The sequence below is a fragment of the Saccostrea echinata genome, unplaced genomic scaffold, assembly GCF_033153115.1.
Source record: "Saccostrea echinata isolate AGI-Se365-2 ecotype Australia unplaced genomic scaffold, CSIRO_AGI_Sech_v1 ptg000016l, whole genome shotgun sequence".
Lineage (NCBI taxonomy): Eukaryota > Metazoa > Mollusca > Bivalvia > Ostreida > Ostreidae > Saccostrea > Saccostrea echinata.
The window spans coordinates 2094610-2155557 of NW_026889765.1; the positions used below are offsets into that span (position 1 = coordinate 2094610).

General features: G+C 33.1%; 2 protein-coding genes and 2 long non-coding RNA genes across 5 annotated transcripts; 1 reads left to right on the plus strand and 3 right to left on the minus strand.

The window, feature by feature from the left end:
- The first annotated feature begins 25922 nt into the window (after positions 1-25922).
- On the plus strand, positions 25923-27196 carry LOC133188803 (G-protein coupled receptor dmsr-1-like). Its single transcript, XM_061324289.1, has one exon. It carries the CDS (start codon positions 25947-25949, stop codon positions 27102-27104), a length of 1158 nt encoding a protein of 385 aa, XP_061180273.1. The 5' UTR covers positions 25923-25946; the 3' UTR covers positions 27105-27196.
- Positions 27197-36144: 8948 nt separating this feature from the next.
- On the minus strand, positions 36145-38941 carry LOC133188804 (uncharacterized). 2 transcript variants are annotated; one of them, XR_009721319.1, is made up of 4 exons: positions 38862-38941; positions 38171-38267; positions 37801-37946; positions 36145-37523 (listed from the first exon to the last, which is right to left on the minus strand). It is a non-coding gene; the product is annotated as an uncharacterized LOC133188804 (long non-coding RNA). The 2 variants fall into 2 exon arrangements; XR_009721318.1 differs by lacking the exon at positions 38862-38941 and having other exon boundaries at positions 38171-38333.
- Positions 38942-51544: 12603 nt separating this feature from the next.
- Positions 51545-53426, minus strand: LOC133188805 (uncharacterized). The gene is made up of 4 exons (XR_009721320.1): positions 53329-53426; positions 53102-53212; positions 52690-52775; positions 51545-51636 (listed from the first exon to the last, which is right to left on the minus strand). It is a non-coding gene; the product is annotated as an uncharacterized LOC133188805 (long non-coding RNA).
- Positions 53427-58818: 5392 nt separating this feature from the next.
- Positions 58819-60237, minus strand: LOC133188725 (zinc finger protein 862-like). Its single transcript, XM_061324220.1, has 3 exons — positions 59538-60237; positions 59082-59377; positions 58819-58971 (listed from the first exon to the last, which is right to left on the minus strand). The coding sequence occupies exons 1-3, from the start codon at positions 60235-60237 to the stop codon at positions 58819-58821; spliced, it is 1149 nt and encodes a 382-aa protein (XP_061180204.1).
- Between the last annotated feature and the right edge of the window lie 711 nt (positions 60238-60948).

A 60948-nucleotide genomic window follows, 5' to 3' on the forward strand; every position in this document is an offset into this window, starting at 1 on the left:
TTCGAGTAAAATTATCAATTTTGCTTAAAATTCGAAAGTCAAGATTTATCCAAGTGCCACTTTACCTTGAGTTTTCTTCCTAACCTGGTACATGTATTTAATTATTTAATGCATGACATTACTATAAAGTACCTCAAAACTTTGCTTGATTGTACTTACCTACCCTATTGTCATGGTTTACACACTCCAGAAAGTTATTTTTAAAGCTCGTCTTAACTACATGTAGGGCAGTGTATCGCGAGGGGAAAAGTATCACGATATATTATATCTGAGGGAAATATCACAATATATCTTGTTATATCAAGTTTTTACATTTGTAGGTTTCTCAATATTTTTTTTTTATATTTTAAGCAGGTTTCATGTAAATTTCAGCATTATTTATTTCTTCAAAAATTCGTTTTTTTTAATTTTAGTCTTTTGAACCTTCTAGAACCAAGATTAAATAAAAATAAAGATAATTGAACTTTTCCCTTTTTATTGTTAGAAAAAGAAATTCTTGTTTACTTTTTGGTTTTATTGATTTGTATTACTTGTAAACGCAAATGCTCTTTTTTAAAAGTCCATATCTGCATATTATACTAGTATACAATCGGAAAGTTTAAAGAAGAATCGATATTTCATTTTATGTATTGATGTATCAAATTGACCCCCTCTGCATCACAATACGTCCGTATAGTCTTAACGCACAATAACCAAACAACTGCAAAATTGTATGTTACATGTATATTAAACAATCTACTAGAGGAATAAAATAAAATTTGAATTAAGGTATTATAGGTATTAGCAAAACATTCAGAAGAAAGAGGGTTTTTTTTTGTAAAATAACTTCTTTTTTTCCATTTCGAAAATATGACAGTTTATAATTATGTATAAGAATACCTTAAGTTTATGATTTAAACGTCAAGGAGGGACTCCGTATTTGAATTTCATTCTCCGTGCCAACAATTGGCCAAATTCTTGAAATAGAATTGACGATTCTGATATCCAGATAATCTGCGCATTATATGGTACACCAAAAATGTATTATACATTAATTGGAGGGAAAACATATAAATCCATTCGATTTGCGGAAATTTTGGTCTTGTCAACAGGAGATATTTTGTGTAAATGGATTAATTAAGTATCAACCTCTCTGATACAGCGGATATGAATTGATTGTCGAGAATTTGTTCTTTGAGAATTTCTCTAGATAAAAATAACAGTTTCTATGTAATCTGAGATTTGATACAAAATCAATAGTACTTTAGATGGAGTTCTGTTAGAATTTCAGAAATATTACTTGGAGTGAGAAAGAAATACATGTATTCTAAAACGAAAGTAATAAATTTAGGAACAAGAAAAAAAATCTTCATTTTTGCTTCCGTTTGGTAGGGAAAAAATAATATCGAAATTATTCTTAAGCATTTTGTTGACATCAGTTGTACACCCCAAAAGCTTATTCATATTTAAAAGCAGTAGATTTTGATTAACATTCGATTACAGACAGAATATTTATTTTTGTGGGTCGCCTTGATCTTGTAAGGTGATACTAGTTCGATGTGGTAAATTTTGAATTTACTTCCCGGATGTAAACACAAAATTACAATATAACTATTAATTATTTTGTAAATTAGTTATAATCCTCCACCCTATAAATTCAAATTTAATAACATGATATAAACAATACAATTTGTTCGAAGTTAAAACGCCATTGGTAAACAGCACTACAATTACATATATTCGGTGTATAATAGCTTCAATTCTACTCGTGCTTATTGTCATGATTAACAATTTCCATTTTTACTTCTTTAAAACTCAGCTAAGAAAGATAACCCTAAAATTGATAATTTTGCATCGTTAAGGACACATTTGTTCGTTTTTCATTTTCTGAGAGGGAAATACGTTATCATCCGTTATTTAAAAAAAAAAATACAAGTACAGAAACATAATTATATTCATTAGTTGAGCAGAGGTCGCGTCTGTTTTTTTTGAAAACTGGTACCATGCAGATGACGTCAGGAGATTGTAAATATCATCATATAGAAACCCCCAAACACATTGACATTTTCGAACTGTATTTGGTACCTTTGAATTACTTGCATTTGTCATCTGTAATGTATTGATTCGTTGGACAAAGGGAGTCAAAGACGAGCAGACGCATCCATCAGTGTAATGCTTTTAGTATAAATAAGTGTTCCTTTGACAAGGATTAATTCTGTATTCAGTAATCGCTGGTATTCTAGGAGGTGTGAAAATGCCCTTAATCTAAAGATACTGTAAATTATTAGACTTTTGATAATAATATTCGTTTGATTTATATCAAAAGAGTGTCTACTTGTGGGATTGGAATGATAATCTAAAATTATCATGAGATGGGGTCTGGATGATAAAGATATGGAATTATGTGGACTGAACTTTGGGAGCAACGCAAAATGTATCAGCAATAATGGTTAACTATTTAAATGCAAGCCGCCTAATGCAATTCACAAACAAGTACTTTGATATATTTGCATTGTTGCATGAATATTTCATGGAGAAATATCGCACTCATGTATACCAATTTTAATTGATTTTATTGTCATTTTTGTGGCGACGTTATAATCACGAATGACAATAAAAATTCACTTCACCGTTAATTTTTCTAAGATTTATTCACATGATTTGTGAATAAATAGACAAGAATCTTTTGTAGCAAATTTATGTATCATCGAAACCATAAAACATACTAAAATCATTGTGCTGAACTTCTTTTTCTAATAAATATCGCTACTTTCAAACACAAGAATAAAATCCTCAGTTCTTCAGGATAAAGCAGAAATAATAAGCTTTGTTTGAACTTTACTATAATCAATAGACTTTAATTTGCTGGCTCAGCATTAAGTGTTATCTCTGTCGGGACTAATTTTCCTGTTTCATTATCTTCTTTAAACGAGCGCATAATTTTTAGAGCTATACGTCATATTTATGAAAAGCCCTCTGTGATCTGTCCCAGTTATCTACTGGCACCATTACTTTTGGTCAATGATATCGATGTTTACCATCGAAGTGATATTCAGTTCCCTTGAATACAAAGGTTTCTTCCATCCTCCCTCTCTTTGAGGGTCAAACGCCAGGATAACTTTGATTATTTTGCCTTACATCTGCAACAAAATGATGGAAGAGGAATAGTGAGCAAAGAATATTTCAGACCAAGATTAAAATCACCCGCTATGCATGCTTCTCTGCACTGTTGTGACCTTTCGCAACAACAAATATGTTTGAGAATTGACTGATAACATAGATGAGCCCTATAGATGCCAGGTTAATTTTTTTCCTAGTAATAAGCCTTTATCGATACTTATTCTGAAGTGTGAATTTCGAAGAGTAGAGAACTAACTTTCAAAGACTAAGTTAAAAAGAATAAAACAATAATTATTAAAACATATCAACCTGAAAATTGTCCAGCTTTATCAACCTACATGCTATTGATATTATATATGTACTGAATCACGTAAATGAAAACCAACTAAACGCTTTTAATTCCGTGTTGCTAAAATTTCACTATTATTTTCGTGATTATTTTGATTTCACTCTGTAGGTGCGTGCCTTTTTGACAGATTATATACTAGTATACACTATGGGTTTAAATCGCGATAAAGCAATCAATCATGAAATACTGTAAATGTGAATAATTTTGTTGGGAAAAATTTTGCTATTAAACGTTAAACAACATACAATCAATCAAATACAGGTCTCAATTTCTAAAAATTTGCAGATATAATAAATGTTGTAAAAGCAAGAAATGAGGCGAGGGCAACGAACATTAATGATATTATACCCCAGCCATTTTAAGCGGGGATATAGATAGTGTTATGGGTGTCCGCCTGTTCGTTACGCGTGGGGGTACCCATCTCTTATCCGCAGTTTCTTCAATACCAATGAATAAAAGTTATTGAGATTTTCTTTATTCAACGAATCTTAATTACTTGCCATTGATCACCTCATATTTTACGCTTTGATGAGATACATATTTGGGGTTTCCTATAGGAAAACATAGACATTGCCATTATGTTCATATGGGACTGATGGTATCAGTTTCTAAGCTCAGTGCTCACAGTACCTCTAGTTTCAAAATTACTGCTGTTAAGAAAATCAACTCTTTCAAAGTGTAAGAAAGCAAAACAGTTTTATGAAATAATTAAAGACGTTACAGAACTTCATTTGTTTCAAGATTAAATTTTAAATAATATAGGCGAAAATTCCTATCTATTTAAAATTAGGAAAACAGATGAGAAACTTTTGTTTCTTCTGCCATACAGAAGAAACAATAATACATGTTTTATTTATGGGAATGTGACAATGTACACATTTTTGAAGACAGGATTACGACTATCATTCAGAAAGCAAATTTAAATTTTGGGATTTTTACCAAAAAAAATTAATGATGATATACAAAAGTTGCTGACCTTGTCAAAAAATGTTTCATTTATACAAAAATAAACAGACAAAAATAGCTATAAGACTTGCGTACGATATCAAATATTAAAAATTTTGATGGATTGTTGTTAATGATTGATTTTGAAAAAGCTTTTGACACAGTTTCATGGAATTTTATTGATAAAGCCCTTAAATTCTTTAATTTTGGTCCTTCTTTAAGAAGATGGATTTCAGTATTTCAATGTAATAATTGTATCAGCTATCAATCAAGCAGGTCATTTATCCATTTTCTTTTAAACTAGGCCGTGGTTGTCGTCAGGGTGATCCAATTTCACCATACTTATTTTTACTATGTGCAGAAATTTTAGCTTTAAAAATAAAAAATAAAAAAAAAACTAGTATTAATTGTAACGGGGACCGTTACAGATGTTCCCCAAACGCTCCCCAACTTCCTTTTGGTGTCATTCCCTGTAAGCTTCATTAAATAAGGCAATCAAGTATATTGGGTTTTTTTTTTACGCATTACACGCGCGCGCACGAGCATGCATGTACAAAATGACCATGTCAACTTGTCTACACTTTTAATACATCTTTATATTCAAATTTCATCAAAAGATAAAAAATATCGGCTATATTAAGTACATCTGTCTTTTTACGCATTGCAAGCGCGCGCACGTGCATGCATGTCCATAATGACCGTGTCATCTTATCAACACTATGAATATATCTACATATTTTGAGTATCAAAACATTTCATCAGAAAGTATAAAAGTTACAGCTATATCAAGTATATTGGTCATTTTAGCATTGCATGTGCGCGCACGTGCATGCATCTGCATGTTGACAATGACGTCTACATTTATAATATGTCTATATATTCTGAGTATCAAAGCATTACATCAAAAAATGTAAAAGTTATGGTTATATCAATTATATTGATAATTTAACTCATTGCACACTTACGCACGTGCATGCATGTGCATGCTGACCATATCATCTTGTCTACACTATAAATATATCCTTATATTCTGAGTATCAAAGTATTTCATCAAAAGATATGAAAGTTTTGGCTATATCAAGTATATTGTTCATTTTACTCATTGCACGCGCATGCACGTGCATGCAAGTGCATGCATGTGTGCGCTGATCATGTCATCTTGTGTACACTTCTAATATATATTTATGTTCTGACTTTCAAAGCAATTCATCAAAAGATGTACAAGTTAAGTCTATATTATTTGTATTGGTTATTTCAATCATTGCGCATGCGCACACGTGCATGCATGTGCATTCTGACCATGTCATCTTGTCTACACTTTTAATATATCCAGATATCCTGAGTATCAAAGCATTTCATCAAAAGATATGAAAGTTATGGCTATATCAAGTATATTGGTCATTTTACTCATTGCACGCGCACGCACGTGCACGAACGTGCATGCATGTGTGCGCTGATCAAGTCTTCTTGTCTACACTTCTTATATGTATTTATATTCAGAGTTTCAAAGCAATTCATCAAAAAATGCACATGTTAAGTCTATATCAATTTTACTGGTTATTTCAATCAATGCGCATGCGCGCACGTGCATGCATGTGCATTCTGACTATGTCATCTTGTCTACACTATTAATATATCCTTATATTCTGAGTATCAAAGTATTTCATCGAAAGATATGAAAGTTATGGCTATATCAAGTATATTGGTCATTTTACTCATTGCACGCGCACGCACGTGCATGCACGTGCGCGCAAAATGACCTTCGTTCCGCAAATCTACATAACATTCCTATTAACCCTAAAAAGGTTTCACCTCAATCGGATGTGTAGTTTCGGAGATCACTCACGGACAAAAAAGTACCCAGGAAGAAAAATAATAATAATAATAATAACTAGTTATAATTGTAACGGGGACCGTTACAGATGTTCCCCAAACGCTCCCCAACACCCTTTTGGTGTCTTATTTCCTGTAAGCTTCATTAAATAAGCCAATGAAGTATATTGATCGTTTTTTGCATTTCACGCGTGCGCACGTGCATGCATGTGCAGGATGACCATGTCATCTCATCTATACTATAAAAGCATCTTTATATTCTCAGTATCAAAACATTCCATCAAAAAATATATAAGTTCCGGCTATATCAAGTATATTGGTCATCTTAGCATTGCACGCATGCGCACCTGCATGCATGTTCATAATGACCATGCCATTTTGTCTACACTTATAATATGTCTGTTTATTCTTAGTATCAAAGCTTTTCATAAAAAAAATATAAAAGTTATGGCTATATTAAGTATATTGGTCATTTAACACATTGCACGCGCGCGCATGTGCATTCATGAGCATGATGTCCACATCATCTTGTCTACACTTTTAATATATCTGTATATTCTTAATATCAAAGCTTTTCATAAAAAAATATAAAAATTACGGCTATATTAAGTATATTGGTCATTTAACACATTGCACGCGCGCGCACGTGCATGCATATGCATGCATGCATGCATGTGCATGATGACCATGTCATCTTGTCTACACTTTTAATATATATAAATATTTTGAGTATCAAAGCATTTCATCAAAAAGTATCAAAGTTACGACTATATCAAGTATATTTGTCATTTTACGCTTTGCGCCTGCGCACACGTGCATGCATGTGCATGTTGACCATGTCATCTTGTTTTCACTTCTAATATATCCTTATATTCTGAGTATCAAAGCATTTCATCAAAAAATATAAAAGTTACAGCTATATCAAGTATATTGGTCATTTTACGCATTGCACGCGCACGCACGTGCATGCACGTGCGCGGAAAATGACCTTGATTCCGCATATCTACAAAACATGCCTATTAACCCTAAAAAGGTTTCACCTCAATCGGATGAGTAGTTGACGAGATCACTCGCGGACAAAAAAGTACCCAGGAAGAAGAAGAAGAAGAAAAATAACTAGAAACCTTGTTGCCATGGCAACAAGAAGGTCTTCCGTCCCTTCTCTGTCTTCATAGAAGTTGATTCCTCTTTAAACAACATGTTATGTTGTGCATTCCCTGTCACACTTTCATACAAAAAATAGTTCCTTCGCCATGCGCTCGGCACTTTGAAGTGAAAGTTGCGGATATTTTGGATGAGACCTTAAAAACCGAGGCCACGTGTCAAGGCAGGTGTTGGCACGGATAAAGATCCCTCATTGCTCAATGGCCCTGAGTGCCGAGTAAAAGTTTAAATTTGAAGCCCTTTACCGCGGTGGTCACGTCTCTATATGAGTGAAAAATTCTCGAATGGGACTTAAAACAACATACAATCAATCAATCAATCATACATAAAATATAATTAAACGTTTATATTTTGAAAATATTGCAAAACTGGAACGAAAAAAATACGAAATATCTTTTTAAGGAGGGGGGAGGACCTATGTTCCAAAACATCTTTGTGTGAATTTTTTTAAACTTTGAGATTCTAACACTTAATTGTACAAAATATAAAATTATGTTAAATATTTTTTTTAATTTAAGACCTACATGTATCTACACTATTTTGTTTTATTTAACCCGATTTCATGCATTTCAGGTTACCCCCCCCCCCCCTCCCTGAGTCAGCACCACACACGCATAACAAAATGATTGACACTTCACGTGAAAGCATATTTTTTCACATACTGTTTCAAGTATACAGATTTTTATGTGTTTCATTGTGTTAATACACTGTATACCATTAATCAACCATATCTTTATCCGCTAAGTCGCTTTGAGCTCTTAATTATGGCGGATCTTGCTCTAAACTAAATGTCATTGAAGTTACCTCTCATTTGAAATTGCTATTTTTATTTAATCAAGATGAGAAAATAATAAATTCTACTTTCAAAATATAATTTGACAAATCTCCGATTTGTGATTCAATTGCATAGGTACCTAGCTACATTAACATCTTTACCTTATTTTGTCATATCACACACATATGCACATTAATTAGTGCAAAATTCAACTGCAAACTCTTTATGAAGGAGTAAAAAGACACAGTACCATTGTGAAGTCAAACACCATTGCTCTGACGTTGAACGACATAGCCCCCCCCCCCCCTTAAAGATAAAATATTACATTTGAGCCCAAACAACAGTGTGAAAAAAATCGGACATTCTTGGGATTGAATAGTGCAAAATTTAACTGCAAACTCTTTATGAAGGAGTAAAAAGACACAGTGCCATTGTGAAGTCAAACACCATTGCTCTGACGTTGAACGACATAGCCCCCCCCTTTAAATATAAATAAAATATTATATTTGAGCCCAAACAATAGTGTGAAAAAATTTGGACATTCTGGGGATTGAATACGAGTTGCCCGCGTGAAAATTCAACATGCTTACCATTACGCTATTAAAGACCATCGTATCAAAGTAACAAGCATAAATATCTAGAGTACAGGTTAATCTATTTTTGAATGAATTATATATTTAGCATTCTGATAAGATTCTCTATTTAACCTATAAATATCATAAAAAAATACTGAAAAACAAAAAAGTTCAAAAAACTACCCTTTTTAAATCACTTCCTGTGACGACCGGAAGTGGCGACGACACACGAAATGTTTCCATCACACATCTACAAATCACCTTCTATCATACCTGAAAGTTTCAGACTCCTACTTTTAACAGTTTCCGAGAACATTCACGGACTAGATTTTTAGTGGAAAAAGTGAAAAATCGTAATAATTCGTGACCGGAAGTGAATTTTTCCAAACTTTTTCTATATTTCAAAATGGCATGAGATAACACATCATTCCTGAAAATTTGGCTGAAAATGATTGAGTAGTTTTTGAGATATCGCGATTTGAAAAGGTCAGAAAAATAAAAATGAAAAATAATAATAATAATAATAACTAGAAACTCATTACTAGTAATGAGAAGGTCTTCCGTTATACTACTTCCTGTTTGCATGAACATGTCTTTCCCAACGCCGGTATTAGCCTAAAAATTATGTAGAAACCAGATAAACTAAAACAATACTTTTTTGCTTCGTTTCCTGTCACGACCGAAAGTAATGATGACACACATTTTTACACGATGCAAATGACCTGATGACTGACTATAAGTCCTGAAAGTTTTAGACTTCAGTCTTTTACTGTTGCCGAACAATTGTGAGAAAAAATTATAATTTTGACTACAGGAAAAACACACGACCGGAAGTGAACTGAATAAAAATCTCTGAATTTTCTCTTGACTTTTGCAGTATCTACAGCATATGTAAAAACATTTCAAATACTTATCTATAAGTAATATTTATGAGAAAGTTATATCACGAAATAACGTAGTTTATCTCTTAAAACTGGAAGTTTAAATTTTTTTTTCCCCGATGGAATCTAACATATTTCAAAACAGCGAAAGGGAAGCAAGAAAGTGAGGAAAGTTTTCATTTTAAAAAGAAAAGTTGAAATTTTCGATTTCTTCGATCACTTCCTGTGATGACCGGAAGTGACGGCTTAACCCTATGTGTTTTGCCTTCTCACCAAGTTTTATTACTCCTATAAGTTTGGTGTCTTACTTTCATGAAGTTTCCGAGATATCGCTGAAATAACTTTTCATTTTGAGGACAAGAAAACACGAGACCGGAAGTGAACTTTACTAAGATTTTCACGTCACTCTATACATCTGCAGTCTCAATAACATATATAAAAATCATTTAAAGAACTCTATCTATAAGCGATATGTTGGGGAAAATTCAAAACCCTATTATGTAGTTTTTTTCTTATAACCGGAAGTTGTCGTTTTTTGTTTCCGGTGGGACCAACACATATCGTAACTGTGAAAAAGATACAATTATATGATGCAAGTTTTATTCCAAAAGAGAAAATTTGAAATTTTTGATTTCTTTGATCACTTCCTGTGACGACCGGAGTGAAGACTGACGCTCTTAACCCAAATGGTTTTTTCTACTCCTCAAGGTCTAATACTCCTATAAGTTTGGTGTCTAAATCTCTTACAGTTTCTGAGATCTCACTCGGACAAGTTCTCATTTTGCGATCATTTAATCGCGCGACGGGAAGTGAATTTTACAAAGATATTTGACGTTACTCTAGACATTTGCAGTCTTGATAACATAATCATAAATCAGTTCAAATACGTTATATATAAAAAATATTTATGGGAAAGTAAAATACTCAAATTATAAAGTTTTTCGCTTATAGCCGGAAGTTGACGTTTTTGTTTCCGGTGGGACCAACATATTTCGAATCTACAAATAAGATGCAACAATGTTTTGAAAGAAAAAAATCAAAAAAGGAAAGTTGAAAATTTCGATTTCTTTGATCTCTTCCTGTGACAACCGGAAGTAACGGCTGACGGATTTAAACATATTCTGCAAACGTACTTGTCATGATCAATAATCCCTGAAAGTTTGAAGTCTTAATCTTTTACCCTTTCTGAGATATCGTCCGGACATGATCTCTTTTGAAAAAAACGGAAATTGGACATATCTGACGACCAGAAGTGAATTTTGCAAAATCCTTGAAAATGTTTTTAGTTTATTTTATTTGTCATAATCCCTGAAAGTTTCAAGAAAATCCATCGAGCCATCTCTGAGAAATCGCTTGGACAAAAAACGGGAAAAAAATAATAATAATAATAAACAGTAGAATCACTATAAGGTCTTCCGTCTGAAACGGAAGACCTTAATAAGAAACAGTAGAATCACTATAAGGTCTTCCGTGAAGACGGAAGACCTTAATAATAATAAGAAGAAACAGAGTAAAAACAATATGTTCCCCAACTTCGTTTGGGGAACATAATAATAATAAGAAACAGAGTAAAAACAATATGTTCCCAAACTTCGTTTGGGGAACATAACTAAAGGCATTAAAATTGATGAGGAGGAATACTTAATGTCTCAGTATACCGATGACACGCTAGTTATACTAGACGGAACAGAACAATCCCTAAGAAACTAATTATTATTGAAGAAATGATTAAATGTTATAAATTATCAGGGCTTAAAACTAATCTCTCTAAGACAAAAATAGTGTGGATAGGAAGCAAAAAGTATTCAAATGAAAGATTACTTAATGAAATGAATTTCCAATGGACAACACAATTTAAAGTATTAGGTATTTATTTTGATGTGGACTTAACTAGAATTCCAAAACTAAATTATGACAAAAAAATGGTTAAAATTAAGAATATAATACTACAATGGAGTAAAAGACGTACTACCCCCTTGGGTAGGATTTCACTTAAAAAATCACTACTAATAGCACAGTAAAACCATCTCTTTATTGCTTTACCTTCACCTGAATATTTTGTTAAAAATCTAAATAATGTTATATTTAATTTTCTATGGAGATCTAAAGTGGACAAGATAAAAAGAAAACAAATTACTCAAGATTACAAGAGTGGTGGATTGAATATGATTAATATAAATAACTACATTAAGGACTTAAAATCATCTTGGATCAAAAAGACTACTCAATGGCCAGGATTCGAATGAAGATCACTGATTCAAAAAACTTTTAATATTGAAAAACTATTTAATACTGGTTCAAACTATAGTGAACTTATTTAACAAAGTATAACTAATAATTTTTGGAAAGATACATTAATTGCCTTCAAAAATATAGAAGACAGAATGAAAATAGATTCCTGGAAATATTTCGTCTCTCAACCATTATGGCACGACAAAAAACTCAAAATCGACAATAAGCCCAATTTTTACTCTAAATGGTTTATCAGTGGTGTAATATTTATTTCAGATTTGTTAGATGAGAAGGGAATTTTTCTAAAATTAGAAGAACTTCAAGCAAAATTTAATATAGAAACCAATTTTTTAACCTATGCGAGTCTACAGAAAGTTATAGAAGTAGCTATGGCTGTAGAAAAAGTAAACGAAGAAAGATCAAGCCCAAAGCACATCCTACCTTTTTATTTAAAATTATTCTGCTTATCTAAAAAAGGAACAAAACTTATGTATAATATTTTGAACACAGAACATGTAGTACCTTTCTCAAAATTGAATTGGAGTAAACATTTTGAAATTCAAGATTCCCTATGGGAAATGCTATACAAAATTCCTTTTCAATGTACAAAAAGTTCTAAATTACAATGGCTATAATTCAGAATAAACCAACATATCTTAGTTACAAATAAAATTTTATATAAAATGATTTTGAAAGACATGTACTAAATTGTGTAGCTTCTGTCAGACATGTGAGGAAACAATTTTTCATATTATGTGGGAATGCCAGAAGGTCCAGGAACTCATAAATAGTTTTACCATTCTTTGTGAAGCTCATAATATAGAATTTCCAATAGATAGTTGTACATTCATATTTGGAAACCCAATACCCAATAGTAAGGAATTAAATACAATACTGTTATGTATTAAATCATTTATATACAGAAATAAATGTCGTAATGAGGTTTTGAGATTACAAGGATTACGTGGAGATGTTAAAACATTACTATCTACCATAAAATATAGTGCAACAAAAAGTAATCAAATTAAAGAGTTTAATAATGAATGGAAAAATTGGCTTTCACTTATGTAAGACCCTGCGACTAGGCACTTTAAAGACATTTTGCAATGCTAGGACATACTCTTACCAGTACTTTAAAGAACAGACATTTCTCTATGATCAGGCTCTTATTTTACCTTTCTCAACCCCCTCCCCTCTCTCTTCTTCTTCCTTTCTCTCTCTCTCCCTCTCTCAATTGTCACTATTATCATATTTTTTTGTATTTGTTTATTTTATATATTCATTAATGATATAATGTTTTAATGCCATATTATAAATATATATGTGTCAATTGGTATTAATAAAAAAAAATTGATGAAACTCAACAATATATTTTATATAAGAAATTTTTGACACCAACTGGAATCGATGGAATCAACCGTTTTATTGAAATTTAGTATTTATATATTTAAATTAAAACTTAAATATATATACTGATTATGTGCTAACAGGCCATTTCTCTCTCTCTCTCTTTCAAAATTCAACACTATAAAAATGCATGTTTTTGCAATATTTATAGATTGTGTATTAAATAAAGAATTACAAGGAAAAAAAATGTAGCAAGCAAGTTAAGCATTTAACACAAAGCGGTTTGATTTTTGTCGTTTTACGCAGGCCAGTAGCAACGTTTTTCAAAGAGAGTGTCGCAAGCCTCCAAAAAAGTGACAAGCAAATAAGGGGGAAAAAAATCTAAACTGCCGAAACTCGAAAAATCCTATTTCATGGGGGGGGGGGGGGGGAATTCAATTTTTTAATCCGACTATACTACAAGAAAAAAATGGGGGAAGGGGGGGGGATGCAGCCTATAAATGAAACGTTTCATAGTAATCTACGAAAACAGACTTTTTTCCAAAAATTGGGGGCCGGTGTCGCATAATTTACGTTCCGGGTAACTTAGCGTTCCAGCCGGAACGCTAAATACCTATAATATTGGTTCCGGGTTATAATAAACGTTCCGGCCCGCGTAAGTTTGGTTCCGGCCATAATAAACGTTCCGGGCATTCAAGCACCCTTTTAAAAACTTTATTTATAATTAATATTTACAAATAATTTGGATTTTTCTTTATCTTAACGTGTTATACGATGCAGCAAGATTTAAACGTATAATTATCGATTTAGAAGAAGCCCCAATATCCGGTCTTAATACATGTACATGTACCAATACTATAATCCATGGAATTATACGTAATTATGTTGTTTCTTTGTAAACAAAAGAACGCGATGGTGTGAAACTTGTATACATATACATACCCCATCATGTTGTTTTATGCAGTCAATATGCAGTCATGCGAACCGCTGTGTCATTTCCGCAATTTTAAATGAGTTTTAGGCAAAGGGCACCCTGATCAGCTGGTAATGCTAACAGATGAATTATATTTACGATTAAAAAAAATTTTGGATTATATTTTAATATCTTTATATATATATTTTTCATACACCCATTGCGTTTTTGTAAAGCCAAGTATATAATTAAATCACAATACATGAATGAACATAATAGGAGGACCTGCAAAGGTTTGAAGAGACATTAATTTCAGCGGAAAAATTATAAAGCATTTAATATGAAGAAAAACAATTTTGTAATAATTCAAAAAAAAAAAATTGTGGATTTTTTTTCTCGGATATAATTTATTTCTTAAACAATCAATGTAATGCCAGCAAAATATGACGGACTTTAAAATTTCTAAGTTCCCGACTCTAGCAAAGGTTTCGACGGCACAGCTAAAAACTATTGAATAAAACTCAACTCATTTTTATTTATACTGGTAAGTGCAGGTATCAGCATTTGTAATAATAACTCTGAAGAGGAAAATTTAATGTAATACAGATACAGATTTGTATTTTACAATCCTGAGAAATGAATAGTATTATTAAGTCTGCGCAAAATTCTACCCCCTCCCCCCGCAGGGGGCAGAAAACTTAGCCCGACTGGGTAACGGAAGAGGCATAGACATAATTATATTTTTAGTTCCGGGCTACTTTATCTTTGTAATAAATTGGAAAAGAAACAACCTAGTAACAATGATATTTGAAAATACTCTCAGCAATTGTAACCTGGAACGTTAATTATGACCATAATTCTAGTTCCGGGCCACTTTTTCTTTGTAATAAAGTGAAAAAGAAACAACCTAGTAACAGAAATATTTGAAAATACTCTCAGCAATTGTAACCCGAAACGTTAATTATGACCATAATTTTAGTTCCGGGCTACTTTATCTTCGTAATAAAGTAAAAAAGAAACAGCCTAGTAACATAGATATTTGAAAATAGACAGCAATTGTAACCCGGAACGTTAATTATGACCATAATTTTGGTCCCGGGCTACTTTGTCTTCGTAATAAAGTGGAAAAAAAAGCCTAGTAACAAAAGATGTTTGAAAATACATAGCAATTGTAACCCGGAACGTTAATCATAAACATAATTTTAGTTCCGGGCTACTTTATCTTTGTAATAAAGTGGAAAAGAAACAACCTAGTAACAATGATATTTGAAAATACTCTCAGCAATTGTAACCCGGAACGTTAATTATGACCATAATTCTAGTTCCGGGCTACTTTTTCTTTGTAATAAAGTGGAAAAGAAACAACCTAGTAACAGAAATATTTGAAAGTACTCTCAGCAATTGTAACCCGGAACGTTAATTATGACCATAATTTTAGTTCTAGGCTACTTTATCTTCGTTTTATGGTGAAAAAGAAACAGCCTTGTAACAAAAGATGTTTGAAAATACACATCTATTGTAACCTGAAACGTTATCTAATTTTTATTCGTAATAAATTAATTAATTTTTCTTCGTACGCGTAATAAAGTGGAAAAGAAACAACCTTACTAGAACGTGTAACAGATATGTTTGAAAATACTCTCCGCAATTGTAACCCGGAACGTTAATTCTGACAATAATTATGGTTCCGGGCTACTTTATCTTCGTTATAAAGTGGAACAGAAACAACTTTATTATTATCTTTTTATAAGGTAGAATACAATGAACAGGAAACAAAAGTGCTTGATATTACTCTCAGATATTGTAACCTGGAATTATAATAATTATTTCTAATTTGCAAATGATAAAAAAAAAAAATGAATTAACAATTTTACATTTTTGCAAATGCTATAATTTAAACTCCTCATTTGGGGGGGGGGGGGGGGCTCAGATAATTAACTAACACTTTTTTTTTTTTTGAGCTCCTTTTTTAAAATTTGGGGGAGGGGACTAAGATTTTAAAAAAATGGAGGGGTGTTTCAATATTGCAGCTTGCCTTCTGCCTACAAGTATATATTTGAATTTTTTCCTCCACAAATTTTGATATTCATTAAACATAATGGTGTGTATAAAACGATAAATTTTTAAAGTGTCAGAAAAATTGTCATTTTCTTATTGTGTTTTACGTATAAAAAAAAAACACCAAGGAATAAAAGTTATTTCCCAAATATCTTAAGGGGTGGATGGGTAGGACATGCATCGAAGTTACAGAAAAGTGCATTTCAAGGCCTTTAAAACATAAAAAAAATCATTTAAAATATGCTAAAACCTTGATTTTACTAAAATATTCAGTTTACCTTACTGCTATTTTCACGATCAACATTGCTGGTCCTTACTTTTCATATTTCAACCTTGCTTTTTTTTCTTCCTACGGTCTTTAAAAAACAACAACAACATAATTTTCATTAATTACTTGTGTATGTTTATTCTAATGGAATAAACCATATCGTTATGTTTTCATGTTTGTTTCATTGCAGAATAAACCACATATTCATGAAATATCCATTGTTAATTTATCACAAAAACTACATAACTATCTTCATCAGTGAATTATATTTGTTATGTTTGTTTATTTCTAATGGAATATAAATCATATTTTCATGCCAAGTGATAATATCTATGAGGAACGGAAGCCATGTATTCGAGGCTCGACATTGTGGAATTTGCAACACTTGTAATATCATTTAAACAGAGAATGCATCTCTGTAAATACATATACCATTTCGTATTTAATTCTTTACTTTATCAGATTATAAAATTAAGATTTACTGATCAAATTTATCTTTGACATTGTGCTTCTTTTTAGGCTTCTGAAATCTCAGTCTAGTTTATGTTCTATCCTCTTTACCCTGTAAATACCGGGTCTGCGTGCATTCAAGCGAGAAATTCACACCTGACATGCACTAAATAAACAAACGGACTTAATTTGTATGCATTAGATAAACAAAGTCTTTCATGCGATCAAATTTTATTCGGTGTATATGTATCAGAAAGCGTATTTCACGATCTTTACTTGGGCTATTTATTCATTTATTTTCAAAAATGGCTGTACAAAAAGGGCATGACGCCTTATATAAAGAACATTGCGCCACATGAAAATGGCATGCCGCTGCGCCATGCTTAATCCTCAAGGAAAAAACTACTTCTATGGTTCAGTGTAGAATGAAAACTGGCAGATAATAAATAATAAATTGAGAGATACCGCGATTCGAAGATTGCAGCCACGGCCGGGACCAAACTTACAGTAAAATCCGGAACCAATATTATGATTTTAAGGTTCCGGCCGGAACGCGAAGTATCCGGAACGTAAATTATGCGACACCGTCCAAGACTCAGAAAAAAATGTATAATCTTGTATCACGATGTAAGTTGAAATATGGAATACAGATCTCGGTAATGAAGAGCTCCGCGACAAACCGATCTGATCACTACTGACATTTACGTTGTTAGTTTGCCTTGTTTAGTACTTTTGATAATATTAATGAACCAATACCCCTCAAGCAAAAACATAAAAACAGTCTGAAATGATCACTGGGACATCCTTGAGCAAAAATGAACGACATGTAAAACTTTTAATTTCACTTTCAATATCGTCAACTTTACATTATCATCCATTATCGCATCAAATAACAATTATTATCGTAATGATGTTGATATGCAATTGGAATTATATTCATGCTATCTGAATAAAATAAATACCATAAACAGATGTCTTTTCCTTTATGCATTTTTTAAACCAAACAATCGAACTCTTGACAATATTTTATTTAATTGAAAATTCAATGCCAAAAATAAGTGCTTAAACATTGGCCATACTCTTTAGTTGTATCTATGACCAGAATGCATATTAAAATGGTAACAAATTCTGGGGCGAGATTTCTCAGAGAAAACGTGCCTATTTAGCACTCAAAGAGGACGTTAGCCCCTATTTGCAAATTTCATGAATAACCAATGTCAGCAAGAGTATTCAGTTAATACCATTTTCAAATTTATTTTGGCCAAGTTATCATCTATAATGATGTCTATAATGGATCAGACTAAATCCGCATGTTTGGGATTATATTAACAGATATTTGCATGCAACCACAAAGGAAAATGTCCCCTGCCAATAATTTCATATCCTGCCAATACGAGTAACATCTGATCAAGCTTGTAATTCAGACTATATCATTTGGTTGGGTAAGACATCGCAATGCACAAGTCTACAAAACAGGATCCCTCGCTCTTGCGATAAAATTTTACTTTTAGTACAGGATCAGTTTAAATACTGTTCTATTATTCTACTCTATCCGCAGATCCTATATTGATTGTAACGGATAATTTATTACTTTCCCTGCCCCTGTGCTTATTCGATTTGTCCCTTTACTTTGAAAGAGTGTCCAGGAATCATTTCTTAATCGATCCCAACTAGCAAGATACACGAGGAGCAATGTTTTAGAAAAAATATTAATTTTGTTTCGAGGGTCGTGGAAGAGAATAAAGAAAAGCAGAGTTTATGGATATAAAAGGTGATCGAAGTTGACACAAGGCGCGAGAGGACCGCAATAACCGCACATAGTAGTACATCATAAACCTTAACGCCGCTCTTTAGGAAAGTGAGATACATTTAGTCCGGAAGATCACGCCATTGGAACAAAAAGCATTTCCTCTTGGGACTAGTTTTACGCCAAAAAAGTGATGTAATTTCGACTCTACTGAATATTCAATTTGCAATCAATGAATAGATCAAAACTATTTTCCATTATATCACTTGCTAGTGTAGATTAAATGTTCAAATAGTCACCACACAAGACAGAAAATCTGAAATTTTCTGTGGCCGAAATTTCAATAACTTTGTTAAACTGTTGCAAATTATTTGAAATATCGAGAGGAAAATGCTTAAGGCCGCAGATTCTCCGTACTGCGCCCACAGGTAGGAACTTTCTTTTATCCAGACTATGTTTCATTTACATAAGTTTACATGAACGTTATCATAACAAATAATGCATTATGTTTTCAATCCTAACATTTACTGGATTTTATGAAATGCGAAACTACTAAATTTGAAATTTATAGATAAAATTGCGTTTCTATATTTTCATTGTAATTATTTTGATTGTTCATTTACTCCCAAAATGTTTTGAAGAACCTATGACATTTAAAGATGAAGAGGATTAGTTTAATTGATAAAGTACAAATTGTTTGCATATTATACTGCTGCAGAAATGCTTAGCAAATTTGAATGATGAAATGCAATATATTATGGGTTCCGGATTGTAAATATGAATGCGCTTTCAAAGCTTTTCTTAAGACTAATTGGTTTTATCAAATTTTCTCTCACAATTCTACGTCCCTTGATATTTTCGAAGAAATTGGAATTCGTTATCCTTTAATGATGATCAGCGCTGTCTTCATAATGGGTGACAATCAATACTATATCAACAGGGTGTCACCGATGCTTTGTTAGAAACAAGACGTTAAATCGCGATAGAGTACGACGGTCTGTAAATATTGTAATCAAAAGAACCAAGGTTACGTCAATTCTATATCATTAAGGAGACTATATTGCAATTAGAACCAAAAATATACAAAATGTCTATCATTACGGTGACATACATTGTAAGATTGCTCAAGTATGTGCGTTTTGTGAGACTCTATTGCAATTTTCTTAAGTATGTGGGTTCTGTGAGACTCTGATTGTAATTTTCTTAAGATGGGCTCTTGTGGTATCCTACAGCGCTCTGCAGTTTATTAATACACGTGGTTATTAAGCTGATGGATGAAGTGAAAAATAATACAGATATAGATCTCCCTCTTTGAAGATTTATTTAAATTTCTTTAAGTCGAGTTTGTAAAGGATTCGATAAATGAGCTACAAAGCAGACAGCTGTCATATTTGTTCTTTCTGTTAGAAAAATTTGACAAAACTCTCGCATAAGATATATTTTTTTTTATGAGATGATGATCAATATCTTTGCATGTAGATTTCTGTATACGTGTTTATTACTGTACTTTTTTAAAGATGTTGATTAATATCTTTGCTTGTTAATTACTGTACGTATTCAAAAACTGTAAAATGCAGTGTAGCAAACCTAATATTTGTGTAGTTTGTATAAACTTTTATGGATATAATTCGGACCAAAAAGAACAAACATACGAGTTCTGGTCACAGATTAAGCAGGAGGCTCATACCTGATTGAGTTGATGTAAATGTGTCAGCAGGATATGTGTATTGATATCAAGTTACAAATGTAAGGTCTAAGAAGGGCGCCGTGGGAGAGATACAAAGTAACATTTAAGCAGGGTCAAGACACATACTGGATTGTTACGAGTACTTGTGTTACATGTAAAGCTGAACACGATTCGTAAAAGGAAGAGATCTATCATTATAATGTTTGTCCGCCATATTACTTTGTATTTTCCGTTACCTTTGCGGCCACTATATAAGCCGTTGTAGCAGTTTTAAGTGAACGGGCGTAATCGTAAAACTCTCGATAGCGACAAAAGTAACTGTGTGCTTCTTCCACGACAGAAGAGAAAGTTACCAAAGAAATTTACAGCAGTTGCACAGGTCAGTGCATTACACAAATACACTTAAACTGCATTAAAATGTTAACAAAGGTAATGTGAGATAATCAACACAACACGCAGATACCCGTGACAAGAAAGCAGTCAGGTGTAACGAACGCGAAGGGTATTCCCCATCGCTGATATTGGAGAAACGAAAACTAATATGACGTCTGCATATTTACGAGTCTTTCATGCATAAAGTACAAATAAGGTAAATAACGTTTTAGTAAAAGGGAAACAGTTGTGTCAAATATTGCTGTTCTTTGGTTTGCTTTGAGAATTGTGATACAAATTGCATACATACAATGTAATTATCTATTTATTTATTTTAAAAACCTTTTGAGTTTTGAAGAAAATTTGCAGAAAATAATTTAAACATGCACTTGAACGAAACAAATAGATAACACAATGATAAATATTAATTGTCTCTTTTCAATTGTTGAAAGAATTTCTGCAAGTTTTATAATCGTATTTCTATGAAACGAAACAATTTTGTATGCTATATGTGTGACTATCGAACAATGACGATAAAATTCATTTTAAAAATATTTTGTGTAACAAGTAGTATGAATCAGATTCTAGAACTTTAAATTTATTCAGTGGTCTCTATCAAATTATGCTCCCTTTATAGTTCTGTCTTAAGGTTCTGCTGTATCGGTTAGATCATCGAAATCGATTACATGTACCCTTTGGGTATCTACTTATCTGCGATGATGTAATTCAAAAGATTCTTTTGTTAATTTTCGTCTCTTTTCCACTCAGCGCGTACATGTACCAATGCACAAAGATATCAATTGGAAGTTCGTATATTGAACTGAAGGTCAATTAACTTGAAAAATGGCCATCGTTAAAAGATAATGAATATGCATAGTGTCATTCCACGAGTAATGACTATCACCCGCGCGAGAATGGGATTAATTGAGAATTCTCAAATGAGATTATCGAATGATGATTGTACAAAGCTATTGAATATCGTGATAATATGTATAAAGTTGTAACCATGAAAGGGCCGGGGTACAGATCAATAGCCTATTGTAAAGCATCTTACAATAACGTTAGAGTAGACAAGTTGATAATTACTAATTCGTGCAAAAAATGTCAATCAATGTTACAATAAAATCACCTTTTACAAGATTTTTTTTCGAAAAAAAAAACTAAAAAAAAAATCCTGTATAATGTTTTAATCTACAGTTATATTCAATATTTTTATTTTTTATGTTTAGCGAATACGTGTGTACAAAACTACTATAATATATTTATCTTTAAAAAAAACAACATTTTACACTTAATATAAAACTATATTGTGAATTAACAGAAAGATTTCAGACAGAGTGGTATTAACATACTGGTACGAGTAATTAATTTTATTCTTAATAAAATATAGCATAATGATAAAGTCAACCAATCTTAATTAAGGGATCTGCCCCCCCCCCCCTCCCCCCCAAAAAAAATTAAAAAAAATTAGAAAATTTTAGTGTCTGTTCTTTTTTATTTGTAATAAACGGAATTTCTATTACAGGTTGATGGTGATTTACATGTAATGCACTTTCAAGAGTGGCATAATCCGGATAGTTACAAACTATATAGTTAATATTGAGGATATCACATAAAAATCAATGAACACACAAGTAAATGTGTAGAGCGAGAACACCTTCACCTTTTTGTATGTAAAAATTGGCTTGTTTATTTTTTTTTCTAAAAGTGGATTCTCTGCTTTTTAATGTTTCTTTCTTTTATGTTTCTTAATTTAATACTATCGGATCTCATGAAGAAAATCGTCCGCATTTAAACATCCAATTAATCATATTAGCCTCTTCTTATCCATGAAGTTGTAATTTATTATATTAACTAAGTTAATGAATCTTATCTTTTCGTGTAGAGAAAATATTTTACACCAGATGTATCAAAAAAAGTTAAATTTTTATCAATCTTCAAAAGTCAAACACAATTTAATACAATGTGATAATCCGAAAATATCCCTGAAAACCATCCTTCTGTACAAAGCTTATAATAGTCAAAAAATATAAAATTTGGTTTAAACAATATTTAATCATATACATGCAATTCATATTGTACATTAGGTACAAAGGACGTCCCCCTCTTCTACAATGTAAAGTTACAAATTCATAAGTACACTCGTTGCTAGTTTCACAAGGACTTAAAGAAATACATATAACTGACAATACTTATACATGTATGTAAAATGTATTATACAAGTAACAGTTATAATCTTATGGATATGATACATTAACTAGGCCTTACCTTATTTTGTTCTATAAAGTCAAAGTCAGTTTAAGATCTACTACATGTATTGTTCTAAATATTAGCATGGTGACATTTGTTCAATGTCCTTCATTTAAGTACCAAATTTCAAGAGTTTTTCAAGTCTTCTTTGCCTTAATGTCATGGAGCTTTGAGTGAAAAATCCACTTGGAGTAAAGCGTTATGTACATGTACTTGAAAGTCGTTTTGTCTTGAACGCGGTATGTGCATGCGCGTGTATGGCTTGCATATCAAGTTGTCCGTGTTTGTCCTCGCGTATTCTATCCTTAATTCAAATTAGTTCTTTTCTCCAAAAATGAGCGTTTTTTGGTTTGTTTGTTTTTTTTTTTTTTTTTTTTTTTTTTGGTTTTCTTCAAAAGTAGAATTACAACTTATATTTCTCTTTGATGCAAGATACACTACGCTTTAAATAAACATAATCCAGGTTTTCTTTATTTATTTTGTTTTTATTAAAACACTTACTGAATTCAAAGAAATTATCGAGTTGAAAATTAAAATGTAAACCCGATTTATTTATTTTTATTTACACTGTGATCCAATGATAACAATTTTCGAATAACTGATTATAAAAATACAGTTACATGTATTCTTTAGACCCACACACAGATATAATATACACATGTATTCGAGTATACAGTGAAAACATTTGAATTTCATAGTCTTTTCAATATAGAAAAAAATCGATGCTTTTTTATCTACTGACAAACCATTTTAAATTTTAATTTACTCCGGCAAAATCTTAATACAAGCATTTTCTATATATTATTTCTAGTCCTTCATCAAAGTTTATTGTTTGAATATGTGCAAGATGAAACATTCAGGGCAGAGAAAAGCATAAACTAATGAAATTTGTTCTTTTGGACATAGAAAAACGCAAAACCATTTATGAGAGAAATTTAGGTCACTAGATCAACACTATTCAATAAAGACTACATCAGGCATGATGCAGGATTAACTAGGAGACAAATTGATTCAACACGAACAGAGAGTAAGACGGAGACTTTTTGGCAAATTAAATTACACTTTCCTGGTGCTGCCTACTAATATCTATGTTCTTCAATGACAGCTCATTTCTTGAGTGCTGGTAACCCTTTATAATTATTTACATCCAATATGTTAAACCCTAGAGAGAAATGAGACTAATGAATGTACAATTTGGATTTCAGTTCATAATAGTGGGTGAGAGGATGCGAGGTGGTGCATGTATCCCCCTCCTCCCTTAAGGAGAGAATTGTTTTGTTCGAAATACATTATGGAGAGCGTCTGGCCTTCAAATTTAACTTTGAAAAATAATTGTAACGATCCTCAAATTACTGATCGATAAATCAAATTTTCTATTGTAAGTGTTGTGTAATATCAGAACCTCGTGTAATCATTTAACATATGCTAAGTATTGAACATCTGTGCTTTTTTTCTCTTCAGACAAATTAAGTCGAAATGCTTAAGATTTTATATCTATTAATTCATACATTCTGAGATGGCTTTAACTTGGAGAAAAGAACATGGTCGTCCGGTAGTGTATCGAAATGGACAAAACGTTTGCGATAAATGGTCTCCATGGTACGTAAAGGAAGGGAATAAGTTTTATATCAATTGAACACGTAATTGATTTTGTTAAATGTGCTACCCTGTAAAATTTCAATTCATGGAACTCTATGCTAAAGGATGACATAAAATCTTAACTAAATGAACTGAAATTACTTGGATTTTCAATAGGTTTCAGAAAACCGAATAATTATATTTCAAGAGTAATGAAATGATTACTATTGATTATTACCATGAGATATTGAGTTTATTTTTGTACTCGGTTTAAAATATGATGTATTTGTATGAGTTCATTTTCATAAAAGAAATAAAAGTAAGTGTCACATCCTCCCCGGTTCAATAGATTTGACCAATTTATAGCTGTGCAACATTACAACGTAAAAGTTTGTTTCGTGACTGATAATTCTGTATTGTTCCAGCTGTAATACTTATTACATTCTTCAATGGAATTCTTTTAAGCCTTGTAATCTTATTACCATATATTTTTTGTGTTAAATACAAAGAAATATGTTGGAAGCAAAGTTAAATTGTGCATATTTTGGTAGCATGCACTCTTTTTGCAGTCTTCCTTTTTTAATTATATGTAAAAATATCCTTAGTAAATTTATCGGCTTGCCAATTGTTTGCTTTATGTTTACTTTAGAATACCTTTACAAAAAACATCATCTCAAGTCACAAACCCTATCAACCAACAGCTGCAGCTCATGATACGTGATCTAGACAAAGATATATGATTTGAGCTTTAGCTATATAGTCGTACATGTATGTATAGTGTATTTTACTTGGTCAAAACAAAATCATATTACATGACTTGCAATATTGCCGAAAGGGTCACTCCTCCTAACAGTAGGCTGGGATTTATTGTAATAGTAGTGTGTACTAAAAACACAATACTCGCAAAGAACGTAAACACACTCTCACTAGTCGCTGATAAATAGTCGTGTTTTATCCATTTCAATAAAGTGTGAGAGAGCAACGCAAAACGATCCATGTGTTTGTACTGTTGGAGAGAACTTTGGATACCCCAGCTGATTAAATGGTGACTCGTTAATGAAAACAAAGACAATATCGACGACGGTGTATGCTTATTGTGATTTATTTGCCATCGAAGCGAATGTTATGATTTATTTCCCAATCCGGAAACATTACATCAATTTCCCCGATGAATAATATACTGTGAACTATTCTTTATCTCAATTTTGATCTCGTCTTCCCATATCAACCTGTTTCTTTAAATCACATTCCCTGTCATTTTGTCGAGGGTATCGTTTTTACTTTATTTACTTATTCATTTTAATAGCACAAAACGTTGAAACTGATATTTTTTAAAATATTTTAATTTCTGATTATTTGTGAATATTAATTGCTATTCTAATTATATCATTACAGGTTCTCAGCTGCCAGCTGCGACGAGGTCATGAAGGAAAATCAAAGCATAACAGGAGGCGACTTGCTTTTATTTGCTCGGACCTATGCCGCATACCACGGTTATATATCTATATGTGTGTGCATATTTGGAATCGTCACAAACATATTCAATATAACAGTATTAACAAGGAAGCATATGCGGACACCAGTGAACTTAATTCTTACTTGGCTTGCAGTATCGGACATTATAACCATGTTGTCCTATTTACCATTTGCCATGCATTTCTATTGCATTTATCCCGCTGCAAGTAAATCAATGGAGAAAAATAGCAAAAGCTGGATGGCTTACATGATATTTCATATTAATCTTGCCGCTACAACTCATACGGTGTCAATTTGGTTGTGTGTGATGTTGGCCATTGTTCGTTATTTGCATATCCGATCTCCAACAAAAGCAAACTCGATGCGACTGCAGAGAATCAAACAATCTCGATTTGGGATTCTTGTTATTTACGTTTCATCTGCACTGATTCTCGTTCCCAATTACATGAGTAATAAATTGCTTCCTGATGTTCTTCCAGGAAACAATGAAACCATTTATGTTCTCCGAAACTTGAACCTTGGTAAGAATGACACCGAGACAATGGTGCTTATAAACGTATGGATATATGCTTTCACCGCCAAACTTGTCCCTTGTCTATTGATGTCAATATTCGGTTCCCTGTTGATCTACAACATTCATGTAAAAATCCGCCAGAGACGTAAAATCTTACAGATATCAGGTGCTAGCAGTCTGCGTCTGTCAGAACATTCAAGGACCACAAAAATGTTATTAGCCGTCATCATTCTGTTTTTAGTAACAGAACTTCCACAAGGTGTTCTTATAATATTAAGCGCATGTATGGAAAATTTCTTTGACCAAGTATACCTTCCTTTGGGAGACGTGATGGACATTGTAGCTTTGGTCAACAATGCCGTTAACTTCATTCTATATTGCTCTATGAGCACAAAATTCCGTGAAACATTCGTACATTTGTTCTGTAACTTCCACCCGATTCGCCGATCAGAAGATTCCGGTTACACCCTCACCGACAGACTGGCCAAACTAGATTCCCACAGTAACAACAATGACAATAATCAACATCTTCATCTGCTTAAAAATTATTTCCGAAAACCAAGCGCCGAACGGCATTTACAAAGACAATAGTGAAATGGACCAAGACTGAATATTAAAGCACAACGATTTGTATAAACAATTCATTAAATTTATCTACAAATGTAGATTTAATATTATAAAACTGATACTGTCTTAACATATAATGTTGTTTTTTTATTATTGAGTTTCCCATTACATGTACAATAAAATGTTTTATAGCTGTTTTTGACATGTACATGTAAAACTTTTCCACAGCTTGTGTGCATCATCATGGAGGAAAAATAGTAGGCGGAACGTCCACATATGGTCCAATTGAACATTATGTTCAAGATATCGCTAAAATCAATGCATAATATATTTTTTTCTGTTTACATTAATCCTAATGATGTATCTTTATCATAAAAATAATAGCCTCATTGATCAAAAACATTCAGTAACGTTAAGTGATTTTGACGGTATTTCCCTTCTTTAGAAGTAACACCCTCCCCCACCCCCTGCCCAGTAAGGTAAACATCTTGCTACAATGTTTGAAAAAAATCTCAATGAAAGTCCTTTATGTTATTAACCGCCCTATCTGCGTATTTTATTCTTAAAGATATATTTTACACATAACAAAACAAAAAGGTACTCTACATGTACATAAATTGGCGTATTCAACATTAAGCGCAATCACCGGGTGTGGAGTTGTTGGCGAAATCATGATTTAGCGCTATACATGTCCGTGCCGTATACTAGTATTGTATTTATAAATGATTTCTTAGCGGAATTCATGAATTAGCGCATCATTGTCTGCGCCAAAGCCGCTAAAATATGAAGCCCGCTTTTTTAAGTACACGTACAGTATTAGCTTTCCAAATATTAAATTCGCTTCTTAAATGTTAATTTAACAATTAAACACAAACCGAGGTTTATTGAAAAAAGGGGCCCAAAGGCTTTCATAGTAAGCCAATCATGGTAAGTTTCTCAGGCTATATCAGAACTAAAAATATAGACCTGTGTGCCCAAAACAAAACAGAAACAACAGGCCCATTGGTCACAATGCTTACCTGAGTATCTATGGCCATTCCTGTTTTTCGCTAGCAAATTCTTTTTCTTATTTAGATCTTTGATCACATATTGAAGCCCCATTTTACCCCCTGGGGGTTATGATTTCAACAAACTTGAAACTTTTTTAATACCAAAGGATGCTCCATATAAATGTGCCTATATATGGCTTTCCTGTTCTTGAAAAGAGATTTTTAAAGAATTTTCTATGTATTCCTGATATGTTAAACTTTGATCCCGTTCATTAACCCACCCTACCTATGATTTGAACAAACTTGAATATACACTTATCGTGGATAAATCCATGTTTATATGAATGAACATGGCTTTGTTGTTCTTCAGAAAAAGATTTTTATTATGTTTTGGTATGGTTCTTGTATGTTTTCCTATGTAAAACTATAAGATTGCCCCTTGTTGCTGGTAGATGATTTGAACAAACTTTATTATCTACTCCGTATTCTTGTGTATGTTTCCGTATAGATAGGACTGATCATGGTTTTGTTGTTATTGAGAAGAAATTTTTAAAGATTTTTCAAATGCATTTCTATGTAAAAATTTGATTGCCCAAATACTTGCACCCTACCCCTTCGGTCATGATTGGAACACATATGAATCTACGCTACCTCTGGATGCTTCCAAATAAATGTGACTGATCATAGCTTCTTTGTTCTCGAGAAGAGGGTTTTTAAAAAGATTTTTCGTATATATACCCATGTAAAACTCGGATCACCCACAGTGGCTCCATCCTACCCCTGGGGTCATGATTTGAAAAATCTTGATTCAACACTATGTCAGGAAGTTTTCACATCAGTTTCTTTTTTTCCCATGCATTCCAATGTAAAATTTTTATTTCCCAGTGTAGCCCCACCCTACCCCGGGGATCATGATTTGAATAAATTTGAATCTACACTACCTCAGGATGCTTCCAAATAAATATGACTGACCATGGCTTTGCTGTTCTCAACAAGAAGATTTTTAAAGATTTGTCCTAATATAGGTAGTAACCCATGTAAACCTTTGATCGCCCATAGTTGCCCCACCTTACCCCCTGAGGTCATCATTTGACCAAAATTTAATTTACACTATGTCAGAAAGCGTTCACTTAAGTTTCACCTTTTCTGGCCTAGAAAAATGACCCCACCAAATTTGTACTTTTTCTTTACTTACTCCTCTTAGAAGAGGATGTGGCCCTTCATTTGAAGAAGCTTAAATTCCGTTCACCCAAGGATACTTTTGCCAAGTTTGGTTGAAATTGACCCAGTGGTTCTGGAGAAGATGAAAGTATAAAAACTTAAGATAATAACGCCAACGACAACAACGACAGAAAACGGACAAATTTTGATCAGAAAAACTCACTTAAGCTTTTGGCTCAGGTGAGCTACAAAGGTATCGTAAGAGGAGCAACCCTCGCAAAAGAGCACATTTCTAAGAGACCTATTACGTACAAGAGTCATCATGGGCACTTACATCATAACTAAAGGATATAGTTGTTAATTTACAAAACGCAGTATCATACAAAATTCTTATCATTATTGTTTTGTTTAACTGTCATTGATGCTTGATTCGATCTACACCTGAATTATCACTAATTAGGTAATCACAAAAGGCTTTATCGGTAAAAAAAAAAAAGAAGAAAACCCATATTCAACAGGATCGTTTTATTTTCACAACTTGTTTTTCGTCTTATAACCGCGATTCTAAGTCAGCCCAAGGAACGTTTGTGCGGCCTGAATGGACCAAAGTACCGAGAATAAACTTCGAAACGTGTATGCCTATGTATGGTTGCTACCGTTGAACATTCAACAAAAACATGGCCAATTAAGAATTTTTCATGTCGCTTACAAATTTGCCATTGTTATATCTTAACTATAAATTTAAAGATCGATTTCAACTCTAAGACTTAACATATACACATAGTTTTGTAATTATTTATATCTATGCAGTTAAAGTTTTGATATGAACATAATGTAATGTTGAAAAACGTATTCCACGGCAAAGCTTAATGTCGCTTCATTTATTTACAAATTTAAAGAGGGAATTTTCAGCCGTAAAAGCGTTCCAAATAGATTGCAATGAATGTTAAAAAAGCTTTTTATCCTATATAAGAAGAAATCAAACCACTTGTCGAAAAGAAATACATGGATCTTCTTTCATGCGAAATCATAAGCATGTCACTGAAAATCGATTAACTTCAGTAACGATTTTGTTTAAAATTTTACGCACAGAATGCAGATTTCAAAAAGAACTGAAACTTATCTGAAAGTGACCACGGAACCTAATATCATCGATTCTAGTTGCGACTCATCTACTTAAGACCATTACATTTTCGACATAACAAAATGAATTACTAAAGACAACAAGAGGCCCATGGGCCACATCGCTCACCTGAGCACATTGGCTAGACTAAGGCACAAATCAGAACAAACGGGGGGGGGGGGGGGGAGGGGGCTTGAATTTTAAACTACCTGATGATGCTTCCATGTCAATATAACAAATGAATTTGTTGTACTTGGGAAGATTTTAAAAGAATTTTCCCATTTATTTCTTTGTAAAAATTTGATTCCCCATTGTAGCTCCTCCCTATCTCAGGGGTCATCATTTGAACAAACTTGAATCTACATTACCTGAAGATGCTTCCATATCAATAAGACTAACATAGCTCTTCTGTTCTTGAGAAGAATTTTTTTTCTATATGTTCTTATGTAAAACTTTCGATCCGCCATTGGGCCCCACCCTACCCCCGGGGGTCATCATTTGGACAAAATTGAATCTACACTACCTGAGGATGCTTCCATATAAATATGACTCTTCATGGCTTTACTGTTCTTGAGAAGAAGATTTTTAAAGATTTTTCCTATATATTTCTATGTAAAACTTTGATCCTCCATTGTGGCCCCGCCCTACCCCTGGGGGTCATGATTTGAACAAAATTGAATCTACACTTCCTGAGGATGCTTCCATAGAAGTATGACTCTTCATGGCTTTACTGTTCTTGAAAAGAAGATTTTTAAAGATTTTTCCTATATATTTCTATGTAAAACTTTGATTTTCCATTGTGGGCCCGCCCTACCCCCGGGGGTCATGATTTGAACAAAATTGAATTTACACTTCCTGAGGATGCTTCCATATAAGTATGACTCATCATGGTTTTACTGTTCTAGAAAAGAAAATTTTAAAAGATTTTTCCTATATATTTCTATGTAAAACTTTGATCCTCCATTATGGCCCCGCCCTACCTCCGGGGGTCATGATTTGAACAAACTTGGATCTACACTACCTGAGGATGCTTCCATATAAATATGACTCATCATGGCTTTACTGTTCTTGAGAAGAAGATTTTTAAAGATTTTTCCTACATATTTCTATGTAAAACTTTGATCCTCCATTATGGCCCCGCCCTACCTCCGGGGGTCATGATTTGAACAAACTTGGATCTACACTACCTGGGGATGCTCCCATTTGAGTTTCATCTTTCCTGGCCCTGTGGTTCTTGAGAAGAAGATTTTTAAAAGATGCTATTCATTTTTCACTAATTCTTAATTATCTCCCCTTGAAAGAGGGCAAGGCCCTTCATTTGAACAAATTTGAATCCCCTTCACCCAAGGATGCTTTGTGGCAAGTTTGGTTGAAATTGGCCCAGTGGTTCTGGAGAAGAAGTTGAAAATGTGAAAAGTTTACAGACAGACGGACTACAGACAAAATGTGATCAGAAAAGCTCACTTGAGCTTTCATTTCAGGTAAGCTAAAAACGGTTGTCTCTCTTAAAAATTTAACTGTAACGGTAATTCAGGAAAGTTTTTGTATTAAAGATATAATTTTTTTTATTATTTTGGGAGCAAAATGTTTATAATTTTGTTTTATATCCTAAATCAAACTTTGATTTTAACTATTGTCGAGAATTTTAACTTTTATTGCTGGGAAGTAACTTCCGTATCGATATTTTTCCCGAAATTTTGACATAATATCGGATTCATGCAAGACTTCATGAATCATACTTTAGCATTCTATACTGAACATCAGAAACAAAAATTGGTCAAATTCAGCTTTATAGGAAAATAATAAGACTTGATTCAGCATTAATTTCCGTAACATTAATTACCTTAAAATCAATGGTATATTGAATTTTTTGTAAAAAGTTTACGATACCATATTTGTGGATTATTCTTTTTTTTTCAAATTTTTTCAAGTTCTCTGATATGTCCTTTAAAGAATTATGATGTTCATTTTGCTATTCTAAACAATTATTTTTTTTTTTCATGTTTTATACCCTGAATTGGTCCATTTATCGTAGAATGACTGTGAAACGTAAATGTTTACATGGTTTATATAGTTTCTGTATATTTGCATGTTATATAACCCCAAAACTCTTTTTTAAAATCATATATATATACCGCAGATACTTTCAATAAACAGTTAACGTTGTTAATATCAAGTTGATGAAAGATTAATTGATTGATTGTATGATCTTTTACGTCCCATTTGGGAATTTTTCACTCGTATAGAGACGTTACCATATATTGGTGAAGGGCTTCAAATTCAGACCCTCAGCAATCAGGACATTTGAGCAGTGAGAATTCTTTCATCGTTCCAACGCCTACCATACAACGAACATAAGCAAATATAATATTAAAACACGTCTATGTACATGATTACAACAATTATCATATACCACGTACATACCGTATATACTCGCCTATAAGGCGGTTGTAATTTTTGAGGTTATTTTGGAGGGATTTGCCATTGACTCGCATGCAAGTCGGTACAACTTTTTGCAAGAACCTGACAATTTTAAACCAATGTTTTAAGATGTTTTAACCTGGGTTTAAGTAATTTTTTTTTTAGAAAAGACGCCAATATTTAATTTTAAATCATTAAAGAAATAAGTAATGCACACTTAAGATTAAAATAAAATTATTGAAATATACTTGCATTTAATGCATAATCTTAGAATTCAAAAATTATATTATGTCCAGACTTTATTCAACGATAATCGTCGGAAACGTTTATAAAATACATGTTGCCGTTCAAAATAATGCCACTTATGACTAGCCTATAAGTCGGACATAGAGTTTTGGACCAAAATTTAACTCCAAAAAAAAAACGACTTATAGGCGAGTATATACGGTATATCATGTACATCATCTCATAGATTGCCATAATGGAGCTCCATTTTAGATTTCCAAAATTTTTTTTGAAAACGTAAAGAGATACAGCAACATGTATGTTAACCGACCAGAAATCAGCACACGTGCATGCATCTCCTCCTTCTTTTCTGATGATTGAGTAATGAAGGAATATATATATATTATATATATATAACCCCGTAATCGAAGATTCGGGGGCATATGGTTTTTGCCCTGTCCATCCGTCTGTCCGCAAAAACTTTAACCTTGTCCAAGGCTTTTGATTGCTTGGAGGTATTGCTTTCATGTTTCACTGGCGTATTACTTGTGACAAGACCTTTCTTTGGGCACCAACATATTTGACCTCTTGACATCGACCTTGGAGTTTGACCCACTTTTGCAAAATTATACCACACTTTAACCTTGGCCATAACTTTTAAAATGGTAGGTGATAGGGCTTTCATACTTTACATGTATATTCCTTTTGACAAAATCTTTTCTTGAGTACAAATAGTTTTGATTTCATGACCTTAACCTTGGAGTTTAGCAAAAGCTTTAGCTTTGGCCATAACTTTTGAATGGTTGAAACTCGGGCTTTCATATTTAACATGTGTTTTTCTTGAGAGAAGAATTTCCCTTCAGTACCAACAAAAATGACCTTGACCTTTGAGTTTGTCCTACTTTTGGAAATCTTCAACATTGGTTGGAACTAGGGCTTTCATATTTCACATGAGTATCAAATATTCCTTGCGTCAAGAGCTTCCCTTTGGTACCAACAATTTTGTCCTTGACCTTTGAGTTTGACCTACTTTTGAAAAACTCTAACATTGACCATAACTTCTGAACAGTTGCTACTTGGACTTTCATATTTCACGTGTGTTTTCCTTGTGACAAGACCTTCCCTTGGGTACCAACAATTAGGTTGAAAAACTTTAACTTTGGCCATAACTTTTGAACAGTTGGTGATGAGGGCTTTCATATTTCACAGGTGTATTTCTGGTGACAAGACCTTCCCTTCGGTACGAACAATTTTGACCTTGACCTTTGAGTTTGACCTACTCTTGAAAAACACTAACCTTGGCAATAACTTTTGAACAGTATGTGGTAGGGCTTTCATATTTCACATGAGTTTTCCTTGTAACATACCTTCCATTCGGTAGCAACAATTTATTTTGATTTGGTTACCTTGACTTTGGAAGTTTGACTTGCATTTGAGAAACATTAACCTTAGCCAAGAGCTGCGATACGGGGACATCAGTGTTTCACAAACACATCTGTTTTCATATACTTGATTTATCTTAATTCGTAAAAACCCTCTTTCGGATGCTATCGAAGTTGGAGGGATACAAAGAATTTTTCTTGCCAAAGAAGCCTCTAAAGGTCTTTTTTTTTCATAGTGTATTTTACACATTTGTAAGGTATCACTGTAAACGGTGCAGGAGGCAGAATTCAATATTTTTGTTGCATTTTCGAAACATGTTTTTTTCTGTGGATGGTGTGTAAGAAAGAACATACACATCAGAAAATAATAAAACGAAGTCTTCTTAAAATTTGTTTTACTTTCTTTTTCTTGGGACCGTTATTACTACTGCCAGTGTCAACATCAACTGGAATGGAATCATCAGTTGTTTTGGTTGAGTAAAATTTGGTAATGATTGTAATGGTGGATCTGTATTTCTGTAGTTACCTCCGGTTCTTCTTTAATTTTCACTGACCCAAGTTCAGCAAGTTTGTTAATTACATTTGAATGCACTTCGTCTTTCAAGCTGCCATCTTCCAAGAAAGACAGTGATTCAAATCGGGGATCAATGAAGCTTTCCACAGTTAGGATATCTTTCCGGTGATCATACCTGTGCCGTAGATCCTGAAATTGTTTACTTCTTAAGAAGAAGAGTTTGCTGTATAGGCATTATGACATATAGGTAAGCATGCTCTCAGTGCAGAGAGATGTCACAGTTTTTAATGGCTTAAAGTATTCCATGACTTCTTCAGCAAAAGCTAGGTCTTCATCTGTAAATGAATTTATATCTTTGTATGTGAATTTCTTAATTTATATCTTTGTCTTTAGAATTTGTATCTAAAAATTCATTCATCCTAAGAATTGTTGTTACAGCGCAATGCATTTCAAGAAAACGATAAACCTTATCGAACGCAGATCTAGAGTTTCACCTTGTGGGTACATCTATGAGTAATTTGTGTGCAGGCAATTGTAGGAGTCACTGCTTGAAAAAATAGCTTTACAAAACTTTACTTGCAAAGTAAATCTCATTAAAGGTGCTCCAAAAAGCAAGGTCATCTTTGTATTAACTTTACAAAAAGTAAAGGTGAAAAGGTAACCTTTACTTAAAAGAAAAGGTAATTAAATTTAACCTTTCACCTTTAATGCTGCATTAAAGTTGATATATATATATATATATATATGAAACTTTTTTAAATCCTTGTTTAAATACTGGCCTTTTTTTAATACACTCGTACTTAGATTTCAACAAATGGTTTTTGACTTTTAAAATAAATAGGTATCTGATGTGTCTTTTGTGTTACCCCCACCTCGTTTTTGTTAAACTCGATCTTACTAAAAATACACAAATTTTCAAGCGTTATATCAATTTCCAGTTGTATTTAGTATTAGAGATTGTCATCTACAAAATATAAAAATTTACACTATTTTTGTGTACTGTAGATGGACAATCAAAAATGTAAAAATGGTATCAGATATCAGAATATAGATATAATAAACTTTAAAATTCCCTATGACTTAACCTTTAACTCATCTGATTTGTTGATATCTGATAGATGGAGAACTCTTTTTTATTTGCTTTTTGTGTAGATGTATTGAAACCTTTTCTGTTATAATTTCTGCTTCATAAATATCTACCAAAAACAGTAACAAACATTACAAGATTACATCTTTTACTTGAACAGGCAATAAAATGACAAAGAATAAAATTAAAAAAGGTTAAAATACAATACAATATTATTTATCCTTTATGGTGCATGTACATGTGTTAAAACTTTGCAGTTTAAATGGAACTAAAAATGCCATACTCAGTTATTACTCAAGATCACTGACGAGAAACTACACAACATAAATCAGGCAAAGTACTAGTATTTCCAACTTAAACTATTAAAGGCTATCTAATGAGTATTTCTGTACAGGTTAATAATGTTGACATCTTGTAAGCATAATGGTGCAATTTACATATTCACAAAATAAACAAAATTGCTTAAACACCTATTAGAATATAGGTTCAGATGTAGTTTTGCAAGATGCATAAGTAAATGCATGTGTCCAGCTTCACGCAGTGAGCCTGTTTGAGCTTGACTTTATACTTTGGAGTAAATGTTACGTGTATTGCGTCTGTGGTAGGAGATTATGTATGTGCTCGACTTCACAAGCCTTGAAAAATATGTAACTGGTTGTGGTAGATGCTTGTGTGTTTGCATATGTGTCCAGCTTCACACATTTTCATGTATGTGCTCGACTTCACACGCCTTGGAAAATATGTAACTGGTTGTGATAGATGCTTGTGTGTTTGCATATGTGTCCAGCTTCACACATTTTCATGTATGTGCTCGACTTCACACGCCTTGGAAAATATGTAATTGGTTGTGATAGATGCTTGTGTGTTTGCATATGTGTCCAGCTTCACACATTTTCATGTATGTGCTCGACTTCACACGCCTTGGAAAATATGTAATTGGTTGTGATAGATGCTTGTGTGTTTGCATATGTGTCCAGCTTCACACATTTTCATGTATGTGCTCGACTTCACACGCCTTGGAAAATATGTAACTGGTGTTTTTGTAGATGCTTGTGTGTTTGCACATGTGTCCAGCTTAACACATTTTCATGTATGTGCTGGACTTCAAACGCCCTGGAAAATATGTAACTGTGGTTGTGGTAAATGCTGGAGTGTATGCATATGTGTCATGCTTTGCACGGAGAGAAAAGTTTTATGTGCTCTTTTCTAGAAGATAATGATTATTTAAATATACTCCGAATACATCCTCTAAAGAAATGGATAATGATAATGAGTTACATACTAAGTTCCTCAGTGCACAATATACACAATTTTACTGAAAATTAAACTTGTGCAAAAACTCTCTTGCTGAATAACTTTCATTATTATAAATGCTTGAATGTTCATCTATATATTTTCAGATATTTTCTAGTCAATGTATATATTCTTGATCATGATGGCATCCATATTTGATTCCCCTCTCTGTCATCTTTTCTTGGTCACCAATTAATTCAACAGTAGGCTGGGTAATCAGATCTCTCAGGTGTTGGACAAAAGTAGTGCTAATAATAAACATAATCTTTGAAATTATAGAGAATAACATCCATTTCTTTTCCAGATTTGCATTAATTAGTTATCTTTTGAAATTAAAGCACTTCTGCATTAACCTTGAAAACTTGCCAAGATACGTTAAATGTTTGTAGCATGCTTTAACTACTTTAATTTTATTTTTGGAAGTTTAGAATAATAGAAAAACAAGTTCAAAAATAAAATGTAAAAGATATTAAAAATGAAGACTCATTTACACAATGTTATAACACATTGAAGTCAATTCCTCACCTGACTCTCATAATTTATCTTCATAATGGAGTTGATTCTATGATGATCACTTTCAATCATTTAAAAGAACTTCTTCATCTCAAACTATCTGAAGGTCATCCATCTACCCAACTGCCACTCACCTAAAGTGTACCGAGACTTCTGACCTGTATAATATCAAAATTCAAGATTAAAATTTAAAAAAAATCTCTTCACCACACTGGTCTCTTTAAAAAATGTGAGAAAATAATTTAAATACTTTTCTGAAGATGAAATAATGTAGTGAGTATCTAACAATGTTTAAAAATATTTTGATCCCTGGACAGTGATAATGTATGAAAAAGTCATGTCCCTTGTATTTGAAAAAAAATTCCATTCTTAAGGACATTACCCAACATGGAAATAATGCACATTTGTCTCTGGCACAACCAAACCACAAGAGACCTTTCCATACTTAGCACCATGCATTAGCTCTCCACTCTTTGTTTCTACAAAAGATAAATTATGAAAAGGTAATTTTTTGACAGCTAAGTCGGATTAATTATTTTCCAGTCAGTGATGAACAGAATATTTGATTTCCTTAATAATGAGGGACAGATTATTCATGTTTATCTTAAATGAACAAAGTTTGACCCCCCCCCCCCCCCATCGCCACTACAAAAAGGAAAAAGAAACTTTTATTTCAGTGAGGTAAAGGGAATAATGGCATCAGACAAGGAAAGATTATTAATCATTTTTTTCAGTTGAGATGAGATTATATCTTTTAAACATTTTTGAGGTTAATATATTTTAATCCCCCCCCCCCCCCGCATCAAACAAAAAATAGTCGCCCCTTTATTTAGCTTTCCTAAATCTATAACAAAGTTTTTATTATGATTTTTCCATTTTAATTTATTATATCCTGACACTGATACCACCACTATATAGTAGATGCAACAACTTGAGAGGGGACCCCTCTTCTTCCCTCTCTCCGGATCTCCCCTAGATGTTTCGCAATTTCGTCGAAATGTTAAACGACTGTTGTTCAATATCTTGAAAGACAGAAAACAAATATACACAAAAAATAAGCACATTTTCATTACCTTGCAGTCAGTGTCGTGTGACACACGTAAACAACATCTCGCAATCTTTTTTTTTATTCTTGGCGGAATTTTTGTTGCCTCGTAGACTGGTTCCCATACATTGCAAATGCCCTGAATAAGTCTTACACTTATTAGTTTTGTTATAAGAGGTAATATCAGTAATATGTCCCGTTCATTTGACAACCTTTACTTTAAAATACTGAAATATATTTTATCATATATACGGATGTTTTCCACCTCAGTATTGTGTAATCCTCTTCATCCAAGTCTTCTCGAATACAAAACGAACGATCTATTTTTAACAGTAACCCAAATATGGCACTGTGTATTCCAATGAATAGCCAATCATTTTAAATCAAGTTGAGCGGGTCTCATCGGTATTTTCGACGAAAATATGCAGCCATTGATCAGTTGAATTGATACCTTTTCATCTACCAGAAGATTTAAGGAGGTTATTGCTTGGAAAACTGTTCGAGCTCCCGGGCTGGCATGCACTGCAGGTTTGTTTACGTTTTCCATCTGTTTTCAGCATACATTGTGAAACATTGAAACTGATGAAAGTCAGGAAAAACTACGCTAAATATGTGTGTTTAGATAAGTTACTTGATAAATTGGGGATAATGTTCCATTTTTTTCTGTAAATGATCATGGATTAAACAAGACCAAGGAAAACAATTCTAAGTCACAATTTCAGAATGTTTAGCTGCTTACATTAGTGCTAGGAAAAAAAATGTAGAAGCCAGGGTATGACAATGTTTTTAATAGAGGACAAGTTAGGTTATATTTTATAGATATTATTTTGTATTCTAAACCATGTCCATTTTCAAAAACAGGTACAGTGAAATCAATTATGCAGGTTCTTGAAGAAAGTCGTGGATGACAACAATGTATGATTTACCAGACCAAGGGATCCCAATGTTTTTTGACGGTACTTGTACATATTAGTTTTAAAAAAAATCAATAAATAATATCATAAAAATGTTACTTAAACAATTACTTATATTATCAATTGCTTGACTTTTTCGGGAGTCAGTATAATTATACATTTCTGTTTTCAAAAAATGTGTTATTACTTTTTCCAGGCTCCAGCTACTCAGCTTACTGTGAGAGAGTTAGCACCTTATTGACATATCTTTCATGAAGAAGAAACACTTGAGAAGAGTTCAAGAGTTTAATTTTATAGATGGCAAGTGTTGCTTAGACCTAAAGTATTCTTTAATTGTGAAGAAAACAAACATAAGGGTGTTCGGCAATTCATAATTATTAACTGTGATTGCATTGTGTATTTTTAAAATCATTCTTTGGTATGCTTCAAACTCAAAAGTATTTATGAAAACATCGGCTATATTTATCCAGATGTATGAAATGCTTATCAAAGTATAAATTCCATTTTAGCATGTTATCTTCAAAATGAGGGACCTGTCAACTTTTACAATTCCAAGATCAGGAAATAATTCATGAGCAGCAACATGCTACTGGGAGAAAGGTACATATATCCTAAACCATAACTTGAATATCATACTATAGCTCTATTAGCAGCAACTATTGGTCTTTTTGTTACCTGATGACTAAGAAGGAAAATGGAGTTAATTATATGTGTTCAGTAATTATTCATAGATACTGATGCCAGTTCTTTTTCACAAATTATCTTGCAAGTAAGACAAACATTTTCTCAATTCTGCAAAAGTATCTTATCTACAGAAGGTCACGAAAAATCTTATTTTACTCCTACATTAGTACATTTTGTAAATAATCCTTTCAAAAGAAAAATTAGGTAATGATAAACAAAGAAATTACAGAGTTATTAAATTTTAATCTTAGGGGTAAGATAAGGGCTAGTGGCCCAGTCCATTTATATCATAAAATAAGTTAATAGCAACATGTTCATCAGTTTGTATCTGTCTTATTTAACAAGATTAACGTAGTCTTTTTGGTAAAAATAAAGGCTGACATTAATGGTTCAAAATATTTTCTTTTTGAGGGTAAAGGTCATGTATGAAATTTTTATCTACATGTATTAATATGGTTGCATCTCGTTTCAATTTTCATTAGTCATGATACTGTGAATACTGATATCACAGTTTATTTGAATTTATAACACAGATGCCTATGAAAATATTCATGTCACTGAAAATATATATGTTTTTTTTTCTTTTAAGGAAAACAGTAGAAGACTGCCTGCATGAGAATAAAAGTTTTGGACTCTGAAAAGGAATATATGACAAAATATATATTTGGACAGTTGTTGATTTCCACAAAAACGCATGTCGAGTAACAAAAAAGTGGAGCACAGTTTCATGTCAATTCAAATCTTTAAATTCAAGGATGAACAATTGGTTCTTTATAAAACAAAATGACATGTTTGAAAAGGATTTTAGTGCAATGTACTCTGTCCTGGATACTTATCTATATGTATGGGATTTGCAGGATAGACTATGTACAACAGATACTGTCAAGAAATTTGATGTTGTTGATTATATGTTTTTATAAAAATGTTTAATATAGTAATAAACAAAGTTTAAGTCAATCTGTTGTTACTTTGTATATTAAGTATGATGTCCAGACTTCTTTTGCAGTTTCAATTTGGAAGGAAAAGCTTATTTATCATATGCACAAGCTTTATTCAAAAGAATGGAAAGCAGTAATTAACTTCTGTGGCTATTAAAGATGTTATTTAATTAAATTTAATATTTGTAATTATCAGATTTAATGTACCCCAAATACTGTGTTTAATGTTTGTAAATATTAACTTTACTTTTTTGTAAAGTCAAGACAATGTGGGACATTACATCATATTTAAGTGCATGTAAAGTTAATGTAAAGGTTACCTTTTCCAACTTTGACTTTTTTCAGAAAAGCCAATTAAAGGCATTGTAAATAATAAATTTACATTATCTTTACTTGTTTTGTAAAGCCAAATTTTCATGCAGTGAGTCCAGCTTGTTCTCTCAACTTTGCAGTTGCACCAGAGCTAAGACGAAAGGAGGCAACACTCTTTCTTGTTCTTACAAAAATATGGCTTCACCTTAAGAGACATTTAGTGTTTGGGCATATATAACATTTTTATGTGATACTCAGCCTGAAAGAAAATTCTAGCCTTGCTAGCATCGTCTGTTATTATTGTAGGACTTGGGTTAGAAGAAAGGTCCCATTTTTAACTGCCTGTTATAAAACTTCAGCAATGTTTTCACCCATAATAATTACAATAATTTGTTTTTTAAAGAAATCATACCGTTCAATGTAAAAATGCTGAGAAAAAAATATTTTGATTTCTTGTTTAATTGATTTTAATTTCCTTTTACTTTTTATGAATTAGTAATTACCTGTGTGATTTTCTGATAAAAGTCTGTCAATTCCAGTCTGTATGCAGAAAAATGGCAGTTTTGTAATAATCAAGTCTGTTCTTCTGGACGTCCATCTATCGGTTGTTTGTGCCTCGTAAACAATTTTATAATTGCTTCAATATAATACCAAATATAATGCATTACTAACACAGTAACAGTACCACATGTTATTATATACGTATCAGTAATTACTCCCTTTTCTCAGAGGAAAAAAAAATGAAAACATTCATAATTTTCCTTATCATTATTGATTTTTAACAATTATTGTCATCTCCCTCGGGAGATGACACATTAAGTTCGTTTTCCGGAAGTGAAGTCCTAGTGTAAGCTGCCATTGCATCGATAAGCTGGTGGTCTGGCAAATGACCTGACGATGGCACGATTTCTAATTATAGAGATGTAAACAAAATTGAGCGTTCTGCCTTATTATTACAAAATGGTCCATCTTAAAGTAAAACTACACAGGGTTCATTAGGATAATAGAGGTTAGACTGCTGGGGTGGTGGTCTTCAAAATACACATAAACATTGTATCTAGGTTATTGCGTAAAAAGTTTTCCTATTTCCCTTGGACCATCAAAGAGTGGAATGATAGTCTCGGCGAATACACCTGACACCTTTAGGTCTCAGGTGATCATCTGCTAACCATAAGTAAGAAATATTATTAATATTAACCTTTTAAAGTTTTAATTTTTGGTCATATCATGCGCACCAAATTTGCCATAATAATCAGCTTGTTGATTGTGGGCAATACTTGGCAGAAGCAGAAACGATGGTCAGCGCGCGGGGATCAAAATACACAAAACATGGCATATTGAATGTATCAGCCAAGGCGTGGATCCAAGATTTACTGACGAATGAAAACAGTGAAAACATTCACGTTAAATGCATATATACAATGGCAAAAACTTAACTTTTATATGTACTTACTGCCGTATATGAAAAATAAAACAGAACTTATTAAAAAAAATAAATTTCGAAGAAAAGAAATTTTACCTAAAAGCACAATTTAAGCAGAAACATAAATTAATGTCTCTGATTTAAGTAGCTCAGTGCTGCAGGCATTGGAATAAAAATAGTAAAGAATCATTATGTGTATTTTCTCGGATGTCTTCACTATTCTTTTTTTCTTTAAAATTACTCCTGCGGAAAAGTTTTAGGAAAAACACAATTTTCTTGACCTGGCTCAGGTTTTTTAAAGATTAATAAATAAAGCAACTTATCAATTTAATTCTTTATGCAATTCTAATTTGCATTTTTTTTGTTAATGGAAAAAAGTTTAAAAAAAAAAATCACTCCTCGTATTCTTGAAATAAAGCCAAAATTATAAAATGTGTGTCTCGTGAAACAGCGTATAAAATCGATGTTGGTAGATTGAGGTTCTTTTCAGTGTGCCAATGCTTAATTTTAAATGGTAACTTTTCAATTTTATAACCTTTCTATGCATGCTATTTTCCCACAAGCGTATACGTGTACATGTACTTATATTATATAAACATAATATAGCGTTAACACATGAATCTGCATATTGGCAGCAGAAGGATATGATGCAGGAGTGTCTCAATGTTTTCCTTGATATTCCCAGTGGCTCGATAGCCAAGTCACTTCAGAGGATACGTTTAAAATAAGGAAAATCTTTGGAAATTATAATTGAGGTTCGGATTAATTTAAGTTAGCGCTTTAAAACTGCTTTGCTGTTGTAGTAGGCGACTACAAACTAAAGTCAAAAGAAACGCTAAGGTTTTATCCATCTTCATACGGAACAATTGTTTTATATCTAATTTTTACGAATATTTCTCAGTGGTTAGATTTTTTTTTACAGACATTGTACAAAAAATATTCAAAATCAGGCGCGTAGCCAGAATAGAAATGATGTGTACGCAGAGAACGGCAGGGGTTGGGTGCGGGGGGTCTTGAGCCCCCCCCCCCCCCCCCCAGTGTTTAAGGGCTCTGGCCAGGCACGTAATTATGTTTTTGCCAGCCAGGAAAAAAATACAACTTTAAAATTTTGAATTGCAAGGACGAAAAAGTAAGATTGTCAAAATTCGAAATCCTATTTCTTGTGTATGTGTGTTTGTTAAGGGGGGGGGGGGGTCCATCTTTCACAAACCAAACTTTTATTAATACATTACCAAATTACCATGATTTAACAATGGTACAAAAAACAGTGGGGGTCCACCCTGTCAATGTACATTTTCAATAGTAAAATGTTAGGTATTGGGAATAAGTTGGGGGAGGCTCCCCTGATACTACGTGCCTGCTGGTGAGGGCCCAGAAGCTCCGAAGTTTTACCAAATAATTAATTCATTTTCTTGAAATATAAAAATCATGCCATTTATTTTTTGTTTAGGAAATAAAAGACATAGTAATATTTATTGTTTTAACGAAAATTAATATTCCATGGAAACTTATTGTACATATAATTGAGGCTAAAAATTTAACCGATATATTAATTGGTATCATATAATCATTCTTAACGTTTAAAAACACGTATACAAAATTTTAATTATGAACAAAAAAATATCGTATTGTAAATCATACTAGTAGATCATAGCATTCAATAATGTGGCTGAAATTTAATTTTTCAAAGATCTTTTTAAAAAATGTCAATGTATGATAGAACAATGACAAAATAATGAATGATTTATTTGGATTTGTCAGTTATTAAATAAAAGATTTCAATTTTATCATACAGTCATGATAATTTAAAATTTAAATCGACACAGTATGACACAGAATAATTTGAAACACGAATATGTGTTGGATGGTACTGAGATTTTTTTTCTCCGAATAATTCTCTCTTTATTTCTTTTCTTTTTTTCTGAAAATGATGTGTACGCACTTGCGTATTTGCGTATAGGCAGCTACGCGCCTGAAAATGAATAAAGCATATTTACAACAAGTAAAATAATATAGGCATGTAGCAACAGGAGGGTCGTCCCCCTTCCATGTTTTTCCCAAACATTAAAAATATTCATTCAAAGGCGCGTCCTTGCCCCATCTTCCATCTTTTGTTGCAGTATGGTACGTCAAATCATCCCATGGGAATGTACTATAATATAAAATATGTTTGTTGGAAAAGTTTTAATCCTCCCTTTCAAGAAATGAAAATGTGGAGTTTGGACAGCCCCTTTTTCCCCTTGTCAAAGATTGTTCAGATAAGTCGTCGATTTTTTTCTCCCCCCCCTTTTTTTCAAAAGCGATACTACTGCATGTAATAGCTGAAAAAATAATGTAACATTCCACTGTTTATTCTGTGACATTCATGAAGCCAAAGAGATGACATTTATGGCTTTCTGGAAAGCCAAACTTGTATCATTTAGGTTGAACACACGCTGATAATTAATACCTTGTCTGCTTTTTTTAATTTTCCTCTTCAACTTTTACTGTTCATCACTATACATCTTGGGAATGAGGATGTCTTAAAACTGTTTCGTCCAGGAATCGTGTATCTGCAATTATGTTGAAATTATTATTTTTCTAGACTAGAGACATATAAAACCCATGTGGTTTTTCATGCATATAAACAGTAATATGTAACAATCAATCATATTACTGTAATTGCGGGAACTTTCCGTTTATTAGGATGAAATCTTACCTAGGTTCTAGTATTTTAATGACAAATTCACTCCCCACACCCATTGAGTAATCGCAGATTTTGATGATAAGCTGGGCATTTGTTCTGTAATTGATTGAGTTTTCGGACTTTTGCAAGTGTATTTCAGTCCAAAGGACCCACCACTCATTATTGCAGAAAGTGTCACTTGGCCTTGGGGGTCGTTTCATATGTGTGTGATTTGCTCTTCGCATCCACTGAATTCATAATTCTTTCATATATTCTATGAAAGTCTCACTTATATCAGTCATACTAGATTGCTTACTATGTGTATCATATCCATACATATAGTTTCCTGCCGAGGGGAACCATAAATTTGATATTTCCCGAGTACCCATTCTATAACTGTTTTATTATACCGAAACAAACAAAGGAGATTTATTAACTAGAGACTTAAACATTTTTAAAACTATAGAGGTATTTATATAAGTAATCCAAAATGCATGTGATTCCAATTTAACATTTATTGTTAAATAAAAAATTAAAATTATATTTTGTCATGCAGGATTCGTGGTCTGTTGGCTTTAAAGCGTGTTACTTAAGATGTACATGTATGAAGTTGCCAAATTGATTATGTGAATGAAACAGATAAAAGTGTAAATTATACAGATTAAAGTGTAAATTTTACAGATTAAAGTGTAAATTTTACAGATTCAAGTGTAGAAATTAAAAAATAAAAAGTACCGTAAATATTATAATTGGTTATTGAATTTTGATTTCAGGTAAACCATCTGATGATTCTGCTCACCCAGATTATGTACCACAAATCTTTAGACACTCTCTTACTCCTCAGAGGAAACTAGAAGACGATCTTGCGCGATATGAGAGGCAGAAGAAAAGAGTGAAAGACAAAGCAAAGTAACTGTGAGCAGTGTCGTATGCGTATTGTGATTTTGGACAAAATGACTGTAATCTGTCAGTTTACATTTGCAACGAATTATCCTAAATTTGAAACTCCTGTCATTTATGATGTCTTTTTGTGTTAATATGTCATGTATGTCTCTGCAGGTTTAAAAATTGTTATTACTCATAAATTGTAATGTCCATTTTATATGCATCATTAAAGATGGAACTTCAAACACCTTTTTTTCTTCAAAGGACAGTAACAGTAATGTAATCATGGTAACAGTAAGGCCATCTTTAAAAAAAATGTTTGCCCTCTCCTGATCAACTTCAAAAAACCACTGACACAAAACTTTATTTTACATCCAAGAAGCAAATTTTTAAGCATTCCAGGAAATATATTTTGAAAATTCAGAATGGATATTGAAATTGTCTGGTTGAAAAATTTCTCACGCACATACCATCACAACTTTTTCATCCTGAGTCGGGAGAGGGCAAACGATTATTTTTAAGTAGGTCAAGATAAATTTACTAGAATGCTGTCTGCTTTTTCTTTTCTTAATTAATTTGACCGGCACAATTTAAGGTCGCACTGCAATGTAGTGAAATAAATCAATGCCATTTTTAAATTCTTTATAGGGCCTGTAAGTCTCGTTTACTTTCACTTTCGTTTTTAAACTTCCGGGTACCTGAGCGTTCTTGGAGACAATGGATTACCGTTTCGCTTTAAGTTGTAAGCATCGCAGTGGAATTATAAGACTTGTAGTTTGTTTTGATTCCCGATTGTTGCAAAGAAGAGGAGAAAATGGATTGATAGATGCAGGTAAATAGCGTTTAATTGCTTTATTTTTTTCATTACATGACGTAAACACAAGCCATTCTGAGCGGACCAAGATTAGCCAACATACTTAAGCATAAAGGGAAAATTAAATCGTTTTAATGCTAAAATAGTCTGTATTCAAAAGGTAAGCTTATCTACAGATTGGTTTCAGAAATTTATTGCATTGATTTAGCTTACAAGGGTCTATTTTGGAGTATTGGACAGGTGTGCATGAGATCGGGAATGCATCGACCATGGGAATACAAAGTTGATTACCACGTCGATAACACATGATCCTTGTAGAGAACACATTCTATTTTTTTTAATTTGATTACTACAATGAATAAAAATGGACAGCTCATTCTGTAGTTTACCCTCTCTACATGGTCTATCCAGAAATAAAAATAGTCACACACACTAAAAAAAAATCATTTTTTATTCTACAAAAAAGAAGGTATTTTTTCATGTACACATATTAACTGCCAAGCTTCATGACACCCTTCCCCCCTTTCCAATACTCCTACAATTTTGACAGATATTTTTCTTGAAATAGAATTTTTCTCCATATGTCATTATATATTACAGGGCTGCACAAGGTACTGAAAAAGGGACAGTGCTTTGAGTGAATGTGTTATACAATTATCTGCAAATGAAGCAGATCCCAGTTATTACATTCGTAAACAGTGTGACAACTTCCAAGAAGGCTCCATCTAAATCAGGTACAGGTCAAAGTTTTGGCTGCACATTTCTTTTACAATATTCAAAACATAATAATTCAGGATCAAGTTCACACAAGCTCACATACCATGGTTACTCTCAGCACCATAATGCTAGTTAAATTTTTCATATACTTTCCTGTTAAATAGTCAAATTTGGTTTAAAAACATTTGTTAACAAGTACTATTACCCTACTGCATGCCAAACATTACATCCCAATGGTTGAAAATGCATGACTAAGGGTAACAGTATATTTAAGGAATAACTGTCTAATTTTTTGGTTTCATGATGTGATCAATCGAGTGGCTTGCATGATAATTTGCATAAACACCGAAGGCGTTTATGCATAAAATTATCATGCAAGCCAATCGATTGATCATCGTCATGAACCCAAAAAATCTGACAGTTATTCCTCATATATACATGCTCTTGATCCTGCAAATTCACGTGCTTCAAGCCCCGCTTCTGTCTCTATTTGTCCCGCTCCGCACGTGATATTTTTTTTCACCACGCCTATGGATGAACCAGTAGATCGATGTAGAAATAAAGTATTTTTACTATTTGAAATTTTATCTTGGACAAAGACATTGCAAATGTTAATATATAGTAATAAAGATTGTTGGCTGTGCAGAATGTTTGCACGTTCGTTTCACCTTGATGTTTTCTTTCAAATGCATTCGAAAACGAGAAAAATATTATTTGTTTATTTTGGGTATTGTGAAATTGTTACCCCTTGAAAACCATTGTTCGCCTCGGTCAGCGATGGTTTTTGAGGAATAACAATTTCATGTTATCCTAATAAACATGTAATATTTTTATGTTATATGTACTTATATTTGTAAATATTTATGACTGCGAAAAACATAAATATTTATAAATTAGTAAAATCAATTTAATACACTATAAATACACAAAAGGACAAATCTGTATATAATTCTCTATGATTTGGTTAATTAGTTTATATAAAGGATGTAAATGGGGCATGACATATCATTGTTAATATTCAAGAAAGTGTTCACTGTTTTTCTTATAGATGCTCCTTTCCATCTGATGTTTTCCAGGTTTTTGTGAAAAGTTTGCTTAAAAATGGCACCATTCAACTACAAATACTATGCCGGTGGAACTGTGACATCAATCAACTGCTCAGGACACTGCTAACTGCCAGAGAATTTATTTTTTTTTTGTTTCATTTGGGACAAACATTTTACACCTGCAAATTGGTACTTCATGAAATGCTTGAAGGATGTTACATGTAAAGGCTACTGAAATTCCAAGTCAGATGAAGTGCAAAAGGATTGATACAAAAGTTATAAAATTATGAAGTTTTCTATTCTAAGTGACGAGTGCGACTGAAGTTTTTAAGGATGCCCCGTCTGCAGACAACTCGTTAAGGCAGTGATATAAGTAGCTCCAAATGATGCTTTATTGTTTTCCTCAGATTTATAACCTGGATAGATCTCTGATGCAGTAATTTAGAGCCATGTCTTTTCACTGTCTCAAAGTACTGAAATAAAAATAATTTTGATTAAAATATTTTTTTTTAATTCATATCATTAAATTTTTAAGCTACAGAAATTCAAATTAATTAGCTATTGGTAAATAGAAATCTTTAATTGATGAGCAAGCCTTTGCATTGTCAGATCCTTTTCTGAAAGGGTCACTTACCTTTAACAATGTCAGGACAGGTGAGGCAACTGGCTGGTCTTCATGCTGGAAGTACCATCCAGTGATGTCCAAAGATTGCCTGATGAGCAGACATATACCTGTATTTAAGAAAAGATTCTGTAATATGACATAGAATTTTTGCACAGCTTGACACACAACTGATGGTAAGGCCAACACTTTTTTATTTTCTGTTTTACGGGAATTTTTTTCAAAAATTTGAGTCGGGGGGTCGAAATAAAAATAAAAATAAAAGCTCAAAATTTAAGCAATCGGTCAGAAAAATAAAAATAAAATGAAAAAATGCAATAAAAATTTTTATTTTAAATTAAGGATGGAACTTTTTTCTATGACCTTAATTTATTAGGGAAAAAAGTGTTATTTGAAAAACTTATGTATACAAAACACAAAATTGGTACTGCTAATGTGCTAATGAACTATTTTAGATTTAACTTTCTCTTCGGTATTAATATTTGGGGCAGGGGTGCATTTCTAGTATTAACAGCTTGCAGTTTCTAACATTAATGCAAATCAAACATACAAATCTATTATAGTCTTCTCTCAGATGTCAAATATCAGTGTCACCACAGTAAAACTTATAGGACTTATGTCACACCCTTCATAAACTTTTCAGAATCTTTTATTTTTCGGTATTCAGCAAATTACAAGATTTGAGGATTTTGGACTAGCTTTGGCAAAGTTATGGCAAATATACAGTGAGACATTCAATGGATCAGCTAAAATAAATTAATTCACAGAAGTGCACTGAGACATGATAAAATGAAAAGTTGTATAATATTTTTTTTTTCAACGCAATTCAAATTAATATATACCTAGGTGGAAAAAAGTACCTCAATCTCTCTACTGAAAAAATATTCAAACTTCCAAAATCTGTTGTATATTTGATCTTTTTTTATCCTTATATTTTTCTTTCTGAACATACTAACTTTCAACATAATTGTAGAAAATATGTACATCTCTCCCATAGTATACACATGTAAAATACACGACAATATTTCTGTTTACTGCAGAGTTCAAAACTTTAATTGTTGAAACTGATTCTAATCCACAACCTTTGAATGAAAAAAAAAAGAAAGCAGGCCTTGAATTTGAATAATATTTGAAAGGGCGTATCATTTACAACAATACTGTAGTACTTTTCCCTAGTGGTAAAAAAAGTTGTTTTACTAAACAAGAGATACATATACGCTATATCAGCTGTTTAATTTGTTACATATCACGCAAAATTTTATAAAATTACATATATAAAAAAAAAGGAAATAATGTCTTGTATCAATCAAGCATATATTTTCGTAGGTTATTTTGAATTCCAATATTTGTCATAAAACGAGTGAAAGTTGTGACTCGAATTTCCTCAGCCACGCCACTTTCTACCAGTTCTACTGTGTTCTGTTCTGTCGTTAATTGTAAAAGAAAACACTATTGTCTTAAAATTAAGTTTAAAAAAGATCTTCAAGATGTATTTCAATGTATTGAAGCAATTGTCCGTATTTTAAAATTTGATGAAGCACATTTGTGTTTAAAAGATATATGCTGCCTTCTTTGAATTTGCCCCGCTTTAAATTCACCTACTTGTAATGAGGGCCGAATGAGAAAAATAAAACTTAACTGGGGCGAAGAATTCCAAGAACAAAGTACTTGCCTACCTGTTTCACTATAACTCGTCCAGCTTTACAATATTCTGTAATACCATTGCTTTCATGTGATACCCCTCAGTGGATTGGTGGTCTCTTTTCCAAATTATATGCATTTTCTAAAAAGAAGAATTTGTCAAGTTATAAAATTTAGTATTACAAGTTATTAAAGACAGTGAAACAATGTAAACAACATTTATATGCAAATGAACCTCATTTAATACAATAGAGTGAATAGACGAATAAATGCAAAATTGTACTTATAAATGTGTTAAAGACTATATTGTTCTTTGACATTATTGTTAGCCTAATTTTTAAATACAATTTTAGTGTTATAAATGATTCAGATGCATAGAAAAAAAGTTTTGTTTTTTTTTACACTTTGATGTTTCTTGAGAGATATATCATATACATCGCTGACATGTTGGTTATATGCATATGTGACATTTGTGAATATTGATTAGACCCATCATTGATCAACTCCTTAGATGCACAAGTACCCTTTTGCCCGAGCCAAATGCATCAGGTTATAACATATTCAGGTGTAACAACATTACACCAATACTGTGTAATGAACCTTGATTTCTCATTAGAAAATCACTATGCTACTGTGCTTTTTTATTTTAAAAAATACAAGTTATAAAAAAAACAAAAACAAGTACAAACAAGTACACAAAACTGCTTGGTTTCATAGATTTCTTTCTTCTCAGCATAGATCTATACTAATTACAACTACATCACCCTCACAAGAAATGACAATTCATTCAAGTTATGGGGGTCCAATATTTGTCAGTGTCATGTTAATTAAAAAAAAGCATCTACTGGATAAAAAAGCGTCCAAATCATAAAGGACTTCAAAAATCTTACATCTCCCAACAAAAAAAAGTCCAGAAATGCTTGAATACAGTATAATGATCGGTGAATGTGTAAAAACCTGTGGGAAAAAGTTAAGCACCACTGGACAAATCACTTATAATATAAATGTTTGACAACTTGTATTGAATATATTTAATACCCTTTTGACAATTGGAAACTCAGCGTTAATAATATTCCATACTTGATTGAGTTGTCACCTGATGTACCTATAATTCTTTACTATTTTTGATATGCTTTATGTGTATTATCAGAGTAAATGTAAGTCCAAGAACTTATTTTGTGACATTATTTCATACCTGTATTTGATTTGCCTTTTGAGGATACAGATTATTCAAATCGATGTACATGTAGTCTTTGGTGCTGCAGTTCTCTTGTACTTTAGCTATAAAATGAATCTTAATGTATACAATTGTGTAAGATGAAAGAATATTTCAAACACTGAAACAGACTGAAACCTTAACAGACTGAAACTTTAACCAAAATCTCCTCTATAACATGCTCTCTAAACTGAAGAATATGGTCATATTGTTGCAGTCATGTGATTTTTATTCAATGATAAATACAGAGAGAATTGGCAGAATATATAAAGAAAATCTATCCTTGGGAAATATGTTCTTTCAAACATTGAATGCTTAAGACTAGACTCACTGGCACGCAACAGCTAAAATTCTGTTGATAAATGAAGCGTATTCTGAACAAATTATTTACCCAAACAAAGGTGATGCAGTCACAAGATGACGTTCGTACCCATCGGGCACTTACACTATTCCTCTTTTATCAGCTGGTATTAACATCATTGTTCTCGAATTCAAGAAAAATCTGTTAATAAATTCATTGGAATGATAATTACAAAACTATTCCATCCAGGTATGATACAAGACACTTCGATTTCCCCCAATACACAAGAAACAGGTGACATTCTCCGACTTGTTTACCTGTACTTCGATCGAAATTCTCCTCCTGGATGCTCGCATCCAAGCTTTTATGACACTCAATTCATCCATCGTACGTCGGAGAACCCTTCGGCTTTGTACAACTGCTTCATCTTTCCTTGTACGCCTTGTGTAAACCATAAACATGTGTAACCCAATATACATCTCCATGTCTGAGGTACCCGGAAGTTAATATCATCGAAAAATCTCGCGAGTCACGTGACGAGACTTACAGACCCTATTGTAAACATAAGATGAATTGAGGTACCCGGAAGTTAATATCATCGAAAAATCTCACGAGTCACGTGACGAGACTTACAGACCCTATTGTAAACATAAGATGAATGAAGTGATCAACAGCAGTGAAGCACGCATTATTTGAGAAATAATAAATTAAACTGAGTACATACATGTACTATAGTAATACAAAAACATGATTAATGATATTTCATTACATACATATCAGTTATGATCATTGCACAGTGATGAAACATTTTCGATTCCAATGGATAAAAAAGATAAAAGTTTTGAAGTTGACCTAATTTATTCTTCTCATTAGTTGTACCAGGATCTGTGTTATTTCTAACGTACATGACAGATCAGTTTATTTCAAGACACAGTTACATGAAAAAATGTCAATAATGTCACTTTTTTTCACAGAAGACACAACGAATATCCTTTGAAGGTTTTCACAAGGGAGACACACTCAAGATAAAATCACACTTTGTTGCATCTCCTGAAGTTGCTACATTGCTACCATTTTACGTTCATCTTCCTCGCCATTGCAAACACAATACAGATGTTTATTGTTTGTTATAGTCTTGAGAGCGGGACATCGCTGGTCAACCCTACCAGACATAATAAGTAAGGGAATCACATACTTCACAAAAAAAACTCTGAGTTTGGTACGTTCCCTCTCCTTAAACCAAACACTGTTTTTTTCTCTCTCTTTAGAGAAATAAGCGACCCATTTGGTGTCCACAACACAAAATATCATTGATTCACATCGCAAACACTGAGTTGAGTCTGAAACTGGGTAAAGTAGGGGTGGCTAGATTTTAACGTGTTGTCAATGAAGCACTTTTAGGATGTCCTTGTTGTCCATTAAGCTGTAGGGCATTTCACCTCCACAATGCCTTTCCCACAGCAATCACATGACACTGTTCTGTCTGAAGTGGCAGCTAAATATGGAAATTGGGGATTAATACGCAGGCCACATTTGGAAATTTTGAAGTTCACATGTGACTGGGACATCACAGCTTTTCATTTACAGAAAATGTTTTTAACGTTTCGGCTTAAACAATTGCAATTGTCAATTTAAGAGCATTATTCAAATATAATTTTTTTTAAACTCAATTCAAATCTTAAAAGATAACGTACCTTTATACTAAATGTGGCATTCCATTTACATGGCAAGGACGTGCAGGACTCCTTGTCATATCCCAGATGTACGCAGGCTTCAATCTTAAACAGCATGGCAGCCACATGCGAGCATACTCCCCTGGACTATAAAAAAATAAATTAATCATGAATTGAATCAGAATTAAAAAAAAAATGTGCATACAAACACATTCAAAAAATTGTGAATTTTCAGGTTTACCCTTGGTCACAGAACATAAGAATTGTGATAAATACAGTTAAGTTCATAATGAACTTGAAACAATTTTTAAAGCATTGAATTAAAAGTCAGAAAGACTTACCCTGTCATACAGTCCCAAAGACTGGTCAAAAGGCTCCCGCCGTCTTCACAGCACACCATACTATACAGGGTGGCTCTGTTGTCCGCTGGTTATGGTTGACGTTCGCTTTGAAAAGCAGGCTGTCCTTCCCAATACGTAAAGAAAACACAATCTGCACATATCCAGAAAGGAAGTAATTATAGCTCTTGAGGCTTTTGTAGGCTTTCATAGCGTCCTTCTTGTGCAGTCCAAGGTTGTCTATCAAGTACGTGAAGATATCAGGGTACGACACATCAGGCAACATTTTCATGTTGTCCTCCCATTTTTCCTTCTCAGTCTCGCACGGGCACTGGTCCAAAATCAACAGAGAGAGCTTTTTCTTGTATCTTTCCTGGCTTGCCGTGTCTAAACACTGGAAATAGTTCACCGCTTTCCCTTTCAGTTGTTTACGTCTCAGTTCATTGAAGCGCGTCTAAAAGTTCTGCCCCGCAATATGCCGGCGCCTCGTTTTTGGTGTAGCTATGGATAGTCGTGTATACGTGATGAATACCCCCCCCCCCCAAAAAAAAAAATACTAGTAACTAGGGAGAAAATGAAGTAAATATCTAAATTTTGGAATGAAAATGTACCAGAATCCCAGTGAAGTTAGACATTTAACCTATGGAGTGATGTGCTTACTGTGCTATGAAAGAAAATAGAGTAAAACACAGTCTGCACATATTCAGAAAAGAAATAATAATAGCTCTTGAGGCTTTTGTAAGCTTTCATAACGTCCATCGTGTGCACCCCGGGGTTGTCTATCAAGTTAGTGAAGATGTCAGGGTACAACACATCAGACCACATTTTCATGTTGTCCTCCCATCTTTCCTTCTCAGTCTCGCACGACACTGGTCCAAAATCAACAGAGAGTTTTTTCTTGTATCTTTCCTGACTTGCCAAAATGTACTCATATGGGAGCGGAGGGTATCATTTTGTGAGCTCAGTGCTCACAGTACCTCTCGTTTTGTGTGAAATTTCAAGATTTCAGGCAAAGACATGTATTCCCTTTACGGTATTTCGCTCGATAAAACGCTAGTTGGATGATCGGAAGGTTGTTGATTGAATCCCCGACCTAAGTTGATATAGAATACGTAGGAACTGTGTTTTGCAAAGTGCTCAGCACTTTTAAGTGAAATATGCGAGTCTCACGATGAGAATTTGAAAGCGAGGGCCCCGTGTTGTATCGGGTGCTAGGCCTCATTACCCAGTGGCCTTAATTACCGAGAAAAGATCTAAAAAAACAAAACAAAACAAAACAAAGTACAGTTTCAATACAAGTCTGGTCCTACACTGGTCCTACACTAAAATATGAAAATGTAAGAAATTATTTTTCTATGACCTCCCAAATGCCAAATGTTAATGCTAAGTTGCAGAAGACATTAATTTTCGGTGAAATTTTCTTTCCGATAATATGCAGCACATGTATTGCCTATTATGGAGATTTTCTTAATCAAGAACAAGGTACGGTTTTAATACAGATCTTACCCTGCAATTTTCTAAAATATGAAAGTGATGTAAAAAATCAAAACTCGTGCTTTCTGAATTAATGAAATTCCATGCACAAAGATCAGACAAATCGTTTTTCTCAAATGACTTCCTAAATGCTAACTGTGACGTCATAAACTTGTGCATTTTCCCGTATTTTCTTAAAAAGTTGCAGAAAACATCTTTTCAGTGGAATTATCTTCCAGATAACACAGTCCACATACATCGCCAACAAATATTTTAGAAACTGATTTTTCGAGGAATTTTACATGCACATCATATCTTAATATTGAAGTGGGCGACGGCTGTGGACACTATTTTCTCAAGGGAATAACCCCTGAAATGAGTCATTTTGAGGTCTTCCCTATTTAAAACATATAGAAATATACAAATTAATGACGTCGTATTTCCAAAATGGTCCTCCTTCATGCCATATTCTTTCATGATTTATCACACTCATGTTCTAAAAGCAAATTTGTCACCCGCGTGGCGCAGTGGTTAGAGCGTCCGCTCTAGAGTCGCGGAGTAACGAGTTGATTCTTACGTCGCGGGTTCGAATCCCACTGTGGGACGTGGAGACCGGTCCTTCGGATGAGACCGTATAAACCAAGGTCCCGTGTCGCAGTAGGTGCTGGCATGAAAAATACCCATCACTGCTCAATGGTCCTGAATGCCGAGCATAGGTCAAAATTTGTAGCTCTCCATCGGCAAGTGGTGGCGTCTCCATATGAGTGAAAAATTTTCGAGAGGGACGTTAAACAATAAACAAAAAAACTTTTTTAAAACTTGAAAACATAATTTTTTAAGGGTAGAATAAAGCCAAAACCGTACCTTTTTCAAAGAACTTTGTACTAAATATCCAAAAAGAAACATAACCTCTGAAATGAGTCATTTTGACGCCTTTTCTGTTTAAACACTCTTTGCGTACAAGTTCTTTCGGTCACATATAGGACATTTGGTCCTGTGTACTCGAAGAATTTTGTCTGACCGAAAAATCTAATGTAAGAAAGTTAAACATTTAAAAATGTAGTCTACATGCGTAGCAATGGACAATATCAACTCTGAATTTAACTCATATGCAGAAAGCTTAGACCCCCTATGGTGTCCATGTTCGAGGCACCGTTTCTGCCAATTCATACCATTTGGCTAAATCATTTAATAAATTATGATATAAATAATGCCAAATATAACAGTGAAACTCGTTACATTGGCTGACCCTAACTCAAGTTTTATTATTTTACAGATACAGATTTCATGTAACTGTCATGATTTTGGATATCTGTTACTGTTTATGTTAAATTTATGTCAAATTGTAAAAATATAAGGCACTGCTAATAATTATCATTGTTACCTTGTCAACACCATGCTTATCGAACATGTCCAACAGAAATCTCTTTCATGAACGTGTGCTCTCTGGGGGAATCAAGTCTAAGGAATATGTCTGTCTTTGCCAACATATACAGTTTCGTCGCCATGTCTGCAAATTCTCATGAGAGCACATAGAGTGTCCTGTCCCAGTCTGTTCCTGTTCTCAGTGCATAGGCAGTTCATCAAGCTGAATATCCTCTCCACAGAGGCCGTGCTGGTGGGAACTAAACGGGAGAGGAAGACCAGCGTGAACATGCATGGGAAGGTGTCTCTCATAACTGCATCATCCAAGAACATCTGCAGCAAATCATTTGCTGGCTCCCTTTGTCTGCAATTATTTATAATCACTCTTCATTACACAGCCTTTCACATAATTTAATTGATAAGTAAAATAGATATTAAAAGAATCCATGCCACTTCTAACTTGAAAATGTGAACACCCAACCATCAAACAACTCTGCTGAATGGAAAAATCAACTAAAAAATATATGTAACAAATAACAAAGGAAACAAAACTCAAAACAACATATTTTTGAACTGGAGTGCTACCTATACATAAATTATATTTTGTAATAGTTTATATGAATTTTTAAATATTTGATAAAAAAAAAATTGGCTCTCTGAACTGTCATATCATTATTACCTTAACCTCCTTGTAAACACAGTTCTCTCATCAATTTCTGCAAATATATCATCTATTCTTCCAAGGTAGATTCCATCATCATGATCTTGGTGGGTAAGAGTTCCCCGAAATCTCTCGATGAGGTTGTGAAGTGAATCGGTAAGATCCTGAAGTGGATAAATGACTTATGTGTAGATTAGTTGATATTATTTTAATTAATCAATCAATCAATTCTTTCATATAATTTCTAGCAAGTATAAGGTTTTTTTTCCTTTAGCTTTACTGTAACCATGCTGAAATCTACAGATCCTTGCAGAAGATGGAAACTGGTTGAAGCACGTCACATAATACAAGAATAGCTGCTACAGTATTCTTGTTTGTAATGGAATCTCGTACACCAACTATTTCTGGCTCCTTCTTTCTACTTAAGAGTTCATCAAGAGTGTCAACAATCTGGAATTATTAGAAATAGTGTACAATATGAATAATAACTTAAGATTTTACATGTGTGTAACTGACTTCATAAAATCTTATTATTAAACCAAATGTATGGATTTACTTACCAGAACATATCTTTGAATGACTCTCTTGCATGCATCTCCATGTGATAACCATCTTGTAGCAGCTGCTCGTCTTAAGACCAACTCTTTTTCTGCATAACTAGCTTGTACATCCTTAAAAACAGCAAACTTTTGAGGTGAATTGTCAAACAGCTTATAGATGGCCAGAAGAGCAAGATCTACATCCTCTAGTACAGGAAAATATTTCATCAAGTGTTTGACGCACAGTGCTAGACGATGGCTTCTACAATTGATGTACAAACTGTGAGGCACCACATGTCTAAATCGGCGCTGGAGACCTACAGAAATTTAAGCACATTTTTAAGCTGTAGATTCGATGAACAAAAATAAAATCTACAAAATATTGATATAAAATAAAATAGTATTTGGAATCATGAAATCTTATATTTTCTTGAAGAGCTTTCCATGCTTGTCTTCCAATAGTACTATAAGACCTACCTGTATTTTCACCACTCATGGTATTACACCCATCAAATCCAACAAAAAGAATTTTTGATATGTCTATCTCTTTAGAAATCAAAAATCTTTCAATTTCACTCATAAGAGTTGCTGCGTCTGTTTTCTTAACGTTGACCATGCCTAAAAAATGGTCTTTGATGGTGTTATCTGTCACTGTGTCTAAACATCTGATGAGCACCGCAAACTGAGTTCTGTTAGCTTCATCTGTCGATTCATCAGCTAGTAAATATATATATGGTGAATTCCTTATTGTTTCCAGGAGTGATTTCTCAAGGCAACTGTTGATAGAAAGAACAATGTCTCTCACAGAAGTTGATGATGTGTAGGTCACTGATGGTTGATTTGCCATAAAGTTCAAAACACTTGGACATTTTTGATTGTGTAGGAATTGAAGAATATCTCCAATGCTATCTATTGCCCACTGCTTTCTGATTACAAAAAAGGCAGATGTAATTAAAGTAGACATGTATTCTCTGTCCATTTCCTTGCACTCAGGGCTCCGTAACAGTTGTTGAAGGACAGTTGACTGAGCTTCTGTTGCTTTCATCTTCACACATTTAGCAACAGACTCTGCATGCAAATTGGAAGACTCATATTTGCTTAATTTTCTGTTGGGATGGTGTCCAAGAACTGTCCCAACAATAAATGGAGATGTTGACAATGGATCACCTCCACACATTTCACAATATTTGCAACAGTAGGCATTCTTAGATGCACTAAAGTAAAGCCAATCATAATGAGTTTCATATTTTGTTGTAAGTATGTTGGAAAGTCGGCTAGATTTTTTTTTTGAAATTCCTCGGATTGTTCTGGTGGGATGTAAGAAGTGGTATCAGGACTTACTTTAGTCTGTTGAATCTCACTGTCACTGACAATTGGACTTTTTTGTGGACTGGTAATTAAAATTTCTTCTGACACACTTGTGTATCTTGCGAATGTGCAATAACTATACACCATATTCTTTTGATTTTTCACCAATACGAAAGAGACTTTTTAATGCATGATCTTTTTACAAACATTAATCCTTGTACAATTATACAATACTTACTAGAAACTGATTTTTACAACAAGATTTAATGTACATATTTTTTATTTGTATTTTTATAATTTTCAATTTAACTTTTCATTTTATTTTTAGATTTCATGTCCGTCGGATGGGACGTTAAATGGTGCCCCGTGTCAAGGATTGCAACCCCCTTGGCACGCTAAAGATCGTTTCTCTGGTTTTCGAAAAAGAGTAGGCTCATTGGGGGCCGCCAGAGAAACCCAAAACTTTCAAAACCGTTCCCATAATATTTAAATTCCTACCGCCGAAATATGGCTGAAATATTGCCGACTCGGCGTAAAACAATAATCAATCAATCAATTAATCAACTCAGTTGCCATAAAT

Bases quoted from the DNA above. Each gene is read 5' to 3' on its own strand.
- LOC133188803 (XM_061324289.1), top strand. From the start codon at position 25,947: ATGAAGGAAAATCAAAGCATAACAGGAGGCGACTTGCTTTTATTTGCT.
- LOC133188725 (XM_061324220.1), bottom strand. From the start codon at position 60,237: ATGTGTGGAGGTGATCCATTGTCAACATCTCCATTTATTGTTGGGACA. The intron at 59,378-59,537 runs GTAGGTCTTATA...AAATTTCTGTAG, and splicing joins CATGAGTGGTGAAAATACAG to GTCTCCAGCGCCGATTTAGA. The intron at 58,972-59,081 runs GTAAGTAAATCC...TAATAATTCCAG, and splicing joins TCATTCAAAGATATGTTCTG to ATTGTTGACACTCTTGATGA.